General features: G+C 28.4%; 1 protein-coding gene across 1 annotated transcript; it reads left to right on the top strand.

Moving 5' to 3' along the window:
- The first annotated feature begins 24,949 nt into the window (after positions 1-24,949).
- On the top strand, positions 24,950-55,431 carry LOC107457078 (retinal homeobox protein Rx1). The gene is made up of 3 exons (XM_016075138.4): positions 24,950-25,839; positions 48,717-48,961; positions 54,590-55,431. The coding sequence occupies exons 1-3, from the start codon at positions 25,536-25,538 to the stop codon at positions 55,124-55,126; spliced, it is 1,086 nt and encodes a 361-aa protein (XP_015930624.1). The 5' UTR covers positions 24,950-25,535; the 3' UTR covers positions 55,127-55,431.
- Positions 55,432-72,089: the final 16,658 nt, after the last annotated feature.

The following is a 72,089-nucleotide window of genomic DNA, read 5'->3' as shown; positions in this document are numbered from 1 at the left end:
TTGCTTTGAATTATAATGAAAACTAATTAGACGGCATCGTTTTTATTTCAGTCCTCTTTATTATTTCAATTGTAAATTAAAATGAGCTAGTACTTTTAATTTGCGACGGAATTGATATCAATTAAAAGCACTTAATAATACTTTTTAATCAGAGGCATGAACTCTGCTTGTTTTAACTGAATAAATAGTTCAAATTTAATTATAATTGAAACAAAATAACTTTCAATGAAAATTAGAAATCTCATATTACTTTTTTACATATTTTTTCTTTAAATTTTATTTATCTAATTATGTAATTTAATTTTGAGGACCAATTAATAAATTCTACAAGATTTTAAGACCCACCATGCCTCAGTGGTTAAGGTCCTGAACTGTCATTGTCAAGAACTGGGTAACTAGTGGCAGCTTGATACTCACTCAGCTTCAGATCAATGACAGCTTGGTAACAACTTGTCAGAGAAGTATAGGCGGCCTCAGCGCAGTGCTGATCACATTGCCACAATCATGCTGTTGGTCACGAAATTGTGGAGAATTAACCTCTACGACCCCCGTGGCTCACAACTGACTTTTTCGAGAATGTTTAACTTGAAAAGCATTTAAATCAGATAATAAAATTAGTTTTAAAAATGTCAATTATAAATAAATACAAAAAAATATTTAAAGCATCCAAAATTTCTCGATAAATTTATTTTTAATCTTTTTTAACACTAAATCATCATTAATAAGATGCACCAGGATTGATATGCGAAAATAATTGGATACTAGCGTTACCCTCAGCTTTGCTCTCGCGAAAGTACTTAGATGTAAATTTTTATTTTATTTTAAAGAGATGTCAGCAATATTGTCAAATTCTTTATGCATCGAATTTTAGTAATAAGATAAAATCTGCCCGGCAGCCACAAAAACCATAATTACGAATTCAGTACATTTCAGCATCATAGGCAGCAGAAATACTGTAGCGAATCCTCACACCCACCTGTAGGGACATAACTTGAGTATCATACTATACATATATATATATATATATATATATATATATATATATATATATATATATATATATATATATATATATATATATATATATATATATATATATATATATATATATATATATATATATATATATATATATATATATATATATATATATATATATATATATATATATATATACGATCCGTATGACGGTATGCGGCACCATAGCACCGTTTATTGTTAAAATTTCTTCTTTTGAGCCATGATGGCTCAGAGATGGATAGAGCATTCACCTTACAGTGAGGTGAACCGGGTTCAAATCCCTGCAAGGGCTAGTCGATACGAATCCGCATCCTGGCTTGCACCGACCCTAGTGCTGACGTGAAATATCCTCAATGGTAGACGGACCATAGGTCCCCTTGTCGTTAGGCTAACAGTGGGAGGTTCTCGTGGTCTTCCTCTCCATGTAACGCAAATGCGTTTCACCTGAAAAGTCCTCCACGATGGCAAACTTTCTTCCAATACTTGATCCAGGATTTCCCTTCTGGATTGGGTTCTGGTCTTCTGGATTGGGTTCAAAATTTCAAGGCTATGGAGTTGATTATTGGGAGTCATGTACCAAAAAATTGGGTCGGCTGTTCAAAAAATAACAAGCTGTTATAAAAGAAAAAAAATCTGCAACCATTTTAAAAAAGATCGAAAATAAATCTAAATAATTATTTCGTTACTAGCTTTTTATTTCGATAAAAAAATATATATATTACAATTAAATAAAAATGAATCTTAAATTAATTTAAATAACTACTTAACGAATAACTAATTATTTAACATTATTTAAATTTTTTAGTTAAGACTATCTAACAAAATGAAGATTACTGTAGTGTTACCAATTTAGATCAATACTTGCGTTTTTGGCGCCACGTAAGAGAAGAATATAGATAAACATTAGAATGTATAGAAGGCATGAATTTGTACCATGCCTTAATCTTGAATTGTACAGTTTTAATTCATTTCGGCTGAGATTTAATGATATTTATTCATTTATACTATACTTTATTTAATTGATTTTAAAAGTACATTAATTTTTTATGTTTTGTACTTTTAACCGATTCAGAGTTGCATCCTCTTTTAGAAAATGAACTAAATTAGCGCACTCAGTTAAATTTACGGGTATAGAAAAAATGTTCAGTCATGGCGCTTTTGCTGTAGATCATGTAAAACGACATCCTGCATCGGTTAATTTGTGTTATAAGGCTTAGTATAAGGTTCAAAAAAACTATCGTGATTATTATCAATGTATCATAAAAAAAATTTACCACTTCAACGATAATTAATCATTCATACTTAACCATATTTTACTCTGGATTGATAAACAATGCAAAGTAAAATTTCTATTGCTCGAGAACAAATTTTGTTTCAAAGATTTTTGTTCGAAAACAAGTTTCATATTTAACTAATTTTAATCTTTTCGCTTTTTTAAAGTAAACGTAAAGGGGAAGAGTTTTGTTTCATCAATATAATAACTCGTGAATGTATTAAATAACATTAAACAAAATATAAGTTAGTATGCGTCCTTCAAGCATAAATCTAATATCAATATCATTAAATATCACATAATGTTAAATTGAAGAAATGAGACCTTTGGAGCTTTTTTAAAGTGAATGTAAAGGGGAAGAGCTTTGTTTCATTAATATAATAACTCGTGAAAGCATTAAATAATATTAAACAAAATATAAGTTAGTATGCGTCCTTCAAGCACAAATCCAATATCAATGTCATTTAATATCACATAATGTTTAATTGAAGAAATGAGACCCTTGGAGCTTTTTTAAAGTAAATGTAAAGGGGAAGAGCTTTGTTTCATTAATATAATAACTCGCGAAAGTATTAAACAATATTAAACAAAATATAAGTTAGCGTCCTTCAAGCACAAATCCAATATCAATATCATTAAATATCGCATAATGTTTAATTGAAGAAATGAGACCTTTGGATGCGATGTCAACTCAAGCCTTAATTACATTTCTTTAGAAAGAATAATTCACTAACTCTCAGCGGCAATTCATAACCTTCACTCCTTGCAAAGCTTTTCACGCGATTCGTATGCCATATTCGGGTAATCATTGGGCAATCATGTCCAGTTTTGTGTAATTCCCGGGGCGCATAATGATGATGAATGGCGGGTTTCATCAAGTGTGTGTAAGGCCTCTTGAATGGGGGGTCGAAATTAATAATGTCAGGTGTTGCGTGACCGTAGTTAAAGGGGGTGGTGGATGTTTATTTTGGAACATAGTGAGTCATTAGAGCTCACTTTCATCACACGCAGATTAGAGTAACGTGAGTCGAAACATTAATGCCTAAAGTGGGTGCGCCTGTTTCCGCAGCACTTCTCTCAAATCTCGTATCTAAGGATACTGCCTATGTATCATGGAATTTGATAACTCGGAAATATCGATCGCTGCTTAATCTCAAAATTATTAATATTAATATAAGGCCTTGGATAAGAGCGGTTAAAAGAGAAACTGAAAGTGAAAATCTCTTGAATAAAATTGGTCTACAGAAAGTCAGTCTGTAAAGATTATTTCCCTAGCCATGTCACGCGATGACACAATTCTTACTTTTAGTTTTAAGGAAGTGAATACAGATACTATACTGGTAGTTTCTTCGTACTGTATCTAGTATTAATTTGAAGCAATAAAAATGCTAAGGTGTGTAGGACAGGAACCTGCTGATCTCATTAGACTAGAATAAAGTTATCAAACAGCTTCGACTTTGTTTTAGGAGACATTCCTTATATTTTGTATCATCATTTAACGGAGGAAACGATTAAGAGAGCCCATTTATCAAGTAGCTCGTAAGCACTGTTCAAAAAGTTACGAACAGACTTCAATGAAACTGGCACACATTTTAGTACACATGAAGATGTATAAAATAATATAGAAAGCATTAAACAGACAATTATGGTTTTACTGAAATCAGCATAAGTATTAAATGAATAAATAAGATGTGTCAGTTTGGTATAGAAAAAATACCTTCAGTATAGAGCATGATCACCTCTAGCAGCAATACAGCAGAGATGTCTGATCCTTTCAATTATGCGGTCAAACAATTCCGTCCGAAGTGTGAGCCACAGCTCTTGCAAAATAGTTGTAAGCGTGGTAAGGGTTTGAGGAGGAGGATTGAGAGCAGTTTCACCTCTTCCTAAAGCATCCTAAACATGTTCGATAGGATTCTAGTCTGGTCATTGAGCTGATCACTCCATGCGTTAATTTATTTGCTGCTGAAGATAATCATCCATGATGTGTGGTGTTGCATTATTGATTTGTTGCGCGAAATCATAACCTATTGCACCAGTATGAGGGCGCACATAAACATCAACGATGTCATATCTATACACGTAAGTAATCACGGTTCCACGTGGATAGACATGCAGGTCTGTGCGTCCACCCAGAGAAACACTTACCGGCACACGGACACTGCCCCCTTGGTGTGCAGCTTTTTCACGGATGTTTGAGGCATGATATCGAGTTCCAGGTTCTCTCCAATTCAAACAATGCCTACTATAAATGGCTCCCTGCTTTCAATCACAATATCACCTACGCAAATGGTTAGTCACCTAGTGAACAAACCCCGTTTGTTAAGCTTTCTACGCACATTAGACGTTGACACCAATCTTCCGATAGTTGCATTAAGAGAGGATTTGAGCTGACTTGGAGTTGCGGATCCATTCCTTTGTGTTCATAACGATAAGTATCGGTTATCGGCTCACGTCGTAGCATTTTATCGTCATTAGCTGAACCTTTCGGGTGTCTAACCTGTGGCTAAAAATTGCCGCCAAAGTTTATGAAACTCAGAATGTCATTTAGCCATATGGCCATTTCCATCTAACTCTGTCCTGTCCCTAGTCTTCCAATAGGTATTCGGACAGATGATGCCTGGAGGTCATTGTTACCAATTGGTTATCTCAAATATCTAATTTCAAAAACACAGCAAAATTCTCAGACTTGCGATCAGACATACAATTTTATGCTCATTGCAGATGACATCATTTCTTTTTAGCGCCAGTAATTTACAGATTGCAGTTTTACTTGATCATTTTAATGATTGCCGGCCGAAGATCGTGTAATAAATGGTGACTGATGTACGCTAAATATGTCACAAAGTCCTCCGTAACAATGTTCCCATAACAAATCATACCTCTGGGGGTATTGATTCAGGAGTTTTCTTGTCTTCTGAATTTAATTCGCTGCATTTTTCCTCCAAAATAATTATCATAATTACTGAATTCTGATTTATTTATTTTTTAATATATATAATGACATGAGCCATTTTTATAAATTTTTGCTACTATTATTTTTTTTAAATACTTCATCTGTTTATACTAATTATTTATTCTTGCATTTACATTTAGTTATTAAAATAGTTTTACTTTTTCCGCTCTTATTGTTCTATTTCGAGGACTTGTTAAAATATAATGATAAATCTGGTTTCTTAAACTTTTAAACAGTTTAAAAGAGCGTTGTTGGAGAAAAACTGCACGATTTCTATTCAGACGATCCGTTTTTGCTGACATCTAGCAGAAATTCGGAAAAATACGAAAGTACCTATCTGCAAACAATACTTGGGAAGCATTTTATGTAAAAATGTCTCTTTAGAATGAATGTGACTTATTATTATATTTTCCCAAGTCTTTTTATTCTTGCTTTAAAGTATGATTCAAAAACTTTAAAAAGCATTTAAGTGCTGTCGGTTAATTTTACGAATATTCAAAACAGATGTACGAAATTTTTATTAAGACCTTTTTTTAAAGTTTTGCTAATAATATTAATTTAATTAAGAATAAGAGCTTGTCACTCTCATCAAGTCTCAATAGGCAGTTAGCCAGAAAAGTTTTGTTGAGAAATGATGAAATAAAAGTTCTCAAAATAATGACGCTTCATCTCAAATTTATAGATTTTGTTTATTTTGAACAAATATACTTTTGATCAGAATGGTATATAAGTGTAGTGTAATAATATTGAATGTTTTAGCGTACTTCTCCGAAAATAAATTGTCACGGCACATATCGTTCTTCTATATATTATAATTGGTTTGAAATTAAAACCAATTATCCTAACAAGCATTATATTTACACAGTAAAATTTTTGGAGTGAGTTAAACTAATATCACCCAAATTTTCTTCAGCCTTAATATAATCCCATGTTTAAACCGAATTTTCTTTCTTCTTAATCCCATCTGTCTGAATATTTTCACACAGAATTTTCACACTGAATATTTTTTCGAAATATTTTTATAGCGTCAAAATATTCCTTTTATTTGGAATATGCCGTATAGATTCAAAACATCTCCATCAGTCGGAATATGCCCAATAGCTTCAAGATATTCCCTTCATTTGGAATGTGCCCTATAGCTTCAAAGCATCTTCTTCAGACAGAACATGTCCAATAGCTTCATGATATTCTTTTCATTTGGAATATGTCCTATAGATTCATAACATCTTCTTCTGTCGGAATATGCCCAATAGCTTCAAGATATTCCCTTCATTTGGAATATGCCCTATAGTTTCAAAACATCTTCTTCAGACAGAATATGCCCAATAGCTTCAAGATATTCCCTTCATTTGAAATATGCCCTATAGTTTCAAAACATCTTCTTCAGACAGAATATGCCCAATAGCTTCAAGACATTCCCTTCATTTGGAATAGGTCCCATAGAATGATAACATCTCCTTCAGTCGGAATATGTCCAATAGCTTCAAGATATTCCCTTCATTTGGAATATACCCTATAGCTTCAGAACATCATCTTCTGGTAGAATATGCCCAATAGCTTCATGATATCCCATTTAAAAAGCAATGGTATCTTCATAATCAAGTGAAACAAAACTTCTATAATTCTGATGATTAATCATTAAGTTGTACGAATTAAAATTGATACCTGTAGAAAATATGTTCAATTTAATGTACTGATATTAAATTTCAAAGTTACGCTGATTTTTCTGAGAGCGTTGTATATGATTGTTTTTAGAATACGTTTAAATACCATTCCAAAATTTAAAAAAAATATATATGAGTCAGAGATCTTTTTGCTGCCCCTTTTGATCAATGAATTGTATTTAAAAACTGTCGGAATCAATGGAACCAACAGTGAATTATGTTTATGTAAATTAACGTCAGGAACTATAACATATTACGGACATAAAAGCAATAAAAATACTGTTGCAGCAGCAATAACGTTTAAACCTGAACTCATACCTAAATTACTTAGATACATTGAAAATACAAAAGTAAAACAGCAATAATTTTAAAATTATCTGTTGTAGGACACATTTTTTAATTCCTTAGTTTAAAAAGAACGTGGGATTTTACAATAATAATTTGCATAGATTAAATAAATTTCAGATTCATCTAATGCGAAATTTCCTTCATTGCTTTATAGAGCTTAAGTTATTTTAGTCAAGCTTAAATTACTTATGAAACGATGAAAGTATTAAAGTAAAACTGCAATAATTTTAAAATAATCCATTGTGGGATACACTTTTTAATTCCATATTTAAAAAAGAACATGATATTTCACATTAATTTAATAGTTTGCATGGATAAAAATAAAGATTCATCTAATGCAGAATTCATTGCTCAATGGAGCTTAAATCATTTTCGCAAATACTTCACCCAATTAATTAGGCGGTCGCAAATTTGTAACTAGATTTAAATTTACGGATTGAAAGAGCAATTAACGTCCACCACATGAAGAAAACAGTGTGCGCATTTGGTATTTAATGGTGTTCTGACACTTTAGCTTCTCAAATCTCGTCAAATGCAAAGTCAAACCCTCACTAATTCCTTCCGCCGCTAATGCAACGGGGACAATCGGATTACCGACGATCAAGCAGCCCTGAGTCCGTCTGCAGAACATTCTGCAGCTTGATGAGTTGGGGAACTGACCAATTAGTGGAACGGAACAACGGAGAATCAATGCTTTGCAATAATTAACTAGAGGGGAAAATTAATGCCCTTCGAGAGACGTGGATAGATTTGTTCATGTGTTGGAAAAAATAATAATGAAGGATTTAATCTCAATGCTGTTTCAAGTAGGAAAGCTATTTTGAATTTGGGATTATTTTCTTTTATTAGCAGAGATGAAACGCTCTAATTTAAAGATAATTATGATGTGCAAATGAGGAAATAGCATCAAAAAAATTTCATCTTAATACCAATTGTGTATGTTAAAATTGTTACAAATAAATGACAGTTTTATTTCTTAATTAATTGAAAGAAGATGCATTTTATTGATATAAAATTGGATATTATGAGTTTTGCAAGAGTACTTATTCAAAGCTAATGATGAGCTTAAAAAAAATAAGCAAATAAATTATTATAATGAGTAAATAAAAGAAATTACGCATAAACTTTAACTGTTCGCAAAGAAATATTTTAAAATCAATTAAATTGGCTTTATAAATATTTCTTAATTCTAGAATTGTTATGGTTTTTGTTAAAATAGCAGATTCTACAGAGGAACAAAATGAAATGCGTAAACAACTCAGTACAGAAGTCATAATCAAATTTGTTGCTCTAAAAAACTGTTACGCTTCTTGATTTGAAATAAAAACCCAAGAATGCCCCCAGAAGAATAGAACAAATGAGGAAATTGTGGAAAAAAATGTGACACTAGAAAACCAGAAAAAAATCTTTAAAAAATTTAAAAAATTAAGATTTAATTATTGATTAACTCAAAAAAGTGCTTTTTAAAATTGTAACTAGTCAAGAGCTATATTTTGTTAACATAGTAAATAATTACCGAATCATGTATAAAAAAGGATTCAACAAAAAGCCCATTGTCAGACAAAGGAAATTAAATAAAACCCTTAGAATCACCCAAGAAGAGTAGAACAAATGAGAAAACAATGATAAAAAAATGTGACACTGCAAAACCGGAAAAAAATCTAAAAAAAAAAAATGAAAAAATAAAAATTTAATTATTAATTAACTCAAAAAAGTACTTTTTAAAATTGTAGTTTGTAACTAGTCAACAACTTTATTTTGTTAACATAGTGAATAATTACCGAATCATGCATAAAAAAGAATTCAATCAAAAGACCATCGTAAGACAAAGGAAATTAAATAAAACCCTTAGAATGACCCAAGAAGAGTAGAACAAATGAGAAAACAATGATAAAAAAATGTGACACTAGAAAACCAGAAAAAATTCTAAAAGTAAAAAAATTTAAAAAATTGAAATTTAATTATTAATGAACTCGAAAAAGTACTTTTTAAAATTGTAGTTTGTAACTAGTCAACAACTTTATTTTGTTAACATAGTGAATAATTACCGAATCATGCATAAAAAAGAATTCCCGCAAATGCCCATTGAAAGACAAAAGGGTCATGAGATAAAGGCTCCTTAATATCAAATTTCCTGACCAACAGCAAAACTCGATCAATTTGGTTAGCATTGCGCAACGGCTGCCTTTACTTCCAGCTCAACTGATATTCATCGATCTGAAGAACTGTAAAGCGAACCTTGGTCCCTCACAATGACAGCTCATTGCCTTATCTACTGAGCCATCATAGCTCTGAAATCATGCATAGTTTGTAAAAATATAATACAATTGAAAAGAAAGTAAAAAATAGAAAAGAATCAAGATGAAAAATATTAAGCCGAATAAAATTCTAGATGTAAAATATAAATTAAAAATATCTGCCATGATATTATTATTGTTGAGAGGGTTTATGAAAACAAATTCAACTATTTATTATAAAAGTTTTAGTTGTTTGGATTCAGTCAACAGTTTTATTTTCTAAAAATAAAAATATAATCTCTGCATATTACATCAAAATTAGGTAGAAAACTAATCACACAAAGAAGCATAGCTTACGCATATGTTTTACTTCATTTAAACTTAATAGCTTTTCTTTCTCTTTTCAGTGTAATATACTAAAAAAACTTAGTTTTTAGTTTTACTTGAGGAATATTTCTTTTTCAATAAAAATAAGCAAAAATAAGTAAATTAATACAAATAAAAATGCAATTTAAAATTTATTAAAAAATTTTTTTTGTAGGTTTAAAAATTGCTTAAATATATTTTATTGAATTTCCTAAACTTTATAACGTATCTATTATCAGTAATTTTTCCAGACATTTTATCAACAAAAAAACTTATCCAAATTGACTATTTGCTCATTATTTAATTTAAATAAGATATTTTGTGATGATATACAATGTTAAATTATATGCGTTTTAATTTTTAAGAATATGTTGCATCAAGTTCAGAATGTAGTAATCACAACCGGTAATATAATGCTCAGAATACTTTAAAACTTTAGTTCTATTAATTAATGTACCTATACTCTTTTGAGATATGCAAAATTCTAAAAATTTATTTTTGTATCTGGTTGAAAATGGGAATTAGTTCTGAGATTCTCAACTTATTTAGTTGGTTTACATTGTAAAAAATTCTGAATCAAATTATGGTATATTGTACCAGCACTTTGAGTGCATCATCAGTAAAATCCATTTTTACTGCAAACTATTACAAGATAATTTTTACAGTAATATTCATTTAATTATACTGATTCAGTGACTTTACAGTGAGTACAGCAAAATTATAGTATATCAAATTTTTTTAGTTCGTAATATGTTCTTCTAAAAAGTACCGGAACCCTGTGTCAGTACTTTCCATCGGAATTTGATATACGGAATTTGATATCGCGTAGAAAACCTTTCATGGTAAATCCCATTTCACCTACGTTATTTATAAAAAAAGTGAGTTAATGTAAACTTACAATAAACCATGCAATACAATAAACTTACAATAAACCTTACAATAAAGTTTCAAATGCAGAATTTTACTTTTATCATGACATCTACACTCTATAACAAAAAAATCGACGCACCCAGAACCAATCATCCGATTGCTTTGAAATTTCGTATGCATGAATGTTTTGGCTCGATCAGGCTGGAATGATGCCGTCTGGGGACGTATAGTCCTTAGCGACGAATTCCGCTTCCAACTGTGTCCTGACGATCATCGAAGACGTCTTTGGAGACGCACAAGGCAGAGGGGGGATCCTGCCTTTACTATAGCACGCCGCACCGCATTATGGCAACAATGCATAATCAACAAGGCATTATGGTCTGGGGTGCCATTTCCTTTGACAGCCGGACCTCTTTGGTCGTCATTAGAGGTACACTTACTGCACAGCGGTACGTCGACGACATCCTAAGACCTGTTTTGCTACCGTTCCTTTTGCAGCACCCTGGGCTGGTTTTTCAGCAGGACAATGCCAGACTACATACGGAACGTATTGCTATGAACTGTCTGCAAGCTTGTCAAACTCTTCCTTGGCCTGCCAGATCACCAGATCTCTCTCCCATCGAGCATGTCTGGGATATGATGGGAAGGCGATTGCATCTAGCACGTTGATGACCTCGTTCGACAATTGGATCGAATTTGGCAGGAAATACCGCAAGAGACCATCCGGGAGCTTTATCGGTCTATGCCACGCCGTGTGGCAGCTTGTATCCAGGCTAGAGGCGGGTCAACACCTTATTGAACTTGTTACTGTAACTCTGCAATAAATTATTCAATTGTGCAGAAATTTTAATCATTTACTATTCTGTACATTGTCTTTCTATCCACCAATTTTCGTTTCTATCGGACAATTCCTTCTTGGTGTGTCGATTTTTTTGTTACATAGTGTAAATGCAAATTATTTATAGCAGGATTACTCAGAATTATGTGGTGGGGAATACAACCTGTAAAGATTTGTTTTCATTTTGATGGATTCAGAATACTTTTTCAGCATTTGAAATTCCATGGGTAGTTCTAGATTTGCTGAGCTCATTTTTTTCTAAACTTTAAATCTTAAAATAAAAAGGGTGGTAGAAAAATTTGAAAAAAAAAAAGGAAAAAAAACTTATCAGCTCTACACTGTGAAAAATTCCTGATCAAATAAAGGTGAAAAGTACTAGCACTCAGGGTGCCGGTACTTTTTAATGTAAAATCTATTTTTTATCGGAACATGTTTTTCAATCAGAACATCAAAAGAAAACTGATATTCCATAATTTTTGCAGAAATAATTACTCTAAAATCACCCATTCACTCAAATTAAATAAATGTTACTGTAAAAATTACGGTATAATATTTAACGATGAAAATGGATTTTACGAATGATGCACCCTAAGTGTCGTTATTTAATACCATAATTTGATCCGGAATTTCTTTACATTTTATAGCGCCTTCTTAAGTTCACAAGAGATGCATATATTGAAGAAAAAGACACTATGATGTTTGTTTACTTGAAAATTCAATACTGAAAATATATTTGAAAACACATGAGAAACAATTCCTTGACGTTTATGATACTTCGCATAAAAATTTACTTAATCTTTAAATTTACAAAGAAAGGCTATTTTTATCGATAATGACTTTTTAGAATTTTTCAAAAGTTATATATATATATGCTACCTAAATTATAAAAATTAATCTCTTCTCAACCCATTATTACCCAACGTACTCTTCTTTTTGAAGATGGTTCAGAATAAGCACCAGGGATTAACGTAACTTTTTGGGGATAAATTTGATATAATTTTGCTTAAATATTATTTTAAACTTTAACAATGGAAGCAAGTGTCGTTCGTTTCTCTATGCCCAGAATTAGAATAATGAAATTATTTAATTAATGACTCTAAATTCCGAAAATACATTTTAAGAGCTTAGTGATAGAAGGTCAAATTTTTTTTTAAAAAAAATAGAGATTTTTTGAAAAAGATATTATTTTACTTATCTTGAACTATGCAATATTCATTATCATTCTCAAAATTTCGCTAATCTCATTTGATAAAATTGCACTGTTAAAAGTTTTGTGAAGTGTGAAATCCTATTATGGTTCAAACTTGCCTTTGATTGGTTCGAATGTATACAATATTAATGTGCTTCTTAAACTTGATTACACGAGAATATGGTTTAACGTGAATGAAAAAAATTGTTCAAAATTTAACACCTTTATTAGAATTGCAGCAAATTTAAAGTATGTTAAAGATTTTAGGTGCAGATGATATAGTTCAATATTTAACCAGTTTTGGCAACTTTTGAGTATTTCTACAGTGGAGGAAGTATATTTGGTTAGAAATAGTGGTTGCGTAACTTGTCTGTAAGAAAATATGTCCTTAGGTAAAAAATTAAAATGACAAATCGCGAACAGTTTAAAAGAGTACTAGGGATCCACAGAGTTCAACAATTCGAAGCTTACGAATACGAAATAAAGGCTAGGCATATTCTTAATTTCCTTTAGTCAACGTATGTACTTTAAAGCTAATACTCTTTAAGAAGTAAATTTCCTATTACTACTAATTTACAATTACCCTATAGTAGTGAACCGTGGTGGCCCAGGGGGTAGAGCGTTCGCCTCTCAAAGAGTGAACCGGGTTCGAATCGCAGCTATCGCTGGTCGATACGAATTCCACACCGGGCTAGCGCAGACCACAGTGCTGACATAAAATATCCTCAGTGGTAGACGGATCATATGTTAGAGTCCCCTTGCCGTCAGGCTAACCGTGGGAGGTTTTTAGTTTAATGCGGGTTAGTTCCATCAAACAGTCCTCCACGAAGTCTTTAAGTTTCTCCCAAGACTTGGTCCAGCAGTTCCCTTGTCTTCTGGATCGGGTTCAAAATAACAAGTCTACTGAGTTGAACATTGGCAGTCGTAAATCCGAAATTCGGTTGGCTGTTCAACGACTGTTATAAAATAACGATAAATGCTATTAAATATATTAAATAGATTTACATTGTATTTTTATTTATGTTATTTATTGTCGATGACAAGTGCTTAAATATATCTATGCCGGTTCAATATATGCAGATTTAATAAGAATAATTTTATTCATTTATTCCAAATATAGTTAGGTCGTTTGATAGCTTTATAGTAAAGTTCAAAGTTCTAAAACTTGTAATTGTGGTTTTAAAATTTGTAAATCTATAATAGTAATAGTTTCGTAAAAGCATAATTATTATTTTCTATTGCATGTGCCATTTATTTAAAAATAAATTTTTTTGCTTGAATAACTTATTATAATTACAACTTATTGTCTGAAATGTTAAATTTTAGAGAGGAATAAGTTTTAGAGGTTTAGTAGATTTAAGTTCTTAAGATTTTATGCTAGAGCACATTTAAAATTGCTTTAAATAAGTGGCGAGCGAAGTGAGCATGGTTGTCAAAACAAACCATATAAGATTGTTTACTAATTTTCAGGGGCTGGGGAGCGTCAGCTTACTGAGGGTGGTGCCCACTTGTTTATTAGTAGCTTAAAAATTGTCTGAAATGTATAAATTAATGAAAAATAGCACCTGTTATCTTTAATGGGCTTCTCCCCTTTCTTTTTTTAATAAAAGTAGTATATAATATGTAACCTGATCGCCTCTTGTAATATGTAATCTGATCTTTTCAAATAGGAGTATCTCAAATCCTTGGAATCTTTATCAAAGTCGACGACGAGACCAAGTCCCTGTCATATCACTTTTTGTTCGATGCACCCCTCTTCCCTTATGTCAGCAACAACATTGCACCCATTGCTTCTTCAGCGAAGCGTATAATCGAACATTGAACGGAAGGACTAATTGTATTATGCATCACAAAGGAGTATTTTTCTTACCCATTTAGCGGAGGCACGGCCTGCCTAATTCGGCCTATTAGGCCACCTAATGTAAAAGGAGTCCCATTCAATAGATTCGTGTTCACCTGGCTAGGAGGTCTTCTGAAAGGGGCGATTTGAAAAAAGCTACATGTTTCCCTAGAGTTTAACAAACGGTTGGATTTAATCCTTCTTGGCTTACTTTTTGGCGTTTTATCTTCTTGGCACAAAACATTTTTCTCTGAGAATGCACTCAAATATTTAGAATTTTTTTTCCCCTGGTCTGAGTTATAAATTGTTTGTATATGATTCACATCGACATGAAAGTTTTTTGCTTAAATTTTAATTCGAAGCAGAAATCAATTACTTTGATTACTCGTTGTATTATGAAACTACACAGTAAAAAATTCTGGATCAAATTACGGTGTGGATCAAATTACTATCTGGATCAAAAAGCACCAGTACTCAGGATGCTGATGTTTTTTTACCGGAACATATTAAGGAAGAAAAAAATCTGATTATCCGTAATTTATATAGTAATGATAAATACCGTAAATAATAACTAAAAATACAGTAATAATTACCGTGCCATGCATAATAATTAACGTAACGTGCGCAATAATTACCGTACTTCTCTGGGATACGATCTGGGAGATGTTGACATCGTTTCAGATCTTATTAGTTAACATCTATATATATATATATATATATATATATATATATATATATATATATATATATATATATATATATATATAAGCTTAAATTACAGTAAAAGTACTTTTATGGTAAAATGCATTTTTAGCAGAGTATATTACGGAACAAAAAAAGTCTGATAAACCGCACTTTTACAGCAAAATATTACCGTAAAATCATAATAATAATTAAATTAAATAAATATTCAAGAAATTACGGTATAATATTTTACAGTAAAAATGGATTTTAGGGTAAAATGGATTTTGTGGATGATGCACCAGAAGTACTTTATGCTGTAATTTGTATGGGATAATTTTTTTTCAGTGAAGTACTGTACTCGTTGCACTCGTTATCCCCGCAATTGTTTCACAAGTTCTTTCCGGTTGCTTCGCAATATTACATTATTTCGCTTGTTTATTTTATCTTAACTTCTTTTTTAATTAGTGGGTATTACTGAGCTAATTTGGCCAAGTTTTGTATCAATAGCGTTATATTTTTTAAAACCTGAAAATCTAATTCTATTTCTAATGATATGCAACATATACATCCTGTGAAATCTTATATCCATTCCATTAATAAATTAATTTTGGTTCACTTTCATGATTAATTTTCATTTAAATTGACATATATTGTTGGCTCTAATGAAGAAAAACCCCTGCTCGCCTCGTTCAACTACTTATACGATTTTTTTTGTACCCACATTCATTTCTTGACTGTAAATAGATTGTTATATGATTAAAACTTTTTTTTAACTAAAATATCCCAAATTTTTTGATGTATTAAATTAACACTGATTTGATCTAAAATATTTAGTTCCCGATTCAATTAGAATAAAATTTAAATATGAAAATTTTGCTCTGTTTTTCTTGATATCACAAAAACATTTTTCAAATTCTTTAAATTTTTGGAAACTAATTTTATGTATATGTTTCGCTCAAGATGCTATGATTTCGACAGAAAGATCCTTGAGCAATAGATTGAAAACTTAATCCTTAACTTTGCATTCGAATTTTAAACAGTTATTTTGAATTTATTCTTACATACATTGATTGCACATTGTTTTGAATAAATTTTATTTACCATTTCAATTATAGTAAAAAAGTAACTAAATATCCCTATCTTAAAGTTTGGCATAATGCAACATCATGCAATTACTTTATATTATAATAAAGAGCAGCACTTTTGCTTTTTAAAGTCATTAATTTTAAATGATAAGCAAAATTTAAAACGTAATTTACATCAAAGAATATTAAGAATATTACAAAGAATATTATATTACAAAGAATATAAGAATATTAATATTAGGAAGGAATGATAAGTAATAATTGCTAGTAAATATCATTAAACAAGGAATAAAGTACAATTATGATAAGGATAATTTTACAAGTCACTACTATCATGACTTTCATTAATTTTAGACTCTGAATTTAGATCAATAATGAAAAAAGATCTCTAAATCATCTTTGTCCACTATTGATCATAACATACGTTTCTTTTGTCCAATCGAAAGATACAACAATAATTATTTATTATCTTAGATACAACAATAATTATTTATTATCTTAGATACAACAATAATTACTGAAATGTTATAAAATAAAGGGTGTCTTAAATTTTTTTTTCTTAGTTCCTAAAGTTCGTAGTTAAAATTACAAAGAAGTTTTATTCTCAAGTTTAGCTTTAATAACGATAAAATCCGAAAGACAATTGAGGCTTAAAATAACAAACCCAATAAAAATAAATTTACTGGTATACTATCAATTTAAGTATTAAATTGAAGATTCTCAATTAGTGAATCTAAATTAAATTGATTAAACAATGCAACTAAAAACAATGCAACTAAAGTAAGAAAAAAGTAAGTAAGGTATCAATGCAACTAAGTTATAGATAATATTACACAAACATACTCTGTATATCTACGATATTTTTTTAAGTTTTTCTTTAATGTGACGTCGGTGAATTCTTTATTATTTTCAATATCAAAATGTGCATTTGAAAAAATAATTGTAACTCAAAAATGCATACAAAACGCATAATGTATCCATGTATTTGAGAATAAATGAGTGTATCTTTATTTTGTAATTTTGGAAAAATGATCACAGTTTTATGTGTATTTTTGAAAAAAAGAGGCATATCCTTATGTATTTTTGGAAAAATGGGTATACGTTTATATGCGGTTTTTGGAAAAAATAACATGGCTCAAAAAGGCTTTTTTAAGAAATTGGTAAAAGCTATTAAGAAAATGTATATATAATTGACTCTGGGTTGGGATAGCCTGGTCAGCAGGGCATGGATTCGATCCCCGTCGGCCGAAGACTCCCATGTAGTAAATGGTGACTGATGCACGTTAAATCTGTCGAGTCACAAAGCTCCCATAACAAGTTCCGATAACAAATCATACCTCTGGGGGTACTGATCCAGGAGCTTTCTTGTCTTCTGGATTGGTTCAAAATTACAAGGCCACAGGGTGAACATTAGCAAATCGTAAACCCAAAATTAGGCCGGCTGTTCAACAACTGGCTATAATGAAATGAAAAATAAAAATATATAATTGATTCTATTTTTTTTAACATTTATCTGTTATCACTTTACTAGAGAATGCTAATACTACATTTGTTACATATAAAACACATAAAACGTATAAAACGTATAAACATATAAAACGTAGATTAAAATTTGTACATAATTTTAATTTACGTCTTAGTGCAACAGAATTTAAAGGTCCACATTTTTTTTTTATCTTCCCTACTAAACGAAATTCCATTCAAATTCCCTGGTGCTTAATGATTGATCGTTGTTTTAAAAATATTTGTGAGAAATTTTAAATTTATTTGGTTTACACTTTCTTTAATATTCATACGATAGTGTTAAAAATTTGCTTTGATTTCTCAACAATTTAAGAAGAAAAAAACGCATTTTGCGTTATGTCTAATTTTAATGTTCTAATGTTTCTAAGAGCTATGTTTATTTTTTCAAGCACTCATTCCAAATTATGTCAATTTTTTTAAAACGCACATTTTAAGCTGTCCACAGCTTTTCAAATGGTGTTTATTAAGTTCATTTCTCACAATTTTACTGTCTAAAATGTCCAAAAAAATTTATTAAATAAATAAATAAATATGTAAACTTCAATAAAAATTAAAAATAAACTAAAAAGAAATTCACTGAGGTCAAATTAATCTTAATCATGCAATGATAGGATAGATTATTTTATCTGAAAATTTACGCGTCATATTAGATTATTATATATTTTTTTAATTATTTTTTCTTCAAATAGGAATATAACGCATGTCATCGAAATGCGTTTTTTTTTTTTTTTTTTTTTTTTTTTTTAAAAAAAATGCGTCTTTCTGACCCTAGAAGCTCTTATCTGACTGCAATTTTATTACTTGTAACTAAATTTTACCATAGTTATATTGTTGGCAATAATTACAATTACATTTATCATAAAGGTATTAAATTCCCTGATGGCAAATATAGTAATTATTTTTTGTTGCTTTTTATTATCCAACTAGTTAATAGCGCTGCTTTTTAATTAATATTCTTATTGAACAATATTTTTTTTCTTTTGTACTATCTAATAGTACTTAGAAATATTTTTTCTATTAATTTGAAAAGAACAAAAAAAAAAAATTTGGCGACCATTTCAGAAATAAAATATTTACTTGGCGACGAATTTGCAATGCATCGTTCGCGTGGCGATCAGCGAAGAGGGTTGGCATGATCTCTGTATGGGGCCTTGTAAACACTTCTTTATTGCCCTTGTGTTTGTCTCGATTTGAGCGCTCCAACGGGCACCAATGACCAGTTGTTTTTCCGATTTCTTTAGACTTCGTATTCTGATGTCGCATGTTTTTATCGAATCGGTACTTCAAGTTTTATCTTTCGTCTTTTGACAACATTTTGTCCAACAACCCTCCAGACCTAGTGTGTGTTCCATTCAAATCATTTCCGGTACAACAGGCGTATGACATTTATAAATCTCCCCTCCAAAATAAAAATTGCTGTCGTGCTAGATCAAATAATCTCTTCTTTAACAAAACTTCTGCAAATTATCTATGAAAATTTTCTGAACTACAATTTATAAATTCTGAAAATCTTACGTTTTTTTAAGGTAATACTTAAATTAAAATACCAACATTCATTGCATTCAAATTATCTATTTATTTATTTTATTTTTATGGATGTTTCAAACAAAAATCGCAATTTTTTTGTTTTAAATTTTATTCCACTATTCTATTATTTACTACATATTATTACATATTATAATACTTTATAAGAAAGCGAATAACTTTTAGTCAAAATTTTATCGCAGTTTCTTATTAAATCTTTCTAGTATTTAAAAAGGAAAAAAAATGCCCTATTACTATATCCTAGAGTAATATAAATATAATAGTAGCAATGAGGTTGCAAGAAAAAAAGAATAGATTCATTCTGTAATGAAAAAAAAAAATTAAAAAATGGGAGAAAGTTAGAACGAGAGAGAGATCACCCGAAATAACTTTTGTTTTAACGATCTTAGTTTTATGTACTAAAAACCACTCTTAATATTCCAAAGTGTTGGTCTCAAACATGCTAATTAATTAGAGCTAACTATTACAATGTAAAAATTTCCGGATCAAGTACCGGCACTCTGAGTAACGATATTTTTTACCGAAAAATTATTTCAAACGAAGCATGACACGGAATAAAAAATCTGTATTTACCGTAATTTTCGAAGTATTAAGTATCATTAAATCACTGAACCACTTTAACTAAATAAATATTACTATAAAAATAGTGGTATACTTTTTTGCAGTAAAAATGGATTTTACGGTAAAATGGATCTTACGGATAACAGACCCAAAGTGCCGGTACTTTATTCCGTAATTTGAAACGGAATTTTTTACAGTGTAAGTAAGATGCGGAATCAGGCAACAAAATGTACTTAGTGTACAAATGTATGTCAGGCAACAAATGTCTATGAATAAACACGCTCTTTTTTGAATGATTTGGATTTTTGACATCGAAATATGAGGGTAACAGCAGATATGGTCCCAAAAGTTGAGTAATGAGAACGTTCGAGAATTAGTGTTCTTGCACATTCAACCATATTTCGGATATCTAAGCAAATCATAAGAGTTTTTATCACACAAATGTAAAATTCGTTTTTACAGAGATAATTCTATCGAAAAATAATTTTTAATGATCTTTCGTAAATCTCTTATTTTATTTAGTTATAACCGAGAACTGAAATATATATATATATATATATATATATATATATATATATATATATATATATATATATATATATATATATATATATATATATATATATATATATATATATATATATATATATATATATATATATATATATATATATATATATATATAAACGAATTTGTGTGAAACGAAAATTGTGTGAAAATTCGTGAGAACAAACTCCAAAAAAAATTTTTTAACCCATATTTTTTTTGAAAGAAATGATAAAATATATTAAAAATTATTAACAACTATTTCTTGCTTTGAATTCTTATGATAAATGAACTTTGTGATTTTGTGAAAAATTTCTTTGATTAGCTTAAAAATTTGACGAATGGCAAAATACGTAAAAAGTTAAATTAATTCAAAAGACTTGTCAAATAATTTGAGATTTACAAATCTCTAACACTAATTACGTGTATTAAAATCTTTTAGAATTTTTTGAAAAAAATAGTTCACAACCCTAAGATAATTTTTCGTTAAAAATCTTTTAATCGACATTTGTTATTTTTTATTAAAATTAACCATATTTAAAATATCTACAAATTTTCACATTTTATTTAAACATTGTCATATCAAATCTCAGAACCATAAATCGTAAAATAAGTTCAACAGAAGCAGTAGAAAAATTTATGAAAAATGAAAATACAAAAATATAATTTTAAGAATTTTTATATTGCAGAAAATATTCAATTGACTTAAATAAAATTTTAGAACTTATTATTTTAAAATACGTACTCTCTAAAAACATGCAAAGTTATTAATACCTTACACTTTAAAAAATTTCAATTGTTTATTTCACTGCAAATACTTAAACTTTATAATTTTAAGAAGGTAACAAAACACTAAACACTAAAATATAACGCTGAGTTGATGGAATCTTTTCCTAATAGAGTACTTTTTTCATCAAGAACACTGTTATTCACACTTACTTTTTAACATAAATGACATTGTTTACATTTTTTACATTGTTAATATAAATGATAAAAAAATATTATGAATAACACAGGGGAACAAATTTTTTGTTGCATTCATACCAATCTGAACTTTAAATTTGAAATTAGTTTTGCTCCATAACCTACAGATTTGTTTCAAAATGAAATTTTTAGTTTTTTATAGAAATGTACAAATTAGAAACGTTATATGTAATAGGAAGTCCCTTAAATGTTGCGTCATATCTCTAGAGGGGTTAGGGCACATTATCATATTAAAATTGCATTGGAACCAATGCTTGGAAACGTCCTCGTACACGGCTAGGGACGCTTTACCATTATGACCTGCTCGAAAGCACACGAAGTAACAGTTTATAATATCAGAGAGCCTCTAGTCACGCATGATGACGTTTACGGGCATGAGTTTTAATCCAGATGCCTTAACTCCCCTAAAAGTGCGTCGCAACGTTTATGAGACCCCTTACTATATATAACGTTTTTAAACTTACACATTTCAACCAAATATAGACTGAAAATATCATTTAAGAAAAACACTGTAGCTTAAAGACAAAAACCGATTGCAGATTTCAAATCAATGATTCGAGAAAATCTAAGACATGTTCAAAATCTCACACAACAGAGGGGGGGGGGGAATGTTCCCCTGTATAATAATTAAAACTCTTTTAGTAAACAAACTTTTGTAAAAGAGTAAAAATTAATTTTAATTTACACAATTACGAAGAAATACAAAAAAGTAAAATGAACATTTAGAAGCTTTTAAATTTCATTCTTTTATTGGAGCCCTTCTTTAAAATGAATCGATTTTTGAAGTTTCTATATAAAATCACTATAAAGTTAGAAAATATTACACTTATAACATTTTTATGACTGAAATACTTAGCTTGAAATTCAAATGTAATTTCGGAAATAATGTATGAAAAAATTCATTTGCCTTTTCGAGTATTTTATACAGATCGCAATCACCATTTCGGAAAATATTTATCATAATGAAAATAATTAAAAATACGTCTTTAAATCTGGAATATCTCGAAATACATGCTTACGAAAATGGACACAGCAGTTGAATAAAATAGTAATAAATCTTACTAAATTGAAAAAAAATAATTATGGAAGAAAAAATTATTAATACTAAGACTAATAAAATCATTATTTATTCATATTTATTTAACTGCAGTGATATTTATCTTTTTATCAGATACAAAAAAATTGAAGCAGCAGCAAAAAATTAAATTTTTACTTAAAAATTGTTCTAAATTAATTATCAGGTAGATTTTAAATGGGTAAACTTATTACTTTACAAAAAAAAAATCAAACAATTATTTTTTATTATAGAGATAATTGTAATAATTAGCAGTCAATCAAATAGTTAAAAAAAATTGGAAACTGTCGTCGATTGTTTTTCAGAATATTAATTCTCGCTCTCACTTTATTGACAGTTTATGACAAAAATAAAAGCCATAGAAATCAATCTGTCTTGAAATGAAGGAAATAATAATAGAGGAATAAAATAGATAAATTCTGATGGGGTATTAAAAATTGATTTTCAAGAAGCTAATCAATAAATTATTTTTATTAGAGGAGATAATTGAATTAATTCACAGAAATCAAATTGTCAAAACTAGATGGCGGCAGTCGTCAATTGTTTTTCAGAATAATAATTTTCACTTCATTTTACAGACAGTTTATGATAAAAATAATAACAAAAATCTGACCAATTAATAATTTTTATTATAGGACATAATTGTAATAATTTACTGCCAATCAAATTGTTTGTATTAATTACATACCTGCCAACTTTTAATCTTTTTGAGGACCATTTTTCCCAGTGGTAGTAATAAGAAAATTGAATTACAATTATAGGCAAAATAATAACTTTTATTATGCAAGCGCTTAAAATCACAATCATAAGATTATTAAACATTTATTTATCTATTTAATTTATTAAGATGTAGTTGTGGATATTGTCGCTGGATATCGATTATTTTAACTAATTTTTAATTTGACTGTATTGCTTGTTGATGACGAAAGTAAATACAATACAAATCAACTTTCCGGAAGGAAAGGAAGTGAAAGTGGAGGAATAAAGTGGATAAATTCTGAATGGATAATAAAAATTATTTTACCAAAAAGCTAATCAATCAATTTTTGTTTTATTATAGGACATGTTTGTAGCAATTTACAGTCAATCAAATTTTTTGTATTAATTGAAGCTGGATATCAATTATTTAAAAAAAAATTTTTTTTTTTCTAATTTGACTCGATTGCTTGTTGATGATGAAAATAAATGTAATTCAAATCAACTGTTCGGAGGAAAAGGAAATAAAAGTGGAGGAATAAAGTAGATAAATTCAAAATCAATATTAAAAATTGTCTAATCAAAACTAACCAATTGATTTTTTTTATTATAGAACATAATTGTAATAACTTACAGCCAATCAAATTTTTGTACTAATTGGAGCTGTATACAGATTATTTTAATGAAAACTGATTTTTAATTTGACGCTATTGCTTGTTGATGACGAAGATAATTACAATACAAATCAACTGTCCGGAAAGAAAGGAAATGAAAAGATGGGTGATAAAGTAGATAAATTTAGAATCAATATTAAAAATTGTTTGACCAAAACTAACCAATTGATTATTGTTATTATAGCACATAATTATAATAATTTACAGGCAATCAATTTTTTTGTACTAATTGGAGCTGTATATAGATTATTTTAATAAATACTGATTTTTAATTTGACGCCATTGCTTGATGGTGACGAATATTTATAAAAAACTATCCAGAAGGAAAGATAATAAAAGCGGAAGAATAAAGTGTATAAATTCTGAATGGGTACGCAGAAATCTTAGAGGAAAAAAACTAACCAATCAATTATTTTTATAGGATTTAGTTGAAATAGTTAACAGCAAATAAAATTGTTTAGCTGAATATTGATTGTTTTTCGGAATACTAACTCTATCTTTAGAGCCAGTTTAAGATAAAAATAAACACAATACAAATCAACTATCTGGAAGTGGAGGAAATATGACAAAGCCCACTAAAATTAATCACTGTTATTAACATTTTACAAAATCAATTTACATTCTATTCATTTTGTAAATGGCTCCGTCCACTTCAATCACTTACATAACACTCAACCGTCCTTAAATGACTCCCTAATACCATTACGCTATCGCCGATCCAGCCAGAAACGTCAATATGTTTGAAGTGGAAACTAAGCGCTTAAGGCCTTAGGGCCATAAAACCATCATCAAAGGAACCCAGTTAGTCCCCTTTTCGCAATTTACTTGCACAATGCATTCTCAATTCATCCCCTTTCCACCCCACAGTGCACGCCTCTCCAGTCTCTGATTGGTAGTTAACGTCACCTCGTGCTCTGTGTAACCAATAGGAGGCGTGCCAAAAGACTAGGATGTGGAACTGAACGATAAAGATGCTTCTGTCAAGAGAGATTCATGGCCCGCGGCGGTCATCTTGTTCTGCCTCCGTGATTACCAGATCTAGCTCATTGGGTTTAGATATCGATACTATAGGTCCTCAAGGACTCGAAGGTGATTAAATTCTGTCTTAAAGACTGAAGATATTGAATTTTGATGATTCGAGCTGCAATCTGCAGAAGTTTGGGCTTAACTAAGAAATATCGAACGGTTTCTTCGTAGAGATTCATCTTCAGCATCCATCCAATGTTTTGTTTTCCAGATTGTTGCGTCAGGTGGAAGATATGAAAACGATGCAATTCTTAAGATATTAATAAAACTTTTATTAATTTCTGCATCCTGTTCGATGCCCGGAAGTATTTTTGTGAAATGAAATTTTATGAAGAGTAAAATTCAAGAAAGTGCTATGAGAATGAAACTTCTTGTTTACAGTTAAAATTTCAAGCTGATTTTGTTATTTTAGAATAGCTTCTCTAAATCGTCATAAAAAAATCATTGCTAACGAAAATCGACAAAAACATCGAAAGACTGCAGACATTTTTTTGGCCTTTCAATATTTATTGTGACTTTGTCATACCAAAAACAATGCAAGTAGATAGGTCCCCTCTGGCACCTTTGGCATTTTCTGAATCAAATGGATGTCGAAGCTCTCACTTAGCATCTACTTTAGGAAACAGAACAATTTCAGATGAAAGAAAATCCACCCCTATACATTCCATAGATGCTATCCTAGGATTGAAAACTTGGAAAAGAATGAGGAACAGTCCATCACCACCCCCAAGTAAATCTCCTTGTGATAGAGAACTCATGGGAGAATGCAGTAGTCCACATCATGTCAAAATTTTTAGACCAACTGAAGATCTGGAAGATCATACAAGAGAGAATTCAAGTAAGTTTCTTTTTCTTTGAGCATTTTCAATACATATATATATAGCCTTTAAAACTCGTGTGGTTTCTCTAAATAAAATTAAAAACTGAAAAAAAAAAGGCGCAAAGAAATTTACTGATCAGATGTACAAAAGCAGTTAATTAAAAATTTATGGTCACCATAGCTGTAGTGTGTAAAATTGAGAATAAGGAAGTATGATAATTTATCTTATTTTTTAGATTCTTTGCAATATAGTCATTACTCAAAGATCTTAGTAGTAAAAAGTGATAATCACCATTTTTGTAGTTCAGAGATAAATAGATTTTACTGCAATGATGTGTGACTTCTTTTGAAAGTCAATCAGTATTGTGTTGCCGCTTCCCTGGAGAGATTCTTACCATTTGAGTAGTATGAAAGCTCTCGTAGTAATTATTTACAGTAAAGTTAATTTTTATAAGATGTTGGTTATTACTTTTTACCCTCGAGGTCTTTAACTATTCTATCCACAATTTAAATGTAATTTATACATACTCTTAACTGTTTAGATCATTTCCTGATTATTTGTTTTCCTTTTTTTAAAGAAATGTTTTTTTCTTTTATTTAGCTGAATGTTTTTTTTATTCTAACGTTTTCTGTTAATAATGAGTTAAATAATACTTATTTTATATAATGTTTTATTGAATGATTCTCTTACTGTAGCCAAATTTTTATTTATTCCACGGTTTTCTTTTTAAATGAATTAAATAATATTTATTTAAAACAACGATGTATTGAAAGATTTTTCTGATTTTAGCCGAATTTTTATTTTATTCAAACATATTCCTTTCTTAATGAATTGAATAATATTTATTTTATATAATCTTTCATTGAGATACATTCTTTTTCTTTTTAGAAGAATCTTTATCGTATTCTAATTTTTTTTAACAAATTAAATAATATTTATTTTATATAATGTTCTATTAAGAGATTTCTTTCATTTTCTTTTTTTAAACGAATTAAATAATTTGTGTTTTGTTTTATTGATGTAGGTAAACTTCTTTTCAAGTTAATGATTAATAAGAGTTTTCTTAAGCCTATTTAAAGAAAATTCTCCAACTAAAAATATATTACATGTGTTGAAAACGTTTTTTATTTTCAATTAATTAAACCTTTTAAAGAAGTTCTTAAATTAACGAATAAGAGAATCGAACATAAAATCAACAAAGATAATTCTGGGTTCATAGGCTTTCTTTTTCTATAATGCTTATTTTTTTAACACAATTTAAAATTTCAGATGTGACATCTATGATAACTTTCATTTATATATTTTCAAATTTCATTTTTGAATATATTAATTTATATTTTCTAACTTTTTTAACACATAAGTAATTCATTTTAAATCTTCTTTAGGAACTTATTAGATAAAATGATGATTAATTTGAATGATAAACAAATTTGGCTGCTATTATACTAATGAAAAAATTCATTTCAATTCAGGAAATGCCTATTGAACCATACTATTGTGTGATTAAATTTATTCAAGAATTACGATAATATTGTTTACCTTAGCACGATATTATCGACAATATTATGGTTCTACTCCCTTCAAAACTAAATTTCATTTTCTGAATGAAAGTTAAAACTTCAGACAAGCTTCAGAGCATTGCATGTTCACACCCTATCTAAAGTTTAATCTTTAAGTTTCTATCGATTAAAGTTCATCTATTTAATGAAAATAACTTCATTAAAGCTTCGATAACTGATGAAATTATTGGCTTACCCATTTGAAATTAAATTTTATCAAAATTACTGATTGATGCATGAGAAATTATAGTTTTGTCAAATTAATCGATTTATAAATGATGAACTCAATTGTTTTTAATATTAAAAATTCTGGTTACAATGAGCTCTCAAATGGTTTAAATGGAGCTAAATGAACATAGATTTGAATTTTGTACTTAAATATCGAAATTTATTTTGCGTGACACTTAATATCGGTCATATTTTATATCAGCCTATAATATCAATGCTTTTTAACAATTGACATGCCTATCTTGTAACTATAGACTGATTTTTATAACAATTATAATCCCAACATATCCAATATTTTCAGCTATAATTCTCACATAATTCATTATTGTGTGTTTAATTTTCCTTATGATAACGTTCGTTTTGATATAAATGTGAAACATTTTACATAGTTAAGCATATTAATAGTAATTTAATGTTTTAAAAAGTTATTCTTTAACTAAACAAATGTCATTCGATGTGTTCGAATGAAGGATTTTTAAAGGAATTTTGATTTAAGTCAAAGCGCTTTTTTTAAGGAAATTTTTATTTTAAACCGTTCCTTAGTAATGTTTCCAGAAGGGTAGTTTACATGTTCTACAAGACAACGCAGGCCTCTTTTTTCCAACATAAGTTTTTTTTATTTATTTATTTTGAATAAAAACGCTCTTATAATTTGAAAATTTGACTTGTAGTTCCCTTTATTGCTCCAAGCAATTTAAATGAGTTCTCATCATTAACAGCGTTTTATGCTTATGATATATCAATAAAGGTAATATTATAATAGATTTCCTTCCAATATTGCTTATTAATATCATCAATACAGTTATTATATTAATTAGATTGGATTATTTAAAAATATTTATATTCATTTAAGTTCTATGCCAATATTAGTTATCAATGTTGTTTTTTGTTATTAGAAATGATGGGTTTTCATGAATGCAAGTCAAAATGTATGGAAATACCGCTAACTGAACTTATATTCCACGTTGATATGATTGACATGATTACAAATTTACATCATAACATTATATAAAGTTAGGATTATAACAACACATAACAGAAAAATTTTATTATATTCTATAGTGTTTCGTTATTCTTGTAAGGTATATAAATTTTAACAAGATGAAAAATTTATTCGAAATGAATTGAGGAGACTAAAGAATGAAAATCTTTGAAAAATATTTATAACATTATTATTTTTTTTCTCCTTCTTCTTATTTGTAATTTCTTTAAAAATTTTATTAATCTATTCGAGCATTTAGATTGAATATTTTTGGCAAAGGTGTTAGTTAAACATGCTTACTTCCTTATAAGAAGTATCTACTTAGAAATAATTTTAAAACCTTTATTTTTAACGGGTTATTATAAACTAAAATATTTTTGATTAAACTAACTTGAAACATTATGTATGGATCACGTAATAATACGCTTTTATGAAATCAAGTAATACCTATTTAATGAACATTGAAAAGTTTAAAAATTGAATGCAAAACTATTTTACTTTTCTTGTTTTTTTATCAGAATTATTCATAAAAATATACTTCACAATTTCTTGACAAACAATTACTGGACAAAAGGATGTTTCAAATTCAAATTGTATCTAAAGGAATAAGTTTGCTTTAGCTCTAATAACATTTTTAGTATATTACTTAAGCTTTAATCTATAAAAAAGCTAAATTTTATTTATTTATTTACTTAAAACTATATTTACGAAGAAGCCCACATGCAAAGAGAAAGTCAAAGATACTTTTTTAATTTTCAGAAAGATTTCATTTCTTTTCTTTGTCTTTCTTTTTTTTTTTTTTTTTTTTTTAAATGTTATGAGTTTAATTCAAAACAATATGCTAGAGCATTTTTCTAATCTTTAATAAAATTATTAATAAGTATTAATATTCGCTAGTAATACTTATTATTTATATTACATTAAGCTGAATTTAGCTAATTATAATTATACAAGCAGAAAATAAATTTTCATAACATTTTGCTTCCCTTAAAAAAAAAAAAAATTATTATGCAAATAGCTTATGAATTTTTTCATTGTATACGAGACACATAACAGTATTACTATAATTTTAGAATAAGAATTTCAATTCAAGTTCAGTACAATAGAAAAACTTAAATTGTCAAGGGCAATATTACCATGCACTATATTACCATAACTTATATTTTCCTTACTTTGTGTATTTAATTATAGCATTCAAGTCTTTTGGTAAATAATATATATATATATATATATATATATATATATATATATATATATATATATATATATATATATATATATATATATATATATATATATATATATATATATATATATATATATATATATATATATATATATATATATATATATATATATATATATATATATATATATATATATATATACAAATTGGTTGAGATCTACAAATTTTTATTATCAATTTTTATTTATAAATGTTTATTAAATAAATATAGTATAACCATTGTTAAGTAATTGCATTTCGTTTTAAAAGTTTGTTTTTCATTATGTTACTTTCATCGACTATCATAATAATAATTAAAAAAAATCATCAATAGATCATTGATTTAAAAAAATTATTAATTAATTCTTGATTAATTATTCTATTAGTTGTTATTTTAAAAACAAAATCTAGTTTTTTATGATTGAAGATTGAAGTAAGTATTATTTACAAGATTTTGCAATCTGTCTTGTTTAAAAGTTTAAATGAATTCAATATGTTTGAAAAAAATGTCAAATCATCGAGTCTCTACAATATAAAATAAATAAATAAATACTTTCTCCATATTTTTTTTTAAAATCATAGTCGTAAGACACAAATTTCGATAAAATTATGAATTGAATTATTACTTATTTCATGTTATCCAGTTTTAATTATCCACTTTGTTAGTTTAAGGTATTATTTGTGGGGTTTCTGTTGAATTTAATTTTATAAGACTTGCAGTTCTCTCTCTCTCTCCCCCCTTCCCCCCTCTCTCCCTACAACATAAATTTTAGCCCATGTGTCTAAATATTTCATCAAACAATCAAACTATTTTAATATGAGAAAAAAATTAGGAAAAACAAATTTTTAAAAGAATAACTTATTTATCATTAAATAGCGAAAATAAATGTTTTGAGTATTATATAAATTTTGCCATTGAAACTAATACTCTTCTAAATTAATTTAGATAAAACAAAACAAAAAAGTTTTGGGGACAAAATGTATATCTTTAATTGAAAAAGAAATTATTTAACATCTGCAATGATTATAACGACATTTTTGCTGACCTAGTTTATACAGGCCCTTTATTTGACTTCTTACCTTTTCTCCAAAAATTATTTTTCCACAGACCTAGTTAAACTTGTTACAAATAAAATTTGTTTCACTGTCTGTAAATACAAAATTTATTTGAATATTTATTTTCGAGAATAAAAACATTTCGCTTACAATTCTTTTTCTTGTACAAATTAATTGAAGTTTTTTTTCAATGATATTTGAAATCAAATTAAACATTTTGAAAATGAACCTTAAAATTTAATTAAATCCACAGAATAGTGAGAATGATTTGAAAAATATTAAATTTAATTTTATAGGATTTCTCGTAATCGAACAATATTTTTATTGTCTTCATAGTATTTAAATGCAATCATGATTAAAATGTTTCTTAATAGTCCGGTAACAGCTATTGAGGAAACATTTGAATGATATTTTTTATTTTCCTTAATAACATTTTATCTTTATAATTATTTTCTTTTTTCTTAACAAAATGCTTAAATTACGTTTCATTTAAAGTTTATCTTTCTTTATTAGATGCGCATGCTGCACGTGACTACTTATTCTGATTTTTTTAAACCTCCGAAATGTCACATTACATTTTAAAGATGTTCAAACTTGGTATCATACATTTTTAAATAGTACAGGAATAAAATAGAATAAAAATTTGTGTACGCTAAATTCATATCAGTTGTTGTGTTTTTAATTTTTGATAAGCAATCGAGTGAAATGAATAATATATGTCATGTTCATAAAGAATTTTCGATGCATTTATTTTGGATGAAAGGCTGGTGACTGTGAGGTAACGCTTCCCGCTCCCTTGACACAGGTACGGGGTTCTATGCTCCAGCCGGTCAAGATTGACTTCATCCCTTCTTCAGGTAGATAAAATGAGAACCCTATTGTAATGAGTAAAATGAGTTTGGGGATTAAAAATTGGACTTCCGAGTTTGACTGACCACCCATCCAGAACATCTGCTCCAACACCCCGGAACTCAAGGTCAAGAAAACTGGGATGGGCGCAGTAGTCATTGGTAATTGCATGTGTTGTTACAAAAAAAACTTTTTTTTTTGGTAAAAAGGTCAGTCAATATTCCTTTTTTCTGAATTGCCATATTACATTTCAAGGAGGTTTTAACTTGACATCACTTTCAAACTCTTTAAAAAATTATACATTTTACGATAAAAGTTTATAATAAGCTCAAATTGGTGTAAATTTGTTTTGGATTTATTTTCAGTAAACCATGGAGAGGAATCAATAATAAATTAAAGACTTTGTTTTTAAAGAAAGAATTTCTAACGCATTTATTTCTAGTAAACAGGTCTGCGTATATTTCATTATTATGAAATGCCACACTACATTTCTAAAATATTTCAGTTTGGTGTCGTATTTTAATTGCATAAATAATCATGCACTTTAAGTAAAAAGTTAAAAACAGCCAAAATTCAGATGTTTAAAATCTTTTATTTTATTTTTGTGTTTGGTATTAGAGAAGAATTAATAATAAAATAAAAGCCATGTTTTGAAAGAATTTTTAATGCATTTATTTTTGTAAACAAGTCTGCCAATGCTATTCAATATAGAATATCATTTGTATAGCAAAGGCCAAACTTCATTTTTTAAATTTCTGTTTTGTGACCTTTTAATCCGTACACATAAAATACACTCAAAGTAAAAAGTTAAAATGTGCCAAAATACAGATTTCTTTTTCCTTTTATTTTATTTATTATTATTATAATTCATTCATTTATTAATTTTTTCTTTACTTTTGAGAAACAATCTAGTGCAATCACTGACGAAATAAAGGCCATATCTTGAAAGAATTTTTGACTAATTTATTTTTGGTAAACTGGTCAACTAATATTTCTATATTCAAAAATGTCTCATTCCATACACTGTAAATAATCCCAGATCAAATTACGGCAAAAGTACTAGCAATCAGGCTGCAGGTACTTTTTACGGTACGGTTCTTATCGGAACATGTTACAGAACAAAAAATCTGTTATGTCGTAATTTTTACAGTAATAATTATCATAAAATCACTGAATCACTCTAATTCTATAATTATTACTGTAAGAATTAAGATATAATATTTAACGGCGAAAATGGATTTTACGATAAGAATGGGTTTTACGGTAAAAAGGAATTTTACGGATGCTGCACCCAAAGTGCAAAGTATTTTATAACGTAATTTGATACGGAATTTTTTACACTGTAGATAGCTTTCTTTTGAATTGGTATTCGTATGAATCGTAGAACGCAGTTTTGTTCAGATTTGACAACTTTTTCAATAAACTAAAAACCCAAGGAACATAGAATCTAATTGTATTTAGCTTTGCATTGAATTGGAATCTGTATGTATCACAAAACGATGAAAAGGCGCCAACAACAGTATTTAAACGAAGAGCTTTTTCCCACAGGTCTTTTATCGGGACATTGCCGCCCCTAAACGTTTTGTCCTAAGCCCGTGCACGTGACATCCCAGTAGCCCCAGGCAATTAAGAATTTCCCGGTTTTCGTGCACCGGAACAGGATTAGCATGGGAACTGATCGTTTTTCATAAAAATACTCTCTCCCCCTCTCTCAAACGGTTTTTTCTTTTTTTCTTCTTTTTTTTCCAAACCAAACGCGTGTCCGTCGACAGTTCTCTACTCGGGCAGTTTCGGGGTAATATTGGATAATTAAGCAAATCCCTGGCAATCCAGAGCCGACAGGTTCATAGCTTAGTTGTCAGGCGAGCTAATTAAGTGGGCATTTGGATTAAAAATGGGGTGAAGCTACTGATTGGTAAAGGGGTGATATTTTATCTGAATATGTTCTTTTAGCGTTCTAAGGCATTGATTAAATGAAAATGACCATGCATTTATTTATAAATTATTCGAAAATAAATTTTTATGAACTTCTGCTCAGTACTTGTTTTTTGAGTAGGAATCTGAATTAAGTATGGAGTGGTTCTGTTTATTTGTAAAGGGGTGGTGGCTTTCTAAAATAACTAAATGAGGTCAAAAAGGGAATTTATCTATAAATTATTTCACAATAAAATTTTTGTGTTTTTTTTCTTTTTCCGATCTATTCGATATTTACTTTTTAAGTGAACTGGTGATGTGCTGCTGATTTGTAATAGGGTGATATATATTGTATGAATATATTTCATTAATTTTCTAAAGCATTGATTAAATGAGTACTAACGCGAATTTCTTTTAAAATAAAACATTAGCTGTTTTTTGTTTTTTTATTTTATTTTATCTGCAGAATGTTTATTTCCTAAGGGGAAATTTAGAATAAAAATGAAGTGCTCCCTCTGATTTGTAAAGCAGTGGTAGAATATAAAAGCGTTTTCTCTTCTTAACTTTATAAAGCATTAATTGAATGAAGTCAAATAAAAATTTATCAGTAAATTATTTGAGAAATATACTTCAGAACAATTATTTTTTTTTTATTTATCAGTTTTTATTTTAACTATATATATATATATATATATATATATATATATATATATATATATATATATATATATATATATATATATATATATATATATATATATATATATAAATCTTTATGGTTAAGATAAGAGAATTTATACTTTCAAAATTTTCAAAATATGAATTTTTAAAAATATGTGAAATTCAGTAAATACAGGATGCATATTTTAATGAAATATATTAAAATATTTTTATAACTTTTAAAAAACTAAACAAAAACCAGTTTTTTTTTATAGTTTTATAGAAATGAGGAAAATTTATTTCATTTATAAGTAAAAGTTTTCAGACTTTTAAAGTAATTTAAATTACGTTAAGGGGAAAGAACAAATTTAAGGTTAAATAATATTCTATTTCCTATTTTGTGGACTATTTTTTATTAATAATACTTAGAAGAGTATAATTTTTAAGTCGCATACTTCTTATTATTTATTTGGTGGCATATAATTTTGATGAAGAAAAATTATCTTCATTTACAGATTTATTGAAAAGAATTAAAATAAATAAACGTTATTAATGAGAAATCATTCCTTTTTTTGGTTTCGCTGGATTTAAAACAATTTTCATTTGTTTTTGAAAATCAAACTTTAAAAACAAGATAATATTTCCTCATCAACTCTTTAAGTTCGTTTAATAATTTTATGATTTTCAAAGCTGACTAAAAGGGGGGATGTCTTAAATATTTTTCAATTAAAAAATGTTTTTTTTATATACGGAAATTGTACTAATTGGATTACTTTGAGGCTTATTAATTAACCTTTTTTGAGAAGACATTAAAACCAGTAGAATATGTTTTTGGATTTTTATTTACACAAATATTTAGAAATAAAGATTTTTCAAAAATCTGGATGAAAGATAGTTATAGAAAGAAACTGGTTAATTTACCCTTTTGACTGCATAATTAAAATAAACTTACTTAAAATAAACTTAAATATAACTTACAAACTATTTTATTATTGTAAAGTGAACTAAACTAGACTAATAAATATGGACATAGACAAAATTTAAGTTTTATTTCATGTCGGCGTCTTATTTACAACACAATTTTATTTCAAAAATTCAGAAATCAATTAAAATCTGTCGATTTTGTATGATATAGTTTTGTTCAATGCTAAACCTTACTCAACTTTTAAAATTGTTTCTACAATAAAAGTTGATCAAATAAAAATTATCAATCTTTTTAATCATATGTCTCAGAGCTTAATAGCACGTTTTTAAGACAGTTGAAGAAGAAAACTAACTCAAATGAAAAACATTCAGACTTGTTGTTTTTAGAGGAAAAAAGAGCAATTGAGAAGATGTCATAACGTGCTCTTGAAAAACCTTAATACTCCTTATTTTTAGAGGAAAAGTGAGCAATTAAGAAGATGTTATTACGTGCTCTATGAAAACCAGCTCAAATGAAAAATCTTAGCACCCTTTGTTTTTAGAGGAAAAGTGAGCAATTGAGAAGATGTTGTAAAGTGCTCTGGGAAAACCAGCTCAAATGAAAAACCTTAGCACCCTTTGTATTCAGAGTAAAAGTGAGCAATTGAGAAGATGTTATAACCTGCATTTATGATTTTTCTCTCTTCATTAAAAAATCGTAAGTCACAGAACTGTTTGGGGGTTATGGAATATTCGATATTTTGTTTCGAGCGCAAAAATTATGATACTTAAAAACGTAAAATTAGAATGGTGCTCGGAGAAAACAATTTGGTAAAACTACCGTTTAGTATGATAAGGACAATTCTAATAAAAGCATCCGTATTAAAATTAAATTTATGCGGTATTTGAATCCTTCATTTAGTAATTTTTCTGTTATATATGGTAACGGTTTTCCAGAAGTTTTGGTTTTCAAAAATTACAGTGCTTATTATAACATATTTAGTAAAAAATACAAAACAGGAAAGTAAGTTTAACCGAATTAATGATTTTTATGCTATGTTCCATGGCATCATGAAAAAATTACCAAATTTTAACTCACATTCGAAAATTGTCTTGTTACTTTTACCAAAATAAATATCAAAGCGCTCCAGTCAAAATTTCCGATATGCCCCTGTAGAGCCAGAATCACTGTAAGTTTTACCATATTCTTATAGTTTGCTCCATACTTTTTTGCGTAAAGGCTTTTTTGCGGTGTGCGTAGAGAACTATACAGGGAATACGATGAAATAAAAAATTCGCATATAGGTTTGAAAATTTATTTGCTGTTAAACTTGAAATAAATACCATGGGGGGGCGTTGCACCCCTCAGATATGCAACTATAGAGTTGAAATTTGATGTGCTAAAAGAAATATTTTTATTAAAGAAATCAACAAGATTTTTTTTCTCGACATTCCAATTTGTTTGACGGTTATTGCAATTTTAAGTGCAAATTAAGACTATCCCTTGCATTTTGAGAGTCAAATATCCAAATACGTAAAATTTCAAATAAAATGCTTTTTTAAGTGCTTTTTTAGCGAATTTTTTCTTTTTTTCTTTCTCTGCCTTAAATAATGACAACTCATCAATTGTTGTTAAAACTGTTTTATATTTCTGTTGATGTCTTCATACATTTTTGCTTAAGTTCATGTGAAAAATAACAAACTAACAGAAAAGAAAAGAAAAGATAAATATTAGATGTTTATAGTAATAAATTTTGACATTTATCTTGGAATTTTTAAAAATATAGAAACTTAATTTAAATGAGATAAAACAGTTTGAGCTGCTGTAATGATACAAAGCTCGTGTAGTAAATGGTGACTGATGCAAGTTAAATCTGTCTAGTGGCAAAGTCCTCCCTGCTCCCATAACAAGTCAATACCTCTGGGGGTACAGATCCAGGAGTTTCCTTGTCTTCTGGATTGTTTCAAAATTACAAGACCACGGAGTTGAACATTAGTAGTCGTGAACCCAAAATTGGGCCGGCTGTTCAACGACGGCTATAAAATTAACATATTAATGAAATGTTCTTAAATTTAAATTTTTGGGATTATAAAATTCTATACAGGATGTTTCAAAATGTAATTCTATACCAAATGTTTCAAAATTATGTCTGAAAACATACGTAAAGGACATAATTACCATAAAAATTTAAACTATGCTACGACGTTATTAACATTCTCATCAAAAGGGTAATTTATGTTATTTACGTTTTATTTATTTTCTAAATCGAACTTTGAGCTTTCCACTTCCAGAAATTTAGCACTGTAGCAATGGAAATAAATTTTATATATGATAATTCGGAAGGTGTTGACATTTTTTGAAGTATTTTATTTACAAAATTATTATTATTTCTTAATAGATTTTTAGGGGGGAAAATGATGAATGAGAAGCAATTAAGGGGATTGCATGCCTGAGTTAGAAGGGGGCGGAGCCTCTTAATCAATTAAAAAATTAAAATGCTTGTTGTTGTCTTGTCTGTTTTTGTGTTGAATGTTTCCAAAAAGCTGAAATGTCTAGCTAATATGAAATTAAACAACAGTATTTTATTTTTATTTTATAACCGTCGTTGAAAAGCCGAACCAATTCTTTTTTGGGGGGGTGTGGGTTTACGACTGCAATCTTCAACTTGTAATTTTGAACTGAATCCAGAAGACAAGGGAACCTCTGGATCAAGTATTGGGAGAAATTTGCCTTCGTGGAGGACTTTTTGATGGAACTAACCAGCATTTGCGTAACATGGAGAGGAAGAACACGAGAAACTCCCATGGTTAGCCTGACGGCAAGGGGACTCTAACCCTGATACGTTTACCGCTGAAGATTTTTCACGTCAGCACTGTGGTCGGTGCAAGCCGGATGCGGAATTCATATCGACTAGCCAGAGCTGGGATCGAACCCGGTTCACCTTATTGGAAGGCGAACACTCTATCCCCAGAACCATCACGGTTCTAAGCAATAGTACGTTCATATTGAAGCTGAAAAATAAATGGATGCAAAGTTATATTTAAATAATTTATTTTTTTGAGAAAATGCCATTTGAAGGGTTCACACATGGTGACATCGTTTGCCTGCTTTTATTGCCTTAAAAATTAAAAGAACTGTATGCCGGATATTTCTGAATAAAGTAAAATAATTAACAAATTAGTTTATTAATTATTATTAAGAACACAAATACTGAGTGTTTGGTGTTAACATAATTATTCTAGCTTAGTTGTACACTTAAAGTGTAAGTTATTAAATTATACAAAATGATTACTTAATATGGTTTCTTCAATTATTTTTAATAATAATAAAGATAATGAGGTTACAATAATAGTCCAAAATTACGATTTTGATAAAATTCATTTTTCGTTATCCATTTATTAAAAATTATTTGAATAAATGGATAACGAAATTGGTCATTAAACGATGCGATTAAAAAGATCATTAAAAAGAAAACTATGCACATTTTTTGTATTTTAAGTCAGTTTTGGTATTCATGCAGAAATTTAAACATTTGAAACGAAACAAAGAAGTCATTTTCATAGATATTCATAGATAAAAATCTATTAACTGTTTCTTATATGAAATTTCAGAGTCTAAGAAATTTATGAAGCATTTTAGAATCAAAGAAATCGATTAATGTTTTAGAATCTATGACATTCATAAATCATTTTAGAATCTATGCAATCTATAAATTACCAGAGAGTTTACAAAGTTTCTAAATCATTTTAGATTCATTGAAATTTACAAATCATTCTAGAATATGAAAAATCTGTAAACTCTCTTAGAATCTCTGAAATTTATAAATCATTTTAAAACCTATGAAAACTCTAATACATCTTAAAATATATGAAATCTCTTAAACATCTCAACTCTATAACCTTTAAAATCTCTGAAACATCTAAACTCTGAGAAATCTATAAATTATCTTAAAAGATTTTCATAGATGAAATTTTTTAAGCTATATGCAAGGCACGTATATCTTTATTTTAGGTCCCTTGGCGCACGCTACTTATGTTCCGTCTCGTGTTTCTTGAAATATGAAAATAATTAATTATAAAGAAAACTCTTATAAAGGAAAAACTAATTAGTCCTGTATAGTTTTTGATCTAACGATCAGATAAAAATGTGACTTTTATAAAATTTGATTTCTTAGGTACTATTCCTCCGATTCCGCTCAAATTTTGTATTTTGCCATGTAAATTACATTCTTAAAAATGATGTAAAAACTGTATACCTTGCAATTAAAAAATTTTTCGACTATTACTTAATAATATAATAGACATACACCAAAAGTTACTTTTTGCATATAATTATCTTTGGAAAAACCGATTTTATAATTATGTACAAAATTTTTTCAACTAGCTCAGAAATTTCTCAAGATATGGTAAAATACGCAAAAAGTAAAATAAACATTAGGGGGTTAAAACTTTGGATCGCTCTCCTGATCAAAGTATGGCGACCATATTTACAAAATTGCGACTACCCCTATATTTTTGAGGTCAAATAACCGAATCCGTCAAACAAGAGGTATGTTTGTTCAGAGAAAGTACGTTTCTATGTCGGAATTCGTTACTTAAAATGTATGTTACGAACTAAATAATTGTATCCCTGTATCCTTGAAAGTGAAGATCCGATCATTAAATCAAAAGTTATTCAAGAAGGTCTAATATATATAACCCTTTGTACCATTGAAATTAGAAATCAGTACGTCATGTTGTGTCATTACGGCCACTATATGAAGCTACCTAACTCACCCTAAAATGTGATGTACAACTATGGTAGTTATAGCCTCCTACTATGAATCCAGAGGTACATGGTTCGAATCCTGCCGGCAATCAATGAGCATTTCTCTCATACATTTCATCCTCCACGTGCATTTTACTTAAAAAAGAGTATATGGTGTTTCAATTTTGAATACATGGGGTTTTCAAATTCAAATCTAATTAGTTTTGGTACTATTTTGACAAATTTTTGCTGAATTTGAAAAAACCCAGTTTTACAGTGGTGGTAAAAAAGGGTTATTTTGCCAAGATTGGAAAAATGTAAGTAAGGGAAGTGAAATCTGACTCCAAAAAATGCATTTTTCACAATTTCTGATAAATTTTGTTAGACCTTCAGAATTAAAAAAATTACACAATTATTATAATTATTTATATAAACATTATAATAAAGCATTTATACTGAAACTACTATTAAATCCAAAAATATAATAAATGCAATAAAAAATATTAATTATGCATAAAGTCAAAGTACTTGTAGATATTTTTAATAGATACCTGTGATTTTATAAGAATGAAATAAAGTGTTACACATATGTTAACAAAACCATTAAGTTCATATAATTCAATTGAATAGCAAGTAATAAGATCGTTCGTAAAATCTCTGACAACAGCTTTATTAAAGAGTGGGCGCATCTGTCGCAGTGACATAAAAGAAGTACAGAAAATTCAATTCATTCAATCTCTGCCCCTTCGTTCGTTTTTGTGTCGGCTTCCGAGAGGATTAGTGTTTAGCACATCGAACGATAAGCCGAAACTATTCTAATGTAAAAAGAGAAAAAAAACCTTGTTATCAGGTTGTATAATCTGATCATATAGATTAGGTAGATCCTTTTTAAAAGTAGCGATGGTAAATTTTTTCAATGTTCAGAGTTAGTTTCACTGTATCAGCCATTCAACACCTCTGCGGATTTCTCACGTATTTTATGCGTCTTAAACGGTTGTATTTCTGAAAGATTTATCGCTTCATCGCACTGGAAAATTTCTTTTGATCATCTTGGACTGAGATCTAGTTTGGTTATGTGTATTCGGTTGTTTGGTAAAGATTGAATCAGCTTCAACACTTGGTTGGTGTTTGTAGGTTTAAAAATGAACATTATCTTTATGCAATCAGATCGGGGTGTATTTTCGATGCTTCCAAATCTCACGCTTAGAAATAAATCTTGGAAAATTATGTAAAACCAAATTTAAATCTTTAAAACTGCTTAATTCAAGCTACATTTGACAAAAAATTTTAAAAAAAAGAATTAATAACAACTTTAATGTACTTTTATTTCAATGCGAATTTAAAAACAAAGTTAGAAATTTATTTATCAACTAATTATCTCGGACTCACATTTTTTAACAACAAAATAAATGAAATGGAATAAATTTCATTAAACTGAAGGCAGAACTGAAACACATTTTTCATTGAACTGAACTTCATTTAAATTATCGGCTGGGCTAATTATTCATTTAACTAGGTATTAAAGTACATAAATGATGCGATTTTAGAGTCAAATAAGTATTTTAATATTAGTGTATATCCATCTCTTTATCCAAGAAAAATTATACCAATAAAATAATTGAGTTATCAATTTTAAACTTTCTGAAAATAGGAAAGTTTCAAGAATAGAATGTAAGTGCTTAATAAATATTTTACGTTATAAAAAGCGAATTTTCTAATTTTCACAAAAGGAATTTAATTAATTTCTTATTCATTTTTATTTTAAAAAAAGCAATACGAAGCATTACATAACAGCTTTTCAAATACTAAAATAAAATTTTTTTATTTTAAGATTTGTATAAGTGACTCATAAATTAAATAATAAAAAGTTATAAGTGATTGTCAAAAATATTTGTAAACATTATTATTTCAATAACGAGCCTTATAAACGTGCAAAAATGTCTTATTTTTATCTATTAATCTATAAAAAAATTCTACGAAGCTACATATTATCCAAAAATACGAAATTTTAAAACAAACTTAAGGAGAAATTCAAATTTATCAAAATGCTGTATTTTTATTCCGGAAAAAAAATTTATTAATGTTTCTTTGAAAAATTCTTTCTTGGGATTTATAAACTGGAATGTTTTAGTACTTTATAATTCTTAACCATTATATCATTCAAAGGTAATGAGATTTAATCATTAAACATATCATTAAACATATAACTTACAAATTCTGCTAAAAAGGAAATTTTGTGTACTTTACAATTTATAGGTTGTTTTATTTTTCACAAAAACAATTTTTACCCATTAGTGTTTAAATTTTAATTGTAAAATTATCGATTTATACCTAACTTCCAGTAAAAAATCCTTTAGTCCCTATTTTGGTAATAATACCAAAATATACGGTATTTAAACCATTCATTTGGTAATTTTTTCTTTTAATAATTCTTTCGACGGTTTACTGGAAACTCAGGTTTTCAATATCGCATTTTTTATTACCACAAATTTAGTAAAAAACAAAACAAAACTTAAAATTAAATGCAAACGAATCAATGGTTTTTATGCCATGTTCTAAGATTTCATGATAAAATTATCAAATTTTACAGCAGTTACCAACTTCATGACACATTATAACACCATATATTATAATAAATTTAAGCAAAATCATTACCAAAGTGCTTCAGAAATTTTTACCGATCTTTTAGGTGTTCTAATAGAACCAATAACAAGGCGAATTTTATTATATTTTGGTATGTTTTTACGATATTTTTCTTCTCAGTGCATTATTTACACCTTATGTCATTGGTAAATTTTAGTTTTTCAATTAATCAGAAATTCAGACTTCATGATAAAAACTGAAAACAAATTTGTATCGAGTGTAAACAAGCTTAAAATAATTATTTATATCACATTATATAAAATTGAAAAGTTACAAATAGTCTCATTTTTAAACTATCATTTGTCAAGATTCGCTGACTTTGCTCAAGTTTCGTATTTTGTCAAGATTACGGAATTTAAAATTATGTGAAATTAGCACCTGAAATCTTACAGTTAAGTTAAGTCTTACAGTGAAATATTTTAATTAATTATAACACATGATAGAAAATAATAATAACTACTTTTTTTTGCATTGAATTATCTTTAAATAATTGATTTTTATAATTCTGTGCAGTAAAAAGTTTTTGATTCGTTTAAAAAGTTATTGAAATTTGGCGAAATTAACCAAAAGTGGAAACTTGCTGCCGCTTTCCTAATTAAACTATTGGAATCACATTTTCTAAAATTTTCTGTTCCCAAATTTTGGAAGTCAAAAATCTGACTCTGTTAAAAAATTAAACAAGTAAATAAATGAAAAAAATTAAATGAATAATAATAAAAAAAACTTATGTCTATTATGTCACAGAAAGTGCGTTTTTTTGCTTTGATTTCGTAACAGGCAAAATTAAGCTGCAGATTTGAGCTCTATCTCTTCAGAAATTTACATTACGCGAAAACTCGATTATTACAAGAAAAGTTATTTAAGGCGATATCTGTAAATGACTAACTATACGCAAACACATCTAAATACCAAATGAATAAATAATGTATTTTACTTTCGAAAAGTCTTCTGATAATTGAAATACAGTTATTTTAGTTGCAGACGGATGTTATAATACCATATTTCAACCGTTTCCAAAAACTCCTTAATACCCCTTATTCAGTGATTCCAAAAACTCACGAATAACAAAATTTCTAAATAGCATGAAATTTATACTGTAAACAATAGATTTGACTAAGACTATAACGGCCTTGTACAGTGTAAAAAAAATCAGTAACAAATTACGGTAAAAAGTACTGACACCCTGCGTGAAACATCCGTAAAATCTATTTCACCGTCAAATATTACACCGTAAATTTCAGAGCAACATTTATTCAGTTACAGTGATTTAGTGATTTTACAGTAAATATTACTGTATAAAAATCAAGCTATATCAGATTTTTGTTTCATTAAACTTTACAGAAAAAATGGATTTTAGGGTAAAAAGTACTGGCACCCTTAGTGCCAGTACTTTTTACCGCAACTTGATTTATAATTTTTTACTGTGCACCTCACGAAAATATTTATTTTCAAATATAGTTTTTAATTAATTTTCTTTTTCGATTTATTCACCTATGAGTTATTCATGGATGTTTTAAAACAAAATAATAAAACCAGTTCAAAAAAAGAAAAAAGAAAAGAAACTCTGCTAATTTAATATCGAAAAATATAAAAATAATAATAAAAAATCCGTAGGGTACTTTTTTTTCCCCGCATGTAAAAATGAATTTCCCCTTATTTACACGTGCATATGCTGTAAGCTTAATACGAGAGTACAATCTTATTCCACCATTTATTGTAGGCATATGTGCCTAATTATAGCACTCCATTCGATACGTGATGGGCAGCTGAATGGAAAGACTAGGCTATGGAAATAGGCCTAATATTAGAGAGATCTAAGCAAAGGCATCGGGTTACCCCAACTATGAGGGACTGATTTCTATTGTAGACCGAAATGAAACCAACCAACCAGAAGAGTGGTTTTTTAAAGTGGGGGAATATTACAATCACAGAACATTAGTAACCATATAATTTTATTATTGAATGACTCGATTTTTTTTTTATTCTTACAGGTTTTATAAATTTTTTTCTTTCAAGGCTAAAGAGGGGAAAGTGTATTATCAAGAAACATCAAATGTGATATTATATATATATATATATATATATATATATATATATATATATATATATATATATATATATATATATATATATATATATATATATATATATATATATATATATATATATATATATATATATATATATATAAACTTTTGTTTCCATGCTCTTGTTTAAAAATTTTCAAAACACATGCCCCAAACACTTTGAATTTTTTAAAATAATCTTTTTAGAACAATTAAAAAAAAACTACAAAGAAATGCAAAGAATTTTAATTTTTTCACTCAAATTCAGAGCAAAGTAATCGCGAAAATATTACGATTAATAATGTGATAAACGTAATATTTTTGTTCAGTATTGAAAAAAAAATTATAATTTTAATAAGTATATATATATATATATATATATATATATATATATATATATATATATATATATATATATACATAAATTTACACACGTATGGAAAGAAATTTGAGACTGTTTTATGGTACATAATTCAATGATGAAGTACTATTTTTTTAAAGTTTTATTTATTAATAAATTATTATGAAACGATACTTTTAATAAAGACTCCAGTAGATCCTAATATCACTAAACATTTAATTGCTTTAGCTTACTTTAAGCAGCTGCAGTGCATGTTACTTCTCAAAAAAAAATTTTACCATTTATTCTGTCATTAGTAAAATTAACAAAATATTTTTATCTGCATCAACATACAACAACTTTTTGCATAAACCATCTTTATTTGAATATGAAATCACACTAAGATGGTTTTTGTGACTGTTTACAGAGGAATATCTGCAAAACTGTGTAATTATACTACTAGTTACTTTCATTAGTTCATCATCTTGCTTGTTCTATCATCATTTAACCCTCAAAACTATGACAAAAATGCTATCTTCATAGCAACTGAAATAATCAAAGTATATTTAATCTTAGTAATATGTGCTTTTTAAAAAAATTGGTATTAATAAAAATCTAGATTTAATAACTAATTTTTTTTTTTGCTGAAAATTTTTTTTCATTTTATAAATTTTGTTTCATATTTTTTAAATTTTGTACCGAATTGTTAACTAATTGTCTATACTTTGTATAACCAAAAAGCTATATATCAATGAACAGGAAATCAATAAAAAAAGATTTTTCGCTCGAATTCCAACTAATTAAATTTCAACGTCACACAACCAAGCCTGGGCACTATTTATCCACTACAAAAAACTTATCCTTCACTTTATCATCAATTATACATCTTGAAAATATTCAACAAGTCAAACGAACCATGCATATTTATCTGGTTAGGAGGACGGCTATCTTTTGTGATTCTCGCCACTCCTCAGGTACCCACTAATCTGGAAATAAGTACCAGCGGTACTCTAGTTCTAAAATAAGTTCTAATTTCCTCATGATGTCAGCTTCGGCGTCCTCTTGTATTTGCCTCCCACCGACAGGCAAGGTGACAATGGAGCATGGTAAAGAATGGTACATAGGCGGCAAATCACCGACTGTGATTAAGGACAAGGGAGCGATTAGGGTTCCTCTTTTCAAAAAGGGATCAGGCACCAGGGGAAGTCTTGTATCCCAACAAATCGCCCTTTTCTTCAGAAGAGAAGATAAAAATCTTGAAAAGCCTCCGCCGTTTTGCGGTGGCGACAGTTTGCTAGGATAATGTAGTCGGGCACACGCTTTGAGATACCCAATTTGCCTTGATTTTGGGGTCAGGCAAAAGGGTGAAATATTTTTTTTTCTTCCAAGATCCGATAACGAAGTTGAACTAGCTTGTTTGAGGTTTCTTTTTTTAAGTTTGTACTTTGAGAATGCAAAGGCTATTGTTGTCTGCATTTGAATAGATGTTTATGAGCTTATTTCACGTATTAGGTGTGAAATTTTCTACATAAACAAGAACATATATTTTTTCCGATTATCATACTTGAACTTCTTCATTAATAATGACTAGAGCCCGGATTTTAATTACCTAAAAAATCTCAACTAATGCACTTAAAAAGTGCAAAAAATGCTCTTGAAAATGCCCCAAAAATGCAAAATTTGCTCTAAAAATGCCTTATGACATGACTTAAATAAGGTAAAAATATTGAACTGAAACAATGTTTTACTCTTTAAAATTATTATGAGTCATTTCAAAAAATATAAAGCAATGCAATAATTGTTCTACGTTAATTAAAGTTTGAAAAATATGTTTTTTATCCTAAAATAACAAAACAAAAAAGGAAAATATATTGACTCCAAAACATTTTCATTTTGCATAGAAACTTTAATGAATACAAAAACTTCCATCTCATAATATTACTAAATATCAGAATTACATTGGATTATTAAATGTTTTTTGATATTTTGAAATGAAAACGAGATTCTCTTGTCTGAAAGTAAATTTTTATACCTGGAGAAGCTTCTTTCAATGTCTACTGATATTATTCGTGCGTACTTGAAACTGACACTCACTTACTGGCAATTCTTCTTCAATTTGAAAAGATGTTGCTTCACCTGTTAATATCCTAGAGATTTTCTTCATTGTTTAGAAGCCAGTGTAATAATAAAAATTGATAAAAAAAATTACAATTGGAAAAAATTAAGAAAAAACTAAAAAAATGCTTTAAAATACAAAATACGCCCCAAAATTTAAAGAAAAATACCCTATAAATCTAAAAAAATGCTCTAAAGGACGAAAAATGTCCAAAAATTCAAAAAAATGCAAAAGTCATCAATATCTGGGCCTTAATAATAACTGTGAAAAACTACGCTTAAGTTAGCTTTCAACTGTTGTACAACATAAAACTATATTATTTGCGATACCCAAGTTTCTTAGATTTGGGATTAAATAAAAGGGTGTAAGTTTCAGGATTTTATAACAAAATTAAACCATTTTGTTTGAGTTTTCTTTCTTTTTTCTTTTTGAGGCTATGTTATTTGCTATAAATAAGTCTATTTCAGATTTTCACGAGAAATTGTCGACATGAACAAAAACTTATTTTTTCTTATTCCGATCACCATACATGAACTTCTTTATTAATGATTACTGTAATATATAATTTGACTTTCACATGTTTTCCAAATTTAAAAAAAAAAAATAATAATAATTGCTTACTGTTAGAAGTTTTGGAGGATACTGAAATATATTTCAATTGGCTCATTCAAATTTTCTATAAGCTTAATACGCTGCCAAGTTGAATCTTTTCATGCTGCAAATTAATTTATCTTAAGCTTTATTTAGACAGAGTTCTTCGAATCTTTTTCTCCTAAGAAAAAGGAGAAACATTCCTTGTGTTTTCACACATAATTTTAAACTTTAGAAGTTTTAAATTTACATTATATAAATATGACAGCGAAATCCTGACTTTTGTGCCACAGCCATTATAAAAATAAATGACTTTTAATTACCCTTTATGCAACAAACGGAAACTATAAACGTGACATAAACATAAAGACGTATTGCTCTGAATTAGTGAAACTTTTTTGTTTGTAAGTTCAGATTTCAGACTCTCAAAATTAGAGGGACAATAGGTTGACCGCAAACTGAAAGATATGGCCAGTAATTTTATCAGGAGAATTTACGCCATATCTTAGGAATTCAAGAAAACAAAATCAACTTATTTGTAAAATTTTATCACTAAAAATAATTTTATGAAAAACAATTATGACTATTGTTATTTTGTAACTTAATTTAATTGACTAAATATTTCTTTTTCTTCTCCATAAGCATGGTGATTTCTTTCCAATAAGCAATTTGGAATGAAAAAGAGAAAAAATTTAATTTGCAGTTGTTGAAACATTTTCTGCATTACAAATTTTCTAGGGTTTTTTTTTTTTTTTTTTTTCTTTCTTAGAAACTATTTAACCTATTTCAATATCAAAAGACATTTACGGTGTCTCATTTTCATTCTACCGACTATAAATATCTCGAGAGCGCATAAAATATTTTTTATTAAACTCAGCGGGAAAAAAAAACTTTACTTGTTGCTAAAACATGTTCAATTTTTTTACAAATACCTGTAATTGTAATAAGTATTATTACACATGTTTGAGATAATTTTATAATTAACATTATTTACATATTTTTATGTTCTCTTTAGGAAGTCCAGATGATAATCATATGTCTTCAAATTCTCATACCGACTCTAATGGTGGGGGTAATAAAGCAGATGGAGATAGTGGATCCGAGGAAGGTCCAAAAAAGAAACATAGGAGAAACAGAACCACTTTTACTACTTATCAATTACATGAGCTTGAGAGAGCGTTCGAAAAGTCACACTATCCTGATGTCTATAGTAGGGAAGAGCTGGCAATGAAGGTCAATTTGCCAGAAGTAAGAGTACAGGTAATTAAAAGTAACGATTTTTTTCAACTCTTAAGTGTTCTAATGGAAAAGCATTTCGATACATTAAACAAATTTCTGGAATAAATGAAGGACTTTGGATATGTAATAATTAGAAAAATTTTAAATTTGCTCAGAAGTATGTTATGAAGAAAAACACCACGTTTCAATATCAACAATATTTCTCTAGATTGTGCTGCCATCTAGTGTAAGTTTGAAACATTTTGAAATATCTGGAAACAATACCAAAGAAAAACTTGATGTAAAAAATGTCACCTTTGTAAAAGATGTGACACTAACTTTTTATTACTCAAGTCCTTCATATATTTGTTGTAATTAAATAGTTTTACCTAAAAATTGCATTTTATAAATGCTGTCACGAAAAACTTTTTGCATTTACTCATGTAAAAAAATATTATGCATTGAAATGTTTACTCCGAAGAAATGTTTCCTATTTTATTATATTATTCATATTAATATTTTCTTCTAATGTAGCTAACTAAGGAACAATTGTATATTTTATTTGGTTTATTACATTAATATTGCTATAAGATTAATTTAGTAGAAGCATTTTATTGAAACTATATTCAAGCCAAGCCTTCGTTAATGTAATTTATTTTCAAATTAACTACAAATGGTATTATAAAGTATAAGTCAAAGTAATTTTACTAAGTAAAAAACAGCCGTTTTAGAACCGTTGCAATCAGAAAAATATTTAATTCCCACCTTCATTAAAGTAACCAACTTGTTATTAAAATAGCTCTGTGATATTGGCATTACGCAGTTCTGCAAACCTTTTGATATATGCAATGGTTAATCGTCAGAAGACATACATTATCTGACTTAATTTAAAAGGAGAAAAAAATGGATTTTGAATGCAAAAATTTTCATAAGTATGAAAAAAATTTAAACATAGATTTTAAAAAATCAGGTAAAACTTATTCACACGATTGCTATGTTCTATAACTCGTTAATTCGATAATGCCAGAAACTGGACTTTTTTCAACAATATAAAAAAGATGTAGTACTTTTTACAGTCGGAAATCAAAGTATTAAGGAATTTTTGATATTAATAAAGATTGAAAACTTTAATTGTTAGATATTTTATACTTTTGGGAATAAATGTGCTGTTTGGCTGTCAGGAGAGATATTGCAAACACTGCTGCTGGATGGTAAAATAAGGGGATGGATGGTTTGAGGAATAGAGAAAGTTTAAACACTGTAAAAAATTTAAGTGAGTAGTTACCACCATTTCTGTTGTTTAGGTAATATAAATTTTTAGCTAAATAAATTTTAGCTAAATAAATTTTTAAGTACAGAACTGTAATAACAGTGCAAAAAGTAGTCAAGATTGAATAAATGACAATTGATTCAAAGAATTATTGCACATATATTACCAAAAATGTGCTTGTTCTTTAAAAGAATTGTTTTCGCATTGTAACCATTAAATTGATTCAAACGCGCATAAAATATGCGTTTTCAGTAAATAAACAAGCAAAAAAATTTATAAATTGAAATATAGCCGTAAAAAAGCCAATGAAAAAAGTGACTAAATGCACTGCAAAAAATTTTAGCAAATTTTAACCGCGAAAATGGGACAAAGACACGTCAAAATTTTTTGCAATGTAGCTGTCGTTTGTTTTAAATACTTCAGGTGCTTAAGTTCTTAACTTATTAAGTTTTATTATTATGAAATGCTCTTAAGTGAAAACTTAAGACATTTACAATTCCTATTAGAATAAAAAAAAAAAGACTGTCAGATTTCCTAAAAAACGTGTCAGAGAGAGTAAAACAAAAGTTACAAACAATAAATAAATCTTAAATAGATAAAAAAAATAGGAAAAGTTCGTTATTTGTTTTACTTTTAAAAAAAATTAAAACAAAAAATACAAGATTCCTAATGCTAGATAAATTATTAATAGATTAAAAGGTAAATCCTCAAATTACACTGTAAAAAATTCCGGATCAAATTACTTTACAAAGTACCAACACTAGTATTTTTTACCGTCATATCCACTTTTACCGTAAAGTTTTATGGAACAAGAATCTGATATACCGTAATTTTCGCAGTAATATTGTAGTTATTATTAGCTCACTGAATCATTGTTTAAACATTACTCTAAAAATAGCGGTATAAATTTTTACGGTAAAATAGATTTAACCCATGCTGCACTTAGAATGACAGAACTTTTTACCGTAATTTGATCTGTAATTTTTTACAGTGTATTTGCCAAATGAATCTTCAGAGAAAAGTTCCATTGCTATAAAACCTACATTTAAATTAGACAAAAAATAACTAACAAAATTTTTTAAATCTACCTCCCCGAATCTCATATCGATGTGATGTTATTAATAATCCCACAAACAAGGATTGTCAACTGAAATAGAGAAATATACTCTGAGAAAAATTATGGCTGAAACTACCAGAATATGGGAATATTTATCGTTATTCTGGCTGTATGAGAACACCAAAAAGCAAACTAATTTTTATCGAAACGCTTTAGTAACAATTTTGGTAAAATTAATTGTTTTATAATATGAGCTAAAACTTAGTAAATGTAGTAAAATGATACATTAGAGCATGCCATAAAAACCATAAATTCGGTTAAATATGCTTTGCAGTTTTTCATTTTTTACTAACTACGTGGTGATGAAAACTATAATTTTGAAAACCAGAATTTCTGGTAAACCATTACAATACGAACGGAAAAATTACCAAATAAATGTCTTACGTGCCGTATATTTTGATTTTATTAACCAGGATTAATTTATGAAGAATTGAGATTAATTGTATATAAATTGAAAGCTTAGAAACATTCAAACTTTCGGGTTCGTAGCATCAAACTTAGTGAAACTCTTAGCGAAAAATACCAAATGCTAACTTATTCTGCGAAGTCTTTATATAATGTTGTTTTCAATGAAAAAGCACTTTTGTAGATATTTCAATATATTTTTTTAATTATTATCATTTTTTTTAAAGTTTACTAACATGTCACTTAACATTTTCTTCTAAAACTCTACAACTTACTTTCAAAATTGATTTTATCATCAAACTTGGTGAAACACTTAGCAAAAAATACCAAATATTAACTTATTCTGCGAAGTCTTTATATAATGTTGTTTTCAATGAAAAAGCAGTTTTGTAGATTTTTCAATATATTTTTTTTAATTATTATCATTTTTTTTTAAGTTTACTAACATGTCACTTAACATTTTCTTCCAAAACTCTACAACTTAATTTTATTTTACATATCTCTTCATCTTTTTTCTTAATTCAAATAAACACGGAGAGAGTACAGTAAATTCCAGGCACATATATAGTGTCTGTCCAACCGAAAATCATCATCAGAGTTACTAAAAGTGACGTCACTTCGATTGTACCCCAATCCAAAATCCGTAAAGTGTTTGCCCTTGTCTTGTTAGCCGTAGTTCAACAAAGACCGAAGGGCCGGCTGGGTATAGGGGTGGTGTGGGTAAAGTCGCTTAGTAAGGGTCGGGCTTATTTTTATTGACTTTGATTTTATATGAAGCCGGAAAAGAAAAGAATCATTATGGAACGAATGAAAAATAAAAAAATAAAAAGAATTCCATATAAAGACTTATTTCTCTTCAATGGGTTGTTGATAGACGGAAATAAAAGGTTCAATTTTGCAGTGAAGGAAAAATTCTGACTTGGCATCCTATTTTTTTTTACTTTCTCTTTGTAATAGGCCATAGCTGAGTATTCTCTTTTCAAAATTAGATACAACTTCCAATCCGATAGATGGAGAAAACAACAAATAAGCAAGATTCTTGTGTTTACACCAGGTTTCTTTCGCTTGAAGTTAAAATAAATTTTTTAAGAGAGGAAAACTCTTTCAAATGATTTTATTTTACTTCAATTCGAGTTGCTCATTTTATCCCTAGGGTAACCTTACTTTTATCTATCAGTTCCGCCTTCAGACTCTACAGGAAAATAGCATTTTAGACAAATAATTTGAAATCTAATAACATTCCGAGCTATTCTATTACTCTTGTATTTTCTAGTTAGAAAATATATCTCCCATATGTGGTTTTCTCAAAAGCAGATTTAATTTATATTCACTCTTTTGACATCCATTTTTCTATTGAGTACCTCAAAGTTAAATTAAATGTCTAAACTCTTATCTGTAGATTTTTATTTAAGAATTAGTTAGTATAGCTCTTTTTACATGGGTATCTATTTCTATACGGAGCTTTGAACTAATTATATTTAAAATTCACATTTTATGCTGATTTACGTAACTATTCATTATCATAATGTGACTATTCATACTGAACCATTCAATTTTTCCATTAGTGAAAATTGATTGTAATTGGTGAAGCAATAGCAGATAATTAAATTTTAAAAGTTCCCTCACAAAAATTTAAGGTACTTTTGAGGCATTGAGGTTAACTTGAGGTTTATTTAAAATTGATTTTAAAAAGAATAATAAAAAAAAAACTTGAAAAATGAACCTCTCAAGGTTTATAATCAAAGTGTATGAAGTTGTTTTATTCACATTTGAGGTTATTTTAAAGTTGATAGAAATCAACCATAAAGGAATCAAGTTAAGGGAGGTTGTTTTTGAGGTGTACACGTTATTTTTCTACAATTTAAGCAACTAAGCATATTTGATGTGTGAATAATTCCACCTGATTACAACTAAAAGTATTGTTGAGCTATACATGAGGTTATTTTTATGAGATGTAAATGAGGTTGAAATTGAAGTTTATTGATGAGGTTATTTTTGGTGCAAAATAAAACCTTATTTTATAGCTCATGTGTATTTTGTTACGCATGTCAACGTCAAAACAACTACGAAAACGCCTTAATTTTTGCAAAGGTTTTAATATAAAATTACATTTTTAAACTTGTATTTAAGTTCAAAATATAAGAGTTAAATAATGTCTTAATAGAGAAAAAACACGGATGTAGTTTCTTTTATAATGTCATTGCTTTAAATTAGATTCGTCAAAGAATCAATGAATCTTGGTTATAGATTCTGCAAGAGTAGAGCAAAACTGTATAATATTTTATATTAATAAAGTATTCTAAATTAATTATACGACAATTTTATTATAAAACAACAAATTGTCGTTTATTTATTTATAATTGATAAAATTAAAGTTCATCTTAAGTAAAAATTACATTTATGATCTATTATTGAACTGAAGTTTAAATTTCTTTTAGGCTGCGAAAAAAATTGGAACGCTTAAAATGATAGAATCGTTCAAATTTAACGCAATCTTATTAAAATGACAAAGTGAATTACAATAACATAAAAGTTCTTATTTGAATACACGATATTATATTTCAAATTTGACAACAGTTCAGCATTACACTTAAAGTTCCAGTCTATATAATATTATGATTGATAATACGTTGTACCGATTTTTCTGATTTTGTATTTAAGAAATGTTATTCCTGATTATGTAAGCTACGATGTCTTAGCCTGATTAACTGAAGAAAATGTTTTAAAAAAAGAGGTAACAGTTCCGATCAAACATGAAAAATCAGCCATTGTTTCTGAATGTATGTCATTGGCAAGTATTGAAACAATGCATGCTGATAAAAAATATGCCATCTAATCCTTAAGTTTTTGAAGACTTAACTTCTTGCATTTTTTTCAGGTATGGTTTCAAAATCGTCGAGCCAAATGGCGCCGCCAAGAAAAACTAGAAAGCCAAAACGCTCTTCGTACTCTTGGCCATTGCTCTGGTGATTATTCTCTAACTGGAGGCCGACCTCAATCTCCAATGACTAGTTTAGCTCTTGGATCCTGCTCTCCTCCAACATCTGTAGTCACGTCTACAGGTCCCAGCCAAATTTCACTTGACCCCTGGTCATTAGCATCACCACTTATAGGGTCTTCTTTAGCTGCTGGACTACCAGGCTTCTTGAATAGGCATCCTTCTGTGTATCCTAGCTACCTTACACCAGCAGCACCAGCCACAACATTAACAGTCCCTTGCAGTATGGCTGAGCTTGCTTCTGGAGCACCATCTATACCTCTGGAGCACCCGGGACCGGTGAATTTGTCCCTGGGACCAACTGATACTAAGCCAGACGATAATGGTCTAGATCCTAGAAGCTCCAGTATTGTTTCTTTGAGAATGAAAGCAAAGGAACATGTAGAATATTTGAGTAAAGGACTTGTAATTATGTGAGCTTGGAAAGTTTAACTAGATAACCTGTTATTGGAACGAAAGAAAATTGATTTCAAAGTAAACTTTACAGTTCTTTATGGTGAAAAAAAGGAACGTTTTGAATAGCGCATATGGAACAAAAATCTTTTATTACTCTTTGAATTGTAAGATATTTATTGACTGAACTTTGTCAAAGAGATTACGTTTTTAAAATAAGGAACGTGAGTGGATTAGTGATTTCAATTTCAAATGTAAATGAGAGAAAAAAATTCTGGAAATTTTATCGTAATTTAAAAAAAATAAACAAATAAAACTATTTGAATTTCTATTGAGTTATCTAATTTCTTGCGTTATGTGAATATTTTTTAGTTGAAAACAACAATTGTACAACCTTGTGAAATGTGGGCATCAGTTTAATGCTTTTCTAATTGTTGATATTTCAATTTTCTTCCCCTATTATTCATTCAATTATTTGAAATCGAAATGCAAACTGTAAAAGCTATAAAATGTCAATAAATTATTTATAATAAATGGCTTTTAGAAGACAATTAAACTTTTATTCCGTCAATTAAAATAATATACATAGGTCTTATTAACCCAAAAGTCATACAATGAACCAACGGTTTGACAAAATATTATCTAACATTGTAAGAAATGGATTCTCAAATATCACGAAACTTTCTTCGTTTTAGACAAAATCCTTTCCTGGTATATGCTCCAAGCGAAAAGTTCGTCATAATGACTAAATCAGTATCGTCACTTCATCGAAGAAACGAATTTCGTCGAAATTAAAGAAATATTTAATCATTCTATTTTTTCCAAAAAAAAGAAGAAGAAAAAACTTCAAGGTACATATTGTATATTTACGTTTTCAAGTAATCCCTTTATGATTGGCACTACATAGGTGGTACAACACAACTAGGCAGACAGAATAGACAGAACAGAGATTTAAATCACTCCCTTGCCCAAAGCGGATTTCGAACTTCGGATTCCCAGCACGAAGCCAACTCCTCGACCACCATACATATATATATGCATTGTGCCACCATATATATATATATATATATATATATATATATATATATATATATATATATATATATATATATATATATATATATATATATATATATATATATATATATATATATATATATATATATATATATATATACGTATTTTAGATTATTTAATATTTAAATGAATCACTGAATTTTATATTGGGCAAAATAATTTTCTCAAATATTTCAGAAATTTTCAAAAAGTACTTTGTCGGTAACAACAGGAAAATATTTGCCCCATCCCTTTTAGTAAAGATTCAGGATGTATAGGTTTCTATGAAACTAAATTATTCCAAGTTCAATACATAAAAACATGATTGAATACTTAAACACAGGGAATAACATTATTTTAAATTTTACATGCATGGAAATTGATGAAATGGGAACGAAATTTTGACAAATAATTATACATTTAAAATTTTAATAATTATACATTTAATCTGAGAATAAATGATATTGTAGAAAAAAATTTACTAAATAATTTTTAATTAATAGCTTTTAAAATTAAAAAAAAAAGTTTTTAAAACAAAATTTTTAAGTAAGTGAGAGCAGAAAAAATTAGTCTTTTCTTAAAACTTAATTTAACATTTTTAGTATAATTTAAATTTGAAGGGGGGAAAGCAACTACACGGAAATTTTTCAATAATTTTTACTTTTCCTAAAGATGAGTTAATTATTTCTTACATTCATTTGAAAAGTTGTTAAAGAATGCAAAATGTTTGAAAAGAGCCCAAAACGTAGCAACATATGATTAAAAAAAAAATTATCGGTTTGAAATGTATACAGATGGAAATAAAAGTTAACATGCTTCAGGCTCTCAAAAATGAGCGCCCTTTCTCAAGACTTGCCAGACGTGAAAGAGAAGAAAGAAAAGTGATTTGAAATATAAAGCGTAAAGTTGCCAACGAAAAATGGAAAATAATTAGGAGAAACAAAACTTTAATAGACAAGAATAAAACAAAACATTTAAAAAAAAAGAAAAGAGTCAGAGTGATTTTGCTGGTTCTGTTCTATTAACTTTATTTTTGTTTCATCCTCATCTACTGCAGTTTTTCTAGTTTTGTTTGTTACTTTTATTTTTCACTTTTCGTTGATAACTCTTTACATTTTATATTTCAAATCACTTTTGTTTCTTCTCAATCACGTCTGGCATCACTTCCATCATTATCGCTTGAAACATGTCGGCTTTTATTTTCATTTGCATATTTTTGTATAATCTAGTAATATCTTATCGCTTCAGTTGCTCGGGATTAATTATCTAATATGTTTTTAATTTCATAAATTAACATAATTTTATGCACTATGTAAGCCTGGTAGCAGAGTGCACTGAGTCAATCTGCAGCTCAATCATCATAGATTCAAATTTGTCTGAGATCCAAATGCAGTCATTCAAAGACCATTGTAATAACTGGGACTATCTGACACATATAAAACAAGATTTGCATCTGTAAAGTTTTTGTAAAATAAACACACAAACGCTTCTTAAATTTATATTACTTTAATATTAAGTCAAGATATCTGTTTAAATGACTATCCCTCTGCTTGATAACTTCTTCAATTATATAGATTTACTCATAAATTTATCTGCATGAATGGTGTACACTGTAAACAATTCGGGATAAATTAAGGAAAAAGCAGACACAAATTACGGATAAAATTACGCAAATAACGGATAAATTACGAGATAAATTGCGGATAGCAAACATAATAAAAAGTACCGCCGGTACTTTTTATTATGTCTGCTATTGAATAAATACAAAAAGTTTGACATACCGTAATTTTTACTGTACATACCGTAATAGGAATTGTTAAATCTCTCAATCACTCTAGTTAAATAAATATTACTGTAAAATTTATGGTATGATATTTTACGGTAAAAATTAATTTTGTGTCAAAATGGAGTTTAAGGATGATACTTCCTAAGTGCTGGTACTTTACAACGTAATTTGATCCAGAATTTCTTACAGTATATTTTTCGAAGTATTTAGAGGTTTTATATTAAATTTCTTTGAACAATATGTTGCATATTGGGCAAAATAATGAACTGAAATCCAATATTTAATATTCAATTAATATACCATTTAAAATGCTACTAAAACATTCCTGTGTTTAAAAACTGTTAATATCTATATTATATAAAACGCTAATACGTATGTATCAATAAAACCGATGATACTTCTTTTCTCGCGTTGGCAACAGTTTTCATTTTTAATTGATGGGCTTCGGCGCGCAAGAGCACGTAGTGAGAATCATATGTCTAATCGGGTGAATTCTCATCGAATTATCAAAAAATTTCTTACAAAATTATCTTCATCGAAGCCGATGCTTTACATCCGGCGTTCAGTACTATTTCATATTGTTTTACAACACATGGTTTTAGCCCTCTGGTGGGAAGGACTTTAAAACAAAACTTACAGCAGTCACTTTTCTCAACAACTGAAATTTAGAATAGTGTGATTAAGAAAAATATGTGAACTCTTTTCAATTTCAAATTAATATTGAAACGCACAGGTTTAGAATTTTCTACAGTGAAAAGTTCTCGGAACTTCAGTGTTCAAAAAAGTATACAAAAGCTAGACGTTAAGAACGTATCCAATGAGCGAGTAAAGCGAGCATCGGATTGCAAAGCAATCCGAAATGAACTGCGAAAGCAGTTCCGAGGGTTGGCGAGCGCCAGCGAGCAGGGGGCGAAGCCTCCTAGTTTTAGGAAATTGGTTAAAAATTATTTATTGAGGATAAAAGTATTACCTTTTTGAGAATGAGTCCTTTTCAACAAGTTTTCAAGTACTTATATCATGAATATTTGCATGGAAATAAAACTCAACACACATTTATCTCATAAATATAAATTCAAAAACCCAGGAAATTAATAAATCAGTGTGTTAATATTATGCCATAACTTTTGGACTAAAATAATAATATTTTAAACTTTTTTCACTGAGAAAAAAAGTACAAAACTACCAGAAAATGATAGAATTTACCATGTTTCTGCCTCTATGGGAATACTAAAAATCTCGATAATTTTTACCAATAATTTTTGGCTTCGGTAGAATTAATTAATAATAGCATAATTAATCAGTAATAATATAATATTCATATAATTAATAAATATTAATGATATTAATTACAAATAATCTGGTAAAATTTGGTAAAATTAATAATGAAACATGGTTTTATAACATGTGATAAAATTTAGTAAATGTAGGTATTTTTGGTATTTTTTCATGATACTTTAGAGCCTGGCATAAAAACCAATTTTTTAAATAAATTTCTTCAGTTCAATACATTTTCCTGAATGTGTGGTAATAAGAACTATAATTCTAAAAATCAGAATTACCTGTTAACTGATACCATAAGAACTGAAAAATAACCAAATGAATAGTTTAAATATCGTATATTTTGCTTTTATTAACCAGAATTCTGCAAATTTTTATAAGGAATTAATAGGTTTGGGTAATATTTAAAATTTGAAAATTAAATAGATAAAAATACAAAAAGTATAGCTGATGCGAGTTGCATTAAAAAAAAATTAATTGTATGTCAATAATTTTATTAAAGTTTAATTTTAATCTTACCCAAAAAATTAGTTTTTACCAATTTAACCAAAAATATCACTGAAAATATCTTGCTAATTAAAACAGATTTGTTAATAAAATATTATTTAACGAAAAAGTTTCCTCCACTTTGAAAAAAAAGTTTACATTACATGTAAGTTAAGTTCAAATTAAAATTCCTTTCCCATCTTGGAATCCAGATGAAATTTTCGAATTTCGATATATTTTTTGTTCTTGACAAACTCTTGATGATACACTGTCTGAAATTTCTCGGAATTTTTTTTTTAAATAACAATTTATTGAATGGTTATTTTACCATATTTACTCAACACAGTCAAATAACCTTAAATAAAATGGTAATCAAACTGATAAGTTTGAGAAAAATTATTTATTAACTGCTTTCACCTTATACTGTTAAACAACCAGAATTTCATCGCACCATTTATAACCACTTAATGAAGTTACTTAATTCTTTGCAGCTGCTTACATATCATAGCCGATAGGGCTTATCGGTCATACTGCACATTTGCCTGTTATTAGATTTTTTAATATTTTATTATTTTATAAAATGGTGAATACCGCTTTGGATGAGGCTGGGAAATCTTTTTAACTTCAATCACTCATAAACAGGCATGTTTTTCAAAAATCTAAACACGAACAAATGTATAATACTAAATTACCTTTCAATAAATGCTGATCTCAGAATTGCATCGGCAAATTTTGTCAGAAAAATCAACATATTCTAGAATGACAACAACAATATTTCCATTATTGTAACTGGGGGATTTATCTTATATTTTACAGGTTTCGAAGACACTGCCGAATAATAAATCAACGGTTGCCAAAAGGTGTTCCGAAGAACCTCAGTAATCCGTATGGGAATGACAGGGGTTCCGGGGAATAACGAGGTTAAACCTATTGATTAAATTATGAAGAGAATTTTTTAAAAACTCCCTTAGAATTCTACATCGTCTTTTTTTTTTCAATTCAAAATTAATACTAAATTCGACAATAATAGTAAATTCGCTAATATGATTCCCTGATAAATATTTTCCAAAATTTATAACAGTTCATTTTTGTTTTAAAAACTTAACTGACAAAGAAACTTAATTTTAAGATTATTACAGATAAAACGATGAAAAATTTTATAGACATATTAAATATTTTCAAAATAATTAGTTATTTCTCTTTAATTATTTTTTTTTTCAATATTGCTTATAAGCATTGGGGTTCCATCAAAACAAAGTTCATTTTTTAGTGTTCTATACTCGAAAAAAAATTATCTAACATGATAATAATCTAACTGGAATAAATAAGTAACGTGAGTTTTTTTTAAAAAATGAAATGAAGACGATTAAAAGAAAAATTTAGAATCCCCCAACCATCTTCAACGCATTGGGCCGACCTGCCTGGGTAGGGGTAGGGGAACCCAGAACCTTGCAACAGAAGGGTTCTGGGTTCGAATCCCGGGCAAGGCATGGGTGTTCCTTCATTCTCTGTACCATCTGCTCTTACTGTGGTAGCAACGTTGGCCCACCAAATAGGGTGCCCCTGAAAAAGTGACCATCAAATCTGACCTGTAAATGCCTGTATGGCGAAAAGTCATTTCCCAGGCTGGCATAGGAAGAAAAAAAATCTTCACCTCTTTTGCAATTTCAGGAATAAATTTAAAAGCAATTATGTAAAACTTTTATTTTATAAATTGATAATAAACAAAAGTATCGATTCGTCATTTTACTTTAGTCATTTTAAGTCATTTTTTATTTTGATTGATGATCATTATACACAAAATAGTCCATATATTCCATAAAAATTGTTAAGATGTTTGACGCCATCTAGTAAACTTTTCAAAAAGAGCGTTTAAAATTTGTATTTTGCATATTCTAGAAAATAAACGTAAAAGTAATTGTGTAAATATTTTGTTTTGCGAATTGTGAATCAAGAAAATATCGAATCGTCATTTTACTTTACGAGATTGATTGATGATCATTACACTTACATAGAAAATATCCCACGAAAATTGTCAAGATGTTGAACGCCATCTAGTAACCCTTTCAAAAAGAGTGTTTAAAGTTTACATTTTGTGGAAAGAGCTAAAGTAAAACGGCGAGCCCGGAAAAGCCGCGTACAGCGCTCGGAGGGAAAAGTTGGCTTTAGTAACGCAATTACCTCTCGCAACGCGGGTCGTGATCAAATCCATTTTCGGAAAAGCGAAAGGTACCCCAGCCCAGGCACTTACCAGATTCTATTCAATCTATTTTCCGGCCCGCCGAAAGCGCCAACAATAAATAATAACACAATCAACCCCCTTTCCACATCCCCTTTCCCTAGACAGGGCAAAAAAATGTATCTCCACCACCCCTCTTTACTGTTCCAGGGAAAAAATAAAAAAAATACCAAAACTAAAAATAAAAAGAATGATATAAAAACAGCCTTTCCCGAAAAAGAATCGACAGTTGTCGCCTAGTGTATAAAACGGTCGCCAATTTCGCGCTTAGCAGGCGTGAAAACTCAATTTGAGTCTCTATAGGGAAGGTGGGAGTATTATTATTAAATTTTCGCCGATTTTCATAAATGACAAAATTAAATGACTCGGCTTTTGGGGTAATGGGTTTTGCCGCTTACTCAACATTATATCTTCGGCATAAAGTCAATGAATGTTTTATATATATCCGAGGTGGAAAGCTTTTTGTTCAAGAAGTTCTCGTCTTTTTCATTTGGGATTGTAATTATTTTTTGCTGCGCCCACTACTTTAGTTTCTTTTAGCCTTTTACCACTTATTTTTGCTGATAGTATTAAGTAATAATTTCCTCCCGATTTTGGCAACCACATATTGCTGCGGGAAAGAGGGAAAAAATTAAGACTTGAGTTATGAAGAGGGAAAAAATGGATTAATTTTTATGGCTTTAGCTCATTGGCTAGTGGCTTTTGTAATGGGTGCTTTTCGTTTTGGTTTTTTTTTTTATCCTCATCAGAAAACCTCGAATGGAAAAACTAATTTAATGCTTCATCTTTTTTGATTACGTTAATTGTTTTATCAATGCGAGCGTTAAAAAAGGATACAATTAAATCGTTTTTATTTCTACGGTTGGGTGGAGTAAAAAGGGGAAAAAAATAAATAGGGGATTGGGGCAAATTGTATTCGCGTTTTTATTCGATTAAAACAAGAAAACCTTTGAAATTAACTGTTATAGTTTTATTTAGTTCATAAAAGATATCAAATACATTTTTTTTTTTTATTAAAGAGGTCAAATTATTAATTTTGTAGTTTTAGAACTACATTCTGGTGATTTACAAATAGGATAAGAACTCAAATATATGATGTAAATTTCAAAGTTACATTTAAGGAAGAGTTAGACAATTGAAAATTGCATTTTGATTAAATGTGATTCATCATATGTCTAATGATGATTACATTTTGATAAATTCGATAAATTAATATTTTGTTTTATTTCATTTTTTGTATTTTCAAGATATGCTCATAACAGGAAAAAAAAAGAATTCGTTTTTAGCTTTTAATTGATTCATCCTATACGACAACTTGTTTGAAATAGGTTCATTGAGTAGAAAAAAATATCTTCGTTCAAAAAAGATTAATTTCAAGGCTTAGTTCAGAAATAAACATGTTTTATTATATATAATCTTTTAAATAATTTATGAAAATCTGTATTGGAAATTTTTTTTAATTGACAGTAATTTTCAACAGCAACTAATTCAGAACTTTTCTTTAAAACACATTATTTAGTTATTATATTTTTCAAGTTAAATACTCGTTCTTCCTGAGGGGAAAAAATCTATAAATTGGTACTAAACAATACTACAAGATCATCCACAATAAGGAAATACATATACAAAAACAATTAATAAAGCTAAATTAATTGCAATATTTATTTATTTTTTTTATTATATTTTGCCCCTTCAGGTGGCTTCACATTTTAAGATTAAGCAAACACGCTTTTAGTAGTCATTCTATAAAAATAATGATTTACTGTATTCAGTATGATTTAACACGATGCTGTTAATCGAAACTAACTCATGAACGTTAAAATTTACAACAATCAAGAGAATTTCTCCGGTACTTACCCTTTTCAAGGGTCAGCAAAAAACACTTTCCACTGTATTTATATTGAAACTGCCCAGTATTGATACAGTTTTAAAGCTCACCAGATGTACTAATGTAATAAATTGAACCTATATTATTATGGTTGGTACCTATAAAAACTGCAACAATTACTATAATACTTGTAGTACCTATAACTAAAATTAATTAAGCATTATTTGCGTCAGTAAGATTATGGCAAATTTTACCTTTCAGACGAACGAATTAATAGCATTTTTCCATTGATTTTACTTTAGAGAGTACATAGATAATTAATTTTTTTTCATTTAGTAACTATTACCAATATAAAGTGAGCATGATAAGCGTTAATAATCATTTGGCGATTTTTCACCTCGTTCCTAAACGAATTTCACCATTTCTAAATTAGTTTAAGCTTATGAGTACGCGATTATTTTTTTTTTAATTTCAGTTATCATTTTTTTTATATCAATTATTTTTTTATTTCAATTATAAATAAATAAATAAATAAATAAAGCGTAAGGGTCAGAGCTGTTGCTTTGTGTGGTCGATTTTAAATGACATTTTATTTTACTGCACGGACACAATAACACTTGGAAAAATGACATTAAGCACAAAAATGTACAAAACATAAAATAAATTAAAAAATTTAAATTTATTAACGGATAAACTTATACTGAAAATATTGCGCCAACCAGTCTACAGCCCAAAAGCACAACTAAATATTTGATAGATTAATAGTAGATAAATAATGTAATAGGTTGGACGTACTATATTTGCAGGCTGCTTAAAAGCTGGTATTTTTTTTAATTACGTCGATATTAAGAGCAGTTTTCTCGATTTTTTATTACTAATTACTTAAATATTTTTTTGAATATAACTTAAAATATAAATTTCAAACTATAACTTTTAGTAAACTTTTATTATTTTATTTAATAATAGTTAAAAAAATTTAAAATAAAAAATTTTATACATCATTTTAAAGAATGTAATTTTACTAGGCAAAATACAAAATCTAAGCGAAAGAGATAAAAAAACGTTTCTGAAAAATCGAATTTTAAGGAAATCGTAATTTTAAAATTTGAATTTCTCATTAATTATTTCATTGATTTCGCTCAAATTTTGTATTTTGATTTGTAAAATTTATATTCTTTAAAATGATGTAAAAATTTGTATACCTAACAATTTAAAATTTTTTCGACCATTATCAAATAAAATAGAAATATATAATACTTAATAAAATTTAATTTTTGAATGTAATTATCTTTGGATAAAAGATTTTTATAACTGTGTGCAAAAAACTTTCAAATCGCTTAAGAAGTTTTAGATATATGGTAAAAAACGCAAAAAGTAAAATTAACATTAAGAGAACCAAACTTTATCGCTCTTCTGACCAAACAATTGGGACATATTTCCCAGATTGCCGCTATCCCCTATATCTTCATCAGCATTGGCATGACAGCCCTTTGTGAGCCTGGGCCTTCCTCAGAAGCTTTTCCCATTCTGCCCTTCTCCCAGCAATTGTTATCATAATCTATCTATATCTTGAGAGTCAGAAATTCAAATCCGTCGGGGGGGGGACCAAAAAAAAACAAACGTATGTTTGTTTATAGAAAGTACGTCATTGTGTCTAATTCCGCAACTTATCGTTTGCACTAACTAATTACCATATTTGAAGCTAAACCCTCGAACCCTGAGGATTTGAGCACTAGAACGTGAAGATCCGATCATTAGCTTATAAGTTTTTCAGGGTGGTCAGTTTTTTATTTTGCGCATTTTGCAAGGAAAAAAATTTACGTTTGATAATTAGTCATCAACTGTTAAACCTGTAGTAAAAAAAGAGGAAAAAAAACTACTCAGGGTGATCTACAGCCAGCTGAATTGTACACCGAAGAGCCATTACATTATAACCACCCCCCATCTACAACAATGGGCTCGCCCAGGTTTTCATGGTTTCTCGCGCAGGAACAATGTTTTCATGGGGCACATTAGGACCCATAATCCTCATAGAACAATCCCTGACGTCTGTAAGCTACTTGAACATAGTTGCAGACCATGCTCACCCATTCATGGCAACAGTTTTTCCTGCGGGGGATGGTGTTTACCAACAGGATAATGCATCATGTCATAAGGGTTGAATCGTCATGGATTGGTTCGAGGAACATTCCAGTGACTTTCAAGTCATGTCTTGGCCCCCAAATTCACCTGACCTTAATCCAATAGAGCATTTGTGCTCCTACTTGGAAAACCAAATTCGTGCTGCCACGCTACCCCCTCGCAATGTGAGGGAATTGCAGGACCAGTTGGTGAGCGCTTGGTACCAGATACCTCAAACTACCTATCAGCACCTTGTGGAATTAATGCCACGGCGGGTGCTAGCAGTTTTGAGGGCTAAAGGTGGTCCTACATGTTATTAGCAGGGTGGTCATAATGTAATGGCTCTTCGGTGTATATACAAAGTTGAAATTTGACGTTCCGAAAGGGTTATTTTTATTTATTATGTGAGTTTTCAAATTCCAACATGTCTGAAAATTATTAATTTTAAGTGCTTTTTAACATGATTGCTTTGCCTTAACACTAGATTGCCTAAGGAAGTTATTTTGACTGCTTTTAATTTCAATTAGAAAAGCAATGACTGCTTTTGGGCAATATAGGTATATACTAAGCTTCCGTTTTTCTAGTGTTAATTAATGAATATTAATTTATTGTTGTAAAATCTTTATCACTTTTGAGGTTTTCATTTTATAAATTCCATTCTTGATGAGCAAAATAACAAAAAATAAAAGAAATTATGCTTTTACACATAAATTTGTTTATGCGTAATTACTAATTTGCACAACACTAATTTGCACATTAAAGTATTTGCAAATATACTTTTAGCTGAATTAAATGCTTGCGAATTACTTTAAAACAATGGTGTTACTATTTATAGTAATAAATCCAAACTTTCAAGAGGTTATATCCTTAAAAGTTTTGGTTTCTGTCTATTAGCATATAAATTTGGAAGAATATTGCGTTGTTTTTTTATTGCATATAATTTTGAATTATTTTCATCATTTTTAAAATTTAATATTTCCTTTTAATTTTTATTAATTCTTATTAAATTAGTATCGTTTAAGAAAAAAAGTAGCTTCATGCTTGAATTGAGTGATAATTTGGTAAAAATATTTAATGGATTTAATTATCAATGAACATTATAATCTATATTTGTATATTTTAAAGTTAATTGCTTCATTCTAGCAAATTAAAACAAATAAGAAATAAATTTCGATGTCGCTATATAATATAAAAAGTTATTATGGCCTAAAACCTTTTCTAATAATTGTCGATGCATTCTTAATGGGAAAAAAATCCATATAACTCTCTGAAATTTTCAAAACAAATAAATAAAAAAATACGATTCACTACAAAATGAAGAAAATTGTGCGATCACAGGTTACCCATTGGCAAAATGGTTGTTGACTAATTGTTGTTGTCTAATTTAACAATAAATTATATGTGAAACTGTTTCCAGTAAATTATTTATTTTATGTAAAATAACTATTTAAAATTTGAAAGCTGCATTAAAATGTACCTTTCTTTCTTACTGATAAATGATCTCCTAATGAAAATTATTAAACGAGATTTTCTCAGAAACAAAAATAAAAAGCTTCCGAATGATGTTACAATGATAGTCCAGCAGAATCAATTTTAATTTTATTAAAATAAATCTAACAACCAATTGTACGTTACAATATAATATGATTGGTTATTTTAAGAGATTAGATTTTTAGTTTTAGCGTATCATTCTGCTTATAGACAAGTAACGAAGATTAGATTGCGAAACAATCTCTATGGTTGGTGAGCGAAGAGAGAAAATCCCTTTTAATAAATGCTATTGAATAAGAAAAAAAAAGAAAAGTTGTATGCAACGAAAGCTGTAAAAGAATGAAATACGTTCACTCTCTATTTATTAAACAGAGACAAATTAAACAAAAATATCCCTAAGTGTTAGGATTTAACAATGAAGGGAAAAAAGTATGTGGACAATATACTTTTATATTATACTTATTTTGTTGAAAAGTATATAGAGAACTAAAAAATATGATGCGCAACGGAAACAACATTAAACACTTTGTGATAAGAGCAGGCGTCTCAAGGTTATGCGATTTTTCCACTCTCCACACTTCTCCTCTCTTTCACCAAATCTTCCTTTTCCCCCAAGCCAGTATATTCCAACTTCTTATTAAAATGCACTGGTGTGGGGAAAAAATCGTCATTTACCGAATCAATAAGACGGATCGAAGGAAAAACGTTCTCAGTACGAAAATCACATAATAAGGAACTCATATTCTATTTACAAAGAGTATATTTGATAATATGTTATTATATTTTCAAATGAATCTGGTAGAAATTGAAAGAGTATATGAAAAACGCCATTTTGAGTTGTTCAAACAATATTCCATCTACATCCGCGGTGGCCAAGTAAAAAATAACTGCATATTTCTTGTTTGCGCAAATTTTGGCTTAATTTTTTTTGCTTTAGGGCAATATTTCCACAAGCGAATAACTTAATGGAAAAAGATAACTTTGAAGGGACATTTTTGAAAAAATTGAAAAATGAGATTTTTGTGTGAAACTTCTTGATTTAGTCTTAGTTAACTGTACAAAAAACTTTCAGTTATTTTGCTAAGTCTTATACTTCCACATATTTCAGTGAATGAAGGTACTGAACGACAATATTTTAATATTTTCGGAAAAGAGAAAGTTTCCAAGAACTCTTATCAATATACAGCGCGCAAAATAAAAAACAGACATCTTTGAATAACTTTGATCTAATGATAGGATCCTAGCGTTCTTGGACTCAATCTTAATGGTTTGAGGGGGTGACCTAAAATATGCTAATTAATTAGTGCAGACTACATTTAACGTTACGAAATCTGAATCAGCATTTTTTTCGATGGATTCAGATTTTCGACCCCCAAAATAAAGGGGGCTGGGAAATATGGACCCCACAGTTTGGTCAGGAGAGCGGTTAAAAATTTGGACCCCGTAATGTCAATTTATTGTTTGTATATTTCGCCGTATTTCGATAACTTTTTCAGCGAATTGAAAAATTTTTGCTCACAACTATGAAATTCGTCTATCCAAATATAATTCCATGAAAAATATAACTTTTAGTAAATATTTATTACTTTTTATAATTTTATTTAATAATGGTAAAAAAATTTTTGCATTGTAAGGTATGCATTTTTTACATCATTTTAAAGAATGCAATTTTGCTTATCAATATACAAAATTTGAGCGAAATCGATCGAATAGTTTCTGAAAAATTAAATTTTAAAAATACGATGTTTTTAAAATTCGATTTCTCAGGAACTTTTTGACCGATTGCTCTGAAAATTTGCATTTTGCCAAGTAAAATTACATTCTTTAAAATTATGTAAAAATTTTATACCTTACCATTTAAAATTTTTTAACCATTATTAAATAAAATAATGAAAAATATTAAATATTTACTGAAAGTTATATTTTTTCATTGAATTATCTTTGGATAAAAAAAATTCATAGTTGCATACAAAGAATTTTCAGTTATATTAAAAAACGTTTTCAACATATGGGGAAATACGCAAAAAATAAAGTTAAAATTAAGAGGTTCAAACTTTGGACCACGCTCCTGATCAAACTATGGGAGCCCTATTTCCCAGATTGCAGCTACTTCCTATATTTTGGGGGCTAGAAATCGAAATCCCTCGAACAAAAGGTATGTTAATTCAGAGAAAGTATGTTTCATTGTCTGATTTCGTAACATAAAATATCGTCTGTACTAATTAATTAGTATATTTGAGGTAAGCCCCTCAAACCTTTAAGGATGAGTCTAAAAACATGAAAAACCGATCATTAGATCAAAAGTTATTATGGGTAGTCTGTTTTCTATTTTGAGCAATGAACATTTATCGAAAAAAACACTAGAAAACCTCTCACTCAACAGCTTATTAAACACCCAATCACGTTGATTAATAGACACATGCTGTTGAGTAGTTTATCAAGATTAAAATAAATATCCAAAGTATTTTTTTTTTTTTTAGTCTGAAATTTAAACGTTTTTGTTTAATTTAAATAAGCGAATAGCTAAAGTGTTTTATGTTAAAACTAATAATATACCGTCGTAGTTATATATTTAGTCTTTGTCGTGCACCCTTATTTGTAAGAAAATTACATAAATTGTAATAAAAAATTAGCTCGATATTAAAGAAAAAAAAGTAATAAATTTACAATGATTACTGAATTCTCACCATGTTTAGTATTAAATACTGGTGAAGCAATTTTTAAGTGATTGCTATTTACGTGAAGTCTGTGAATCTTTTTGGTATGATTTCAGGACAAATTTCGATTATATTTTGTCCCGAGTTGAGATTGCTAAAATTTTATTTCGCGAATATAATCTGTAATAAATGCAAATTTGTTTAGTTTTTTTAAAAATTTATTTTTATTTACCCTTTTAAGATTGATTTCCAATTTCTTATAGAGAAAGTTTTTTATTGGCTGCACTTAATTTTTTTTATCATTCGTAATAATACGAATAAGTTTTTCAAACGAAAATATCTGAACTAGCTTTTTGCAGTTAATCATTGATGTCCCATAACTCTTTTGGAGTGATTTAATGATTCATGAATAAATACTACTTGGACACATACATCCCTAGTCGTAAAGATAAGGTTGTTTTTATTATTTTCAAATGATGAACTTTCAAAATCATGCAAAGAACACTGCAATTTTCAATGCACGGATACAGGTATTATATACAAAAATTAATACAAATTCTTCCTTAAAAAAAAGTTATGCTCTAATCCGAATGTCTCCAGAAATTTTGTGTCACTCCTTCACAAATATACCAAACTTATGGCATAATATAACTTACTTACACACTTATTACGTTCATATTTATTTCACTAGCTTCAGTTATAACTTTCATATAACTTATTTACGAAAAGTAACATGTTTTACTCAAGCTAATTTACAAAAATGCCTCATATGTTCTCATATGTGACTACTTTTAAATTATTGTTTTGAAAATTTTACATTGTGGTTCACTGCGTAACTTTATTGTTGTTGCGGTAAGTGATTTTTTTTTTTAAAAAAAATTAGGATAAGTAATTAAGAAAAGAGTATAAAAGCCTTAAGGAAAAGTATAAACATTTAAAATCTATGTAGGATTAGATTTTTTAGTAGATTGGTTTTTGAATAGCTTAAGTGAATGTTAAAAGAAATTTTTAAATTTATCGCGATGCAACACTCTAAATTACCTTTAAGTCGAGAGCAATACCTTAAATTAAGTTTAAAAATTTAATTTTTCCTTAAAATTTCTTCAAGTTTGCTTTTAAATTCAAATAACAAAATATTGATGTAAAATTACTCATATATATTTTTAAATAAATAATATTTAAAAAAAAATAACGCCTAGAAAAATTTTAAATAACATTAAGATATTAGTTGGGCACAAAATAACATAAGGAATAGATTATAAAATTTTAAATTAAAAAAAAACATAATTAAAGGTACTTAAAATAACACCTAGAAATTTATTTAAGTACAGAATTTTTCGTCCAAGAGAATGCATTCAATATAAGTGAAATAAATTTTACAATTATCGCACAATCCTCTCTCCTGAGCATTTTGCAAAATTTCCCAAATCGGATTTCAATATTTAAGAAAATATTTGTTATTTAGATAAAATTTTAGCGATTCAAATGCTTTTTAAATCTAAACAAATTATTTTATATCCCAAATTTTATCTTCCTGACGAAAAAAAACTCTCTATTGTAATTAAAACTTTCTATGACGTACTTTAAAATTTTATGTGAAAAGTTTTCCTCTTTTTTTTTATCACATATATCATATATCATATATTTATAATAGAAATTGAATATTAGAATTACTTCACTATAAAAACTTTTTAATCAGCATTTAGAAGAATTCTTTTACATAAAATAAAGAAATTATTAGCTACTTAGAGAACATTTTAAAATTCATAATTCTTTAATTACTAAGCTATTGAAATTTTCATCAGAAGTTAGTGTTTTCATTTTAAGCTAACAGATGGCGTAACAATGTAGTTGAAATATTTTTCTCCTCCGGATTGATGGAAGACAATTTCATCTGTTCTCATCACCTTAGTCCCTGACATTACTGAAGAAAGTTAATTTCTCCTCACAACAACGTACTTAGCTGTAAAGTTTATTTTCAGACACCGTTTTTAATTTTATCATTTACTCCCTTCATATTACTTTTTTACTTTTCTTTTTAACTC

Source organism: Parasteatoda tepidariorum, chromosome 7 (assembly GCF_982258835.1).
Source record: "Parasteatoda tepidariorum strain Cologne lab strain chromosome 7, Ptep-v5.0, whole genome shotgun sequence".
Classification (NCBI taxonomy): domain Eukaryota; kingdom Metazoa; phylum Arthropoda; class Arachnida; order Araneae; family Theridiidae; genus Parasteatoda; species Parasteatoda tepidariorum.
The sequence above is the reverse complement of the archived record's forward strand: the minus strand, read 5'-3'. Positions and strand labels throughout refer to the sequence as shown.

Bases quoted from the DNA above. Each gene is read 5' to 3' on its own strand.
- LOC107457078 (XM_016075138.4), top strand. From the start codon at position 25,536: ATGCAAGTAGATAGGTCCCCTCTGGCACCTTTGGCATTTTCTGAATCA. The intron at 25,840-48,716 runs GTAAGTTTCTTT...TGTTCTCTTTAG, and splicing joins TCATACAAGAGAGAATTCAA to GAAGTCCAGATGATAATCAT. The intron at 48,962-54,589 runs GTAATTAAAAGT...CATTTTTTTCAG, and splicing joins TGCCAGAAGTAAGAGTACAG to GTATGGTTTCAAAATCGTCG.